The sequence below is a fragment of the Cibotium barometz genome, chromosome 45 (assembly GCF_041138505.1).
Source record: "Cibotium barometz isolate CiBa-2024 chromosome 45, ASM4113850v1, whole genome shotgun sequence".
Classification (NCBI taxonomy): domain Eukaryota; kingdom Viridiplantae; phylum Streptophyta; class Polypodiopsida; order Cyatheales; family Cibotiaceae; genus Cibotium; species Cibotium barometz.
Window position 1 is genome coordinate 11358825 of NC_141090.1, and position 72089 is coordinate 11430913.

The window sequence follows — 72089 nt, forward strand, 5'->3', positions numbered from 1 at the left end:
GGGATGTAAAAGTCAATGATAATAATGATGATACTAACAAAGTTGTTGATGGATAAGCTCAAAGATGCAATGTTGATTATGGAGAAGCGACGATGACGGCCCTATCTACACACCAAATGTATGTTCCTATAGTGAAAAAAACCTAAAATTAAAAAAAGACACTCCCTCAAGATGTCTACAAAAACTTTATAGCTTGCGAGAATGTGCCCCAAAACAGCTCGAAAGGCATAAAAACTCGACTAACATAGTTAACATCACACTATAGGATATACGTTCTCCAGCTAAAAGGATAGCTCAATTTGAGACAATCAAAAGAGCATCTCGATGAGGTGATGAGAAGGGGGGAAAGAGCCAAGGGAACCTACTCTAATACCAATTGTTGGAGTTGAGACAAAGGTAGCAATGCACACACAAACACAAAGGTAGCCAAGAGAACCTACTCTGATATCAATTATTGGAGTTGAGACAAAGGTAGCAATGTGCACAAAAATATGTAGTAGGCAAGTAAAAATAAAGAGAAGTACAACACTCAAAGTAGATTGATGAGGATGAGTAAAGTACTAGTGAAGTGACATAGTAAGGTTACTTCACTTACTCAAAGTAGATGATGAGTGAAGTACAAGTGAAGTGACATGATAAGATCAGTTACACGCTCGCTTATAAGAGTGTGTACACATATTCAGGGGGAAAAACCTCTTAAAAGGAGGGAAAAAGTGCCTCAGCTCGTTATAAGCCTATGTCAAATCACCATATGAATGGGTACACTCTAGAGAACCATTGTAACCTAAGGACTAGTTTCAAAATAGATTTTTTGGATTGGTTTCTTTTTTAAAGTTATCTTCTTATTCATCCATATAGTTTATTGGTTGATGAAAAAATATTTTGAGCATATAACTCTTCTTCTAACATTCCTTTTGAGGTGCCTATGTTTTCTACTTTGTTTTCTATGATAGTTACGTTTATGGTTTTCTATGATAGTTACATTTATGGTTTTCTAAAATGATAATTGAGTTTGAAATCTATGAGATATAAACACTTCTTCACCTGAATAAGTTTTATTTTTCAACCTAATATCTTCATTAAAAAATACAACAATGACCTTATCTAAGCTCAGATAAAATTGTAGCTGTATGAAATTACACATTTATGGTTTTCTAAAATGGTAATTCAGTTTGAAATCTATAAGATATAAACACTTCTTCACCTGAATAAGTTTTATTTTTCAACCTAATATCTTCATTAAAAAATACAACGACGACCTTATCTAAGCTCAGATAAAATTGTAGCTGTATGAAATTACAACTTGAGCATTAACACAAAAAACAAGATCTACACAAAGAACAAGATTCAGTAAGATAGATAGACAGAGAATAATGTGAACCATTGTTACAAACCAATGTTATAATGACAGAAATCACCTCCCTTCTGTGCACTCATGTGAGGAAGCTTAGATGGTGATTTGGAAAGACATTGAGATGAAGAAGGTTGTATACACTATGAAAGAAAGGTGCACCATGAAATGAAGGTAGATCTCAAAGTAATATATGTTAATACAATGAAGACTACCAAACCCTTCTATACATATGTAATACCAAAAACCTTTATATATATATGTATGTATGTATGTATGTATGTATGTTAATATGATGAAAACTACCAAGCCCTTCTATATATATGTTAATAACAAAAAACCCTAATAACATCAGTCATCTTTTATTCATTTATTTTTGTATACATGATGATAGTTACACATGCTGGCGTGATGGGTGATGCTTTGTATCTCTTCAGTAGTGTAACTTATTTATTCAGCATAAAGCGCAATCCACATCATCAAAAGATTATCGATGGATTATGTTATCATGCTCAAAACCATTGTGTGTTCGTCTCTTTCTTATGTTTTTTTTTCATTAAGTTAATTGGGATGAATTTTAACAAGTGTTGGTCATATATTACAGACACTTTTGGCACGAACATGCTGCAAGTTTCTCACTTTCTCTAGTTTTAGGTTTTTTAGAATATTGACGCTTTTCCATGGATTTATCATTGGTTGAGGATTTGCCTTTCCTAGTCAAACGTGTAATTGTCCAAGGTCTTATTGTGTCAGTGGGGCGGTGGCATTATATTAATGTAGAGTGGCTCAAACACATGTGTCTCTTGTATCGTACATCTAGGTTTTGTTTGCTGCCATATATGCTCTATCCTACATCTAGGTTCTGTTTGTTGACATATATGCTCTATCCTACATTTGTAGTTATCTTGCCCATATGTCCTTTATTAAATTGGTGATTAGGTATCATGGATTGCATTGAATTAAAACCATTCATTTCTTCAATGAGTCGGGTTATTACCCACGATCATATTTGGGAGAGATTCCTCATCCCATGTGGTTTACTAATTTTTATCAGTTCTTTTCCTTGGTGAGTGGGTTGCATGTTTCTTACCCCGGCTACAAAGTAGGACTTAAAAGAACTTGAAACCCTTTGGGATGAGCATAGATATGACCAATAAATGTCCTCTAGCTTTATGCCACAATGGGGCATTGGCTCGATTCTTCTTACAGCAAGTGCTATCTCGGCCACAACGTATAGCTCTTGTTACGGCCACGTATAGCTCTTGTTACGACTACACACCCTATTTCTTTTGAGCCAGACGGACTGATGTTATGTGGCCTTTTAATCAATCTATCTCAAGCTTTTCCATCTTCTATGGCCATGGTGGGGTGAGAGGTCTTGGAGAGGTTAGCAAAGAATTATCCCTTGACGCTCACAAACTTTTCTGTACCAAAATTGACGTTAAAAGCCAGATGGACTGATGTTATGTGGCCTTTTAATCAATCTATCTCAAGCTTTTCCATCTTCTATGGCCATGGTGGTGAGAGGTCTTGGAGAGGTTAGCAAAGAATTATCCCTTGACGCTCACAAACTTTTCTGTACCAAAATTGACGTTAAAAGCCAGATGGACTGATGTTATGTGGCCTTTTAATCAATCTATCTCAAGCTTTTCCATCTTCTATGGCCATGGGGGTGAGAGGTCTTGGAGAGGGGTAGCAAAGAATTATCCTTTGACGCTCACAAACTTTTCTGTACCAAAATTGACGTTAAAAGCTTGACCGACAACGAGGCGGAGAGTTCCATAGCCAAAACAGCGACTGCAGGATTCTTATTCTCGGACAACGCCCCGCGCCCGCCCCCCCCAGGCCAAGGCGTGTGTGCGCGCGTGCATTGCGTTGAGGCGCCTTCAAGATGTTGAACCGGCTGTTCGGGAAGCCAAAACAGGAGCCGACGACTCTCGCGACCCTCGAAAAGCTCAGTGAGGTTAAGAATTTATCAGATTCTGTGGGCTAGGGTATGCAGAGAGGTTTCTCTAGGTTTAAGTCATTGCGAAGTTTGACGTTTCCATCAATAACTTGGTCAGGGCTTGCAGAAATCATTGCAAAGTTGAAGATTATATGGCTAGAGTTTGCAGGAATCATTGCAAAGTTCAATCATGCCATCATTCGTATCATTGCAAAAGTTTGATATTGTGAACAGTCATATGGTTAGCTATACCATTCATAATCATTCATATAGTTTGATGAGGGTATATACATCTTTTGCATTCTTTTTTTTCTTGGAGGAGGAGATGTCCATTGCTCTTCGTAATAGAAAGGAGAGCTAATTGGGGGTGGATCCTCTTGAGGAATCCACAGCCCCCCTCTTTGAGCTTAGTAAGCAGTTCAGCAGATCTTGCAAGTGTCTTTGTTAGATTGTAAGCAATTATAGCTTAGCCTTATGTAGGAGGTTAGCTTGAGGGAATAAAGTCTTTTGCTGTCCTCATCTCTCTTTGTTCTTAGTTTGCACTTTGAAGTGGCTAAAGAACCATTTTCTCGACCCACCTGTTGGCCTACAATGGAACATATCCTGTTAATTTGACTCTTATCAGTATGTTTTGTAAAAGGTTCTTCGAGCTGATCCTTTGCCCTCTCAACCTGCATATGTCTGATCCATAATGTAAGACTCTTAGTTCTATGATTTGCGTTTACAGAGATATATGTGCAGCAGACGACACAAGCAAACACGAACACATGTTAATATTCCCAATCCTAACGCTTATCCTTGTATCATGTACAATGAATGAAAATACAACTGAACGTTTTCAAGTACAAAATCCCTGCTGATCTCAGCCCAAGTTGTTGCTGTTCCTAGATCTTCAAGCAAACGCTGATTGCCAGGTGCTTCTCTTGCTCTCTAATTGCTTGTGTTCCTGCTTGTTGGAAACCCCTTGAGTGCAGAATATCTATGATAAAAATGTGGCCTAGAATGCTTGTTTATAGACAAATTCATGTCTAGTCGGCTAGCCTTATGCAAGCCTTACAAAAGTTTCATAAACATCACTTTACACTTCACATGTTCACATCGGGCTAAAAAGGTGCCCAACCCTTGGTCCCCTAGTCAGGCTGGTCTGGACATGCTTAGGCTGTCTGAAACTGGTTCAAAATTGCTGTGTGGGCTGCCCACATGAGCGTCAGCTGCCTGGCTGCTGTTCGCCTTGTACTTGGAAGTGGGTCACATTCTCCCTGGACCCCCATCAAAACTGCAGTTGCCTTGGCCTGTATGGTGTGCATAAAAGTGCTACACACAAAATTTCAAGCCAGTTTTCCCCAAGGAACTGACTAGTTGGATGGAGACCACCTTGTGTCCCATTTCGCATACTCTGTACTCGCCTCATGGCCAACACTTGCAAACAAAGCTTCGAGCAATTTCACTGACCAATCTCCTCTAAAAGACATACTGGCCATTGGTTCAACCCCTCTTACTGAAGTACAGATTCCTTTTGAGAATCCTCGCAATATCTCTGATGATGTGAAGAATCTTCCTTAGTGCCTTGGCTGAAGAAGGATTGCACTAAGTGGTAGGCCGACAAGTCTGCCAAGGCACTCACTTCCATAGTAGCGACCGTAGCATCCACATCCACACCTCCACCATCAGCCTCTAATGCCGTTCAACTATTGCCCACTTTGAATCTGGTGCCACCAGTGGTATTTAATGATAAGCAGGAGGGTGAGGTTGAGGGATAGAAGAAGGCTCTCATCTGCGCCTATGGCACTGCGAGGGAACATGAGTTCATTGTCCTCTTCGACATGGGGAATTTTAAGAATGCCATCTCTCCGCAATTGGCAACCAAAATGAGATGTATTTTGGTTCCTTATCATTTACATGTGTACGGGTTTACACTTGGTCTATGTATACATATCTCTCATAAAGCTCAGTAGTTTGAGTTTCAGGTTCAGATGGCAACATTCTAGTGGGATTTCATTGTCTCCACTCTTTTAGGGTGTGACATGATCCTCAGAATCCAGTGGTTCAGACAGCATGCACCCATTTCTGATTGGAGGCAGGACACTTTTACTATTGTTGAAGGTTTTCCGGAGTCCATCATGATTCGCGGGGATTGGAGCATTCCTAGAATATCGCTCCTTTTCCACATTGAGGCCCAACGATCCATAAGAAAAGGAGCAGAGTGTGCGTTGATTTATGTTCGCTCTCAATCTAACACTATTCAGACAACACCCGCATTGGAGCAGAGGATGGTTGGGCTCTGGCTGGGCTCTTGTCTCAATACAGCAATGTTATGTTACAAGATGACCTCCCACCCAATCTCCCACCTAGTAGACCTGAGGACCATTGCATAGAGTTGGTTCCTAGTTCAGAGCCTTCCCTACCGCCTTTCTAAGGCATTGGAGAGTGAGCTAGAGCAGCAGTTATCCCAACTACTCCGGGGTGGATTTATCCGTCCTTCCTCCTCCCCATTTGCCGCTCCCATCCCGTTTGTCCAAAAGAAGAATAAGACTGCACGCTCATGTGTGGATTACAAGACGCTAAATAAGCTAACAGTTAAGAATAGATTCCCCCCCTAGAATAGAGTACATCTTAGAGTCATTAACTAATAGAAGGATAGTTTTTCCGGAAAAAAAAAAAGAGTACATCTTAGAGCTACTCAATGGTGCTAAAATTTTCTCTAAGTTAGATCTTAAGAGTGGCTACCATTAGGTTTGGATCTTTGAGGCCGACATTCCAAAAACCGCCTTCAGGGCCGAGCACGGCTCCTATGAGTTTGTGGTGATGCCTTTTGGACTCACCAATGCACCAACGACGTTCAACAAGACGATGCACCACAAGTTGGAAGCCTTTTGGGACTCAAGCAAGTAGGCAACCAGGTGCTAGTATGAAGGCTAGTACATGAGACAGCATTGAAGTAAGCGTAGCATGTTAAAGAGCATTTGTAACTATTTGGCTCTCCTAGCTCTATTTCACATGATGAAACCCATGCTCGGACATCAGGTAGGTGGAAGAAGACATGGGTGAAAGAGTGCACAGAGCGGAAGCAGAGTGGCACTAGAATGTGCTGAACAGAGAGTGCAAGAGAGAGAGAGATATGGAGCAAACTATGCTGAATATACTGAACCAAAACAGTCCCAAGCAAGAGACAGTGATAGTCTCATAAGTGAGGGAGCAAATATGTACCAAGACTCAATGAAAAATGAGAGGCCAGCACCCACTATTTATAGTGGGGAAGTGTTGGCCGACTGGAGCTCATAAACAAGCCGACTGGAGCTGTTGGACATGGCCGACTGGAAAAATGCCAGAATGGTTGGGAAAAATCCCAAAAAATAGTAAAAAAGGGGTAGCCAGCCCACAAGCAAGGGCCATACAAAAGGGGACCAAATGGGCACCATAAAGAGCAAAAACTGGGGATGAAAGTGCTAACACCCTCTCTCAGCACTAGATGCTGAACAAACTCCGAGAATCCGAAGATGAGGAGCCAAGGAAGCCTGAGAAACCGGCTTGGTGAACAAATCTGCAGCATTCTCCGCGGAAGGACAATACTCCAAACGCAAATCTCCAGCAAGAACCCGTTCACGAACATAGTGATACTAAATCTCAATGTGTTTCGTACGAGCATGAAACATAGGGTTCTTGGCGATGGCGATGCAACTCTGATTGTCACACCAAAGAAGAGTAGATCCGGTAGGAGGACAGCCAAGCTCCTCCAATAATCTCTGCAACCATATCGCCTCACATGCAGCATAACAAACTGCACGGTACTCCGCCTCGGTAGAGGAAAGCGCCACAGTAGGTTGCTTTTTACTGCTCCAAGAAATGGCTCCAGACCCAAGTGAAAAAACACAACCAGTGGTCGAACGCCGTGTATCTGGATCTCTAGCCCAGTCTGAGTCAGATCATCCAACAAGAGTGCGTCCTTGGCCATAAAAGATGCCAAAATCCAGAGTGCCACGTAAGTACCGAAGAACTCTGAGAGCACACCGCCAATGCTGCTGACGGGGTTTGGATGAGAAGGAACTCAATAAACTGACTACGAAGCATATGTCCAATCGGGACTAGGTCAACCATACCAAACAACCGACGAGAACCCGATACTGTCCCTGATCAGTCCCTGGAGAAGCATCAAGTGAAGAAAGCTTCTCACCAATATCCAAAGGAGAAGATATTGGTTTGCACCCAGTCATCTGAAATCTGTCGAGAATCTCCCGAGTGTACTTCTGCTGAGAGAAGAAAATGCCCTTCGAGGTCTGCCAAATCTCAAAGCCAAGAAAATAGTGCAAGAGGCCCAGATCCGTCATCTCAAACTCTGTCTCCAAAGCATCCATAACAGAACGGATCCGCACAGAATAAGAACCTGTAAAGATGAGGTCATCAACATAGACCACAATGATAACAATCAACTCCCTCTCAAGGAGGATATAAAGGTTCGAATCTGCATGAGAACGGCGCAGGCCGAGCTTCTGAAAGAACTCATCAATCCGCTGGTACCAAGCCCGCGGAGCCTACTTTAGACCATATAAAGCCTTCTTCAGCCGGTACACATGATCCTGTTTGCCCGGAACAACAAATCCTGGTGGCTGATCAATATAAACCTCCTGTGTAAGCTCTCCATTCAAGAAAGCCGACTTGACGTCCATCTGGAAAACGGGCCATCTATGATGTCCTGCAAGTGCAAGAACGGTGCGAATGGTAGTCATCCGGGCCGTTAGAGCGAAGGTCTCATCGAAGTCGACACCAGGGCGTTGAGCATAACCCTTGGCAACCAACCTCGCCTTGTGCTTGTCCAAGCTGCCATCAGCTCGGAACTTTGATTTGAAAATCCAACGCACACCAATCACCTTACGTTGCAGAGGCTGAGGCACCAAAATCCAAGTGCCATTCCGTTCGATAGCATCCAGCTCTGTCTGCATAGCATGACGCCAAGACTCATGTGAAAGAGCCTCGTCTACAGAAGTGGGATCAGAAGGACCATTAATGATTGTAGACATAAGAGCATAATTAACAAACATGTTGCCCTCATGAATTTGTTTCCCTATAACTCTGGAAGAACGCCGAAGAGAACCAGGCGGAGGAGCAGAAGGAAGCTCACGTAACCCAGAGTCACGACTGTCTGATAATACCAACCAGGTACAGATCTGCTCGAACTCGCCGGAGGAGGAGCAGGGTCATCATCATCTGACTGAGAATCCTCAGCTGGAGGTGTAACAGTAACAGCGGGAGCAGGAGGAGGAGGAGTAGGAGGAGGAGAAGGAGGTGCAGGAAGAAGAAGCTCACCACCCCCCTCTGAAGATGTAGGAGTCTCGTCGAACACCACATCACGGCTCACAACAACTTTACCGGCTTGAGGATCATAAAGACGATATGCCTTGGACACAGTGCTGTATCCGAGAAAAGTCATGCGCTGAGACTTCGAGTCCAACTTGGAGCGGTGCTCCTTAGGCACATGAACATACGCGGTACATCCAAATATCCGGGAATGAACAACGGAGGGCTTCTCACCATGGAAAGCCTCATATGGAGTTTTGTCGGGAAGAGCAGCAGTAGGAGACCTATTCTGAGTGTAGACAGCAGTAGAAGCCGCCTCAGCCTAGAAACGTTGAGGTAATGAAGAATGCTCAAGCATAGCACGGGCCATCTCCATAATGGTCCTATTCTTCCTCTCGGCAACTCCATTGTGAGATGGAGTATATGCTGTAGTAAGCTGTCTCCGAATGCCATGTGTCTTGCAATATTGCTGAAACTCCTGGGATGTAAACTCACCCCCTCCATCGGTCCTGAGAGCCTTGACCAAGTGATTGGTCTCTTTTTCCACCTCGGCTTTCCAATCACAGAAGTGATGAAAAGTCTCATCCTTGGTCTTCAAAAAGAAAACCCAAGTATATCTGGTAAAATCATCCACCATCACGAGCATGTACAACGCCTTACTCAAAGACGCGGTACTCATAGGACCACATAAGTCTGCATGAATGAGAGCAAGTGATGTCGAAGATCTGTGTGTCGCCTCCTTCGGAAAGGTGGCTCGGTGCTGCTTCCCCTGTAAACAAGAGGAACAAGCAGAAGACGTAGCCTTGATGGTTGGTAATCCATCAACCAACCCATCCTTCGAAGCTCGCTGCAGAAGTTGATAGCTCAAATGGCCAAACCGAGCATGCCAAAGAGCAAAAGAAGCACCAGAAGAAAGCAGAGCGGTCAATTTGTAGAGGCCACTATCTTGGACTCCCTGAGCCAAGATGCTACCAGTCGCTTTATCACGAATAGTAATCTCATAACGAGAAAAGATCACCTCCGCACCCTGAGCTGTAAGAGCACTTACTGACAAAAGGTTAAAAGCCAAATCTGGAATATACAGAACGTCAGAGAAGTACCTCTTGTCCTCGTCAGAACGGAAGATGGGGATAGTGCCATGACCATGCACTGGCACAGAAGAAGAATCACCCAGAGTGATCTCGCCTGATCTGGCAGTGAAGTCCTCGAACCAATCTCGATGGGGTGTCATATGAGCAGTAGCACCGCTATCAACAATCCAAGACCGTGACTGAGAAGTCACAAGAGCAAGTACTGCTAAGAGAAGAATTCCATCATCCTTCTTGGGTTGAGACACCGCCGTTGAGGAAGAGTTCTTTGCTGCTTCATCACGCTTCTTCTTGTGACATTGGGGTGACTTGTGACCCTTCTTGCCACAATAATGACATTTAATGTCCTTATTCTTTGAAGATTTGTTGTCTTTATCCTTATCGGAATCCTTGGAGTTCTTGGCAGAACCCCCTTTACCTTTCTTTTGTTGAGACTTCCCTTTATCTCGTGCTGCCAAAGCTCCATCAGGGCCACTGGAGGTGCCAGTCCGCTCCTCAAAGCGAGACTCTATCTGCATAATGGAGGGGAGAACTTCCTCCCAAGTAACTGGAACAGGACGAGGAGTAGAAACCAGAGACTGAAAGTATGCATCAAACCTCTCTGGAAGTTTGGAGAGCAGCCGAATAGCCGTATCCTCTGTGGAGATGTCCTTGCCACAAACAGCAAGCTCGTCCCGGAGATCTTTCATCTTCGAGATGAAAGCAGATAAAGATGGAAACGCAGAAACTGATAAGTTCATAAGTTGCTTTTCCAATGCCAAAATCCGACCCGGAGACTTAATCGCATAGAGATCTGCAAAAGCCTTCCAAACTTCATGTGCAGCATCTGCTGTACGCACATGAGAGAGAACAGCATCCTGACAGTTCAACATCAGGAAGGAGAAAACACGTCGATCATTCGACTGCCAAATATCAATCTGTGCCTGAGTCACGCCACCGGAAGCAAGGGTGGGAGGGGTGGCACTGGCTGGTGTAACAAGCCAATCCCAGAGATCCACGCCACGCAAGGCCGATTTCACCTTCACCTTCCATAGGGTGTAGTTGGAACCATCCAACTTGGCAGACTCAGCAAACATATGAAGAGAAGTGGGAGCAGCCATCACAAGAGCTTGGGCTCAATCTCAAGAAATGCACAAACTCTGAAGAAAAGGTGTCCTCCACAGGTACCAAGAGTGCCACCAAAGCCTGCAACACCACAAGCCCCCTTTGCAAAGCCTAGAGGAAAACGCAGCAGTGAACAAGTGCTGTCCTGTAGTAAACAGGCTGCCTGCAGTCCAATCTCCAAGTGGGCAATGAAACGCTGATCTACAAGAGCCAGACGGCTGAATCGGTGAAGCCAATCTGAAGAGAAAACGACCAGCAGAGTGCTGTCCAGAAAATGCAGCAGCAAAAGCTATGGATCTGGAAGAAAACGCAGAGGAGAAAACAGGGCTGAATCTGGGGCAGCAGAAAGGTTGCTAAACCTGGAGCGATGATACCATGAAAGAGTGCACAGAGCGGAAGCAGAGTGGCACTAGAATGTGCTGAACAGAGAGTGCAAGAGAGAGAGAGATATGGAGCAAACTATGCTGAATATACTGAACCAAAACAGTCCCAAGCAAGAGACAGTGATAGTCTCATAAGTGAGGGAGCAAATATGTACAAGACTCAATGAAAAATGAGAGGCCAGCACCCACTATTTATAGTGGGAAAGTGCTGGCTGACTGGAGCTCATAAACAGGCCGACTGGAGCTGTTGGACATGGCCGACTGGAAAAATGCCAGAATGGCTGGGAAAAATCCCAGAAAAATAGTAAAAAAGGGGTGGCCAGCCCACAAGCAAGGGCCATACAAAAGGGGACCAAATGGGCACCATAAAGAGCAGAAACTGGGGATGAAAGTGCTAACAATGGGGACAGGGTCCATAAGATTTGATTAAGAAAAAGCACCATTCTTGGTCAAAAAGCAAGAAAAAGCAAAAAGTCAAACAAGGTTGACCGCGAGCCAAGGGCACCATTGGAAAAAGGAGACTGAGCCGTACCAATAAGCTAAAAGGTGCTTTCTCAAAAAGCAGCTCTAAGGCCAAAAAGCAAGGCCTTAAAGCCAGAAAAGCAAAGCACCAAAAGTTGAGTAATATTTTATTAATAAAAGTAAAAAGAGCAAAAGCAAAGGCAAAAAGGAAAACACAAAGCATAAAAAGGCAAAGCAAAAGCATGGACAAGCTTTTGGCGAAAAGCAGAGCCCTTTTCAAGTATAAAAAGGCTTGCACCTCTCTTGTAGCATCATGAAGGATATCGTGGAGTGTGTGTGGGCATCATTATGATCATGGAGAGCTTCTTCTTCGCCATCAACACCTTCTCCAACTTGCTTTTGAGATGTACGATCAGCCCTAGACTTGTATGGGCATATGCATGGACAATACGGATGCGTGTACAGATCTGTACGGAGCTATACGGACGTGTACGGATAGAAAATTCAGAAACCTTAAAATTGTTCCAAAAACCCTAAAAATTGCTTTTTGGAGATTTTCATTGCCCAAAAACCGTTAAAACAGGTTTTATATCAGTTTTCTTGAGTATCCCTTGCTAGTTGAGTTCTCCTTATGCTGGCCTTGATAGGGTCCTGGCCCAATCCTAAGGTTGATATTTTCCAAACCCTGATGTTTATGTGCTTTCAACTCTAGGGATTAGCCTGGAATACCATCCATGTCCATGTGTGCACATGACAACCCATCTACTAATTAGGTGTAGATGTGCAAAAAAGTCAAACTTTACATGAGCTTATTGTTGCCAACCCTTTCCAACAAGCAACTTGAGCAAAATTGATCAAAAGGAAAATGAAATGATGCATGCTTATGTTAAAAAATTGGAAGATCTATTTGGAGGTCTTGAAGAGCTTTTCGATGGAGTTGTGGAGATTACTCATGGGAACTTGGACTTGGACTTGGACTTGGATTTGGACTTGGACTTGGACTTAGACTTAATTTGGACTTGGTTTTGGATTTGATTTGGACTTGGATCTGGACTTGGACTTGGACGTGGACTTGGACTTGGACTTGGTTTTGGATTTGGATTCACTAGACTTAATCTGGACTTGGTTTTGGATTTGATTTGGACTTGGATCTGGACTTGGACTTGGACTTGGACTTGGACTTGGACTTGGACTTGGTTTTGGATTTGGATTCACTGGACTTTGATTCATTGGATTTGGATTTGGATATTAGATTCAGTACTAGCCCGGTGAGAGATACTTGTGGGTCATCCCCGTCGTGTGCTTGGCATCAAAGATCTCGTGCCTTGACATCGACATGGACTTGGATATCCTACATTGGTATATCTGTTTGATTTGTATTCATTGATTGTATTGATCTTGGCCAGCGTGCTCGTGGATTGTTCCTGAATAAATTCCTGAAAGGGGGTGGGGCCTGTTCCCTGCTCAATGTGGTGTATTGTGCGTGCAAGATCCCGATTCCCTTTCGTCTCTTCCCTCTCTCTCTATATCTTTATCTCTTGGACACATGGTTGAGTCTGTCACTGCGCGTCCCGTTGGGCTTACAATGGTATCAGAGTAGGATTTCTCTTGAAGAAACTTTCTTGGGGTGACAGAACCATGTTGAGAGAACAAAGAGAGACCAAGGGCCTCATGAAGGGAAAAAACATGAGGTTGATACATAAATTCTTGATGGGAACCAAGGTCATCAGAAGAGTACCATGACTTTCAGTAGTTCATATGATTTTTTAGAAAATTCCTTGCTTGGAGAACCAAGAGGAAACTGGAAAAAAGAAGGGCTCAGATATTTGAAGACTTTATCAAAGAACAAGCCACTGAACTTGAAGGAGTGGAATCCGCCAAAGCTTATCTACGAGCCAAAGGAGTTACAGTTGCATAATAATCTAGAGCCACCCGGTCTATTTCTCATGGAGAAAACAGGGAGGCTATTCCCAGGCCAACTTTTTTTTTTTTTTCCAGATGCAGCTTCTTCGGGACAGGTGACGAAAAGGAAGGCAAAGGAAGTTACATCAACCGATAAGATGGACTTCAAGTCGGGAGAGAAGAGCGTCAAGTTTGATGCTTTTCATGGAAAGCAGGATACCTGAAAGAGTGCCGAGAGCGGAAGCAGAGTGGCACTAGAATGTGTTGAACAGAGAGTGCAAGAGAGAGATACGGAGCAAACTATGCTGAATATACTGAAGCAAAACAGTCCCAAGCAGGAGACACAGATAGTCTCATAAGTGAGGGAGCAAAATATGTACAAGACTGAATGAAACAAGAGAGGCCAGCACCCACTATTTATAATGGGGGAATGCTGGCCGACTGGAGCTAATAAACAAGCCGACTGGAGCTGTAGGACATGGCCGATTGAAAAATGCCAGAAATGGTTGGGAAAAATCCCATAAAAATAGTAAAAAGGAGTGGCCAGCCCACAAGCAGGGGCCATGCAAAAGAGGACCAAATGGGCACCATAAAAGAGCAGAAACTGAGGATGAAAGTGCTAACAATACCCATAAAGCTTTATCCTTTGTCAAGCAACTTGATGCTGCTTTTGGAGGTGATGACTACTCCGAAAAGTTAAAGCTTCACATGGTTCGTATGCGTTTGAAGGATGCCGCCTTGAATTGGTGACTAAAAGTAATACAAGAAGGGACCGAGCCGTTTTTGGCCCGACTACGATGGAAATTCTGTTCGCGTCATTACATTTGGAATTGAGCAGATACAAAGAGTTGGCAAAGTGCCTATGACAGAATGTCTACCAGTTGGGATATTTTTAGAGGTAAAGATTATGGAAGGACCCATCTCTTAGATTGGGACATGTGGCAAGAAAGTGGATCAAAGTGAGACAAGTGGCCTCACACTTGTCAGAAAGTGGATCAAAGTACCAGCCACTATACTTGCTGTACCAGCATTTGTACTTGTTGTACTTGCTGTACCAGCCATTATACCCGTTGTACTAGCCACTGTACCCATTGTACCAGCCAATGTACCTACTGTACCGGCTGAATGGAGAGTTGTACTTGCTGTACCCTTTCTATTGCATGAAGACCCATGGTTTTTGGGGAAGAATCAGTACCCACACGGAGGTATATGGATTATATTGTTGGCTCGGCATTTCTACAGCCTATGTTCCGGCTTGGTAGCCTCGTGTTGGGCTGTGTCATGGCATTTGTATATGGATAATCCGGCATCTCCCGTGGGGAGAGTAAGGCCCTCAAAGCTTGTACATGATATTATTCTCCTTGGGTAATAAAATATTCCAAGGGGGGGGGGTCGGTCCATTCCGGCCTCTATGCGGTGTCACACGTGCAAGCTCCATTTTTAGCATTTGTGGATGTTTTGTCCAGCTTTATGTTTTATGCAAAGTGATGATGGATATGTGTGAAGGCTGTGGCCATGTTTAAATGTTTTAATATGCATTGATGGTATCAACAAGTGTGTCAAAGGCCCTAGTTCCCCGGGCACTCACCGCCGCGAGTTTCATTGGTATTAGAGCGTAGGCTTTCTTGGAAGCAGAGGCTTCCTTCTATCAATAAGGAAGAGAAAAGATCTCAAGTGGGGACCACACTTACCATCATTGCTGTTAAGCATGGCCAGCTGCTTCATAGCTTATGAAGCAAGAGCATGAGCAATAGACAGCTTGTTGATCTAAGGATTTATGAATTCACAGAATTTTATCGTGGAAGTGTGAAGTTGGCTTTATGTGCATACGTTTAGCACTCTTTCCATATGGATATTGTGGATTATATTATCAAGCTTACAGGCAAGCTATATGGAGATATATCTCAGGATATCTTAAGGATATGGTGACGAGATATTTCTTTTGGCTTCATGACCAACCTGGCAAAGAAAAGCTAAGTATACTTTGAGTTTGCAAAGTTGGTGCTTTGGCTATTTACTATGAAGTGCTTTTGATGTTCACTAACCCTTGTATAGCTATGCAAGGAGAAAGGTGTTGTTGTTTGCCTTGAGATGGTTTCAGGGAAACATTGTTTATGGCTCCCTTTATTAGGATGGATTATATCTATGGAGATTTCTTTCTTGCACGAGATTTATATAGATATTGGGCTTCACAACCAATTTCTATGGACGAATGTGTCCGAGTTTATAGCAAGGTTGCTGCCGTACGTACGTACGGATCCGTACAGTACGGTACAGCCGTCGGTACGGTACGGTACCGTACTGTATGGATCGTACGGAATCATTTAAAAAAATAAAAAATGTGTGGCGTGTGGCTCTCTTCAGAAGACTCATCATCTTCATCTGATGATGAGATTTGAGACTCTTGCGTCTAGACTCTAGAGCATAGTCACAGGGGACGGAGGGGACGGAGGCTTGGAATGTCGGGACGGCGCAAGGACGGGGATGGACGGACGTCCCCCACAGGATGTTTCTCACAGGGGACGGCGACAGGGACGGTGCTGGGACGGGGACGGCGGTCGGGGACGGCGCTGTGCGGGGATGGCGACAGGGACGGTGCTGGGACGGGGACGGCAGAGAGCCGTTGCGCCTGCCGTTTTTGGCCGTTGCGCCTGCCTGGTTTCTAGCCGTTTATGGCTGTTGGGCCTTGGCTCTTCTAGCCGTTTATGGCTATTGGAGACAGCAGTAAGAGAGACAGTACAAGAGACGATTTTGAGTTCGTTTCAAGCTTCGGGGGGCCGGTGGCAGAAATTTAGAGAGAGTATTTTTTGAGTGCCGTTCCCTCCCCCGTCCCCTCCCCCGTCCCCGTTCCCTACTTATGGCCGTCCCCCGTCCCTGTCCCCGTCCCTGTCCCCGTCCCCATCCCCCGTCACCGTCCCCCGTCCCTTGTGACTATGCTCTAGAGTCTAGACAACTGTAGTGTTTCATTGTTTTGCTTTTTGCACTTGTGGACCAGGACATGTGCTGTAGACATGATATTTGTACTCTCTTTTATCATCTATGACTTTCATGGTTCTTGCTTATATCACTATGACTGCTGACATGAGGTATTGTGTAATGGGCTTGGTAACTGATAATTGATTTAAACTTTAAGTAATGAGGTTCAGTCTTTATTTTAAGTATTTTGGTTGCTGTGTCTACAAAATATTCAGGTTTCTAGGACTGCTTACAAATGGTACGTACTGTTTACGTACCTTAAAATTTGTTCCGTTCCGTACGTATTGATAGCATGCCGTACACTACGTACCTTTCCACCTTGGTTTATAGAGAAGAAAATCTTTGGAAATCTCATGGATATGATGCTTTTATGGATAAAGTCCATCTCTACTCCAAGGTGTGTGCTTAGCACGGAGTATGTGGTAAGAGTTATGGAGGATTATGGTATACAGGTCTATGGATTCTTCGACTTCTTTTCTAGGGATTTGGATCCATCCTCAGGTTTATGGATTATGTTTATGACTCCCTTTTACTGGGATGGATTATTCTTTATGGCTCCCTTTATTTGGGATGCATTGGACTTATGAAACTCATGATTCACATATCCTGTGTAGTGTTCTCTTGTCCTACGTGCTCTCTTGAAGATTGTTTCTACCATGTGAGGGTGGAACAATAGAGAGTAGATGGAAGGGAACATGGGCACTTCAAAGGGTAGTGACAAGCACAACATACCCTGTGTAGTGTTCTCTTGTCCTACGTGCTTTCTTGAAGATTGTTTCTACCATGTGAGGGTGGAACAATAGAGAGCAGATGGAAGGGAACATGGGCACTTCAAAGGGTAGTGACAAGCACAACATACCCTGTGTAGTGTTCTCTTGTCTTACGTGCTCTCTTGAAGATTGTTTCTACCATGTGTGGGTGGAACAATAGAGAGCAGATGGAAGGGAACATGGGCACTTGAGAGGGTAGTGTGAGTTGGTGGCCGAAATGCCTACAAACTATTGGTGGCCGAAATGCCTATAAACTGTGTAGCAGAAAAGCGTATGGAACACCAGGTTATCTATGCCTGCGAGTGATTGTTTTATCTTGTTACTTGAGCCCACCTCTCATCCAAGGTGTGTGGTCAGAGTACCAACACGGAGTGCAAGTGGTAAAGCGGACATGACGGGACTTATGTCTATGCCAAGGGTCATGTGGACCGATGTCTTGTTGGCAGGAGACTTATTTTGTCTCGCCCATTTACTTGGGACATGGATTATGATATCTGGACTTATGGGACTGTTTTGTCTCGCCCATTTACTTGGGACATGGATTATGATATCTGGACTTATGGGACTGTTTTTTGTCTCACCCATTTATCTTGGGACATGATTTTGATATTGGTATTATGGAGACTTATTTAGTCTCACCCATTTCTTTGGGACATGGATTCTTCAGTTATATTGGATTTTTGAGACTGTCTCGTCTCACCCAATCGATGGGACATGATTATATCTTGAATATATGGCTTGAAGCTTAAAGTTGCGGACAACTTTTAAGAAGCTGGAGAGGATGTCACCAGCCTGGACATTTCCCAGTCTGAAAGGGGTCTGGTGGACTCCACGATGTTAAAATATTTGGAAAGTACAAGCTTTGGGAATGGGGGATTATCCTAGAATACAAAGGACCACACTCCTAAAATTTAGGAGAGTTGCTATTTTTGGCCCGACTACGATGGAAATTCTGTTCGCGTCATTACATCTGGAATTGAGCAGATACCAAGAGTTGGCAAAGTGCCTATGATAGAATGTCTACCAGTTGGGATATTTTTAGAGGTAAAGATTATGGAAGGACCCATCTCTTAGATTGGGACATGTGGCAAGAAAGTGGATCAAAGTGAGACAAGTGGCCTCACACTTGTCACTCCAGCTATTGTGTGGCTCTCCACTTGTCATCGTAGCCTTCTCTTGCCATTTTAGCTCATGGGAGGCCCAAATCTATAAATTGGAGCCCTCTCTCTTCATTAATAGAGGCTCTCTTGCTGCACACTAGCCTCTACCACCGTTACAAGCTGCCCTAATGATGGCTACTCTCTTTCTCTCTCACTTGAAGGCTGCCCATGAAGATCAACCATGTATGTCATTGGGTGGACCTTTCAGATCATTGGAGGATATATAATGCCTTCCATGACAGCTTATGGAAACCATGTACAAGGTTACCCCCAGAGAAGCTATTGCGACTAGATGGCCCAGATGACTGTATTGGATTTTGCAGTCGGGCGGTCATTTCGACCAGATGGCCCACCTGACTGTATTGGATCTTATAGTCGGGCGGTCAATGCGACCAAATGACCCAGATGACTATGGAAGAACTCTCAGGCAGTCCTAGTGACCAAATGGCCTTGAGGATAGTCTGAGCGGTTTCCTCAAGAACCATATAGCTCAGCACGGTTTCGATGAAACCAGACAAGACAATCCATGAGCAAGAGGATCATTACTTATGCACTACATACTGATGTATGTTTGAATTTCTTTGACTTTGTGTGCTGTTTTTGATGTGTGGACAATGCTTGGATTTATGGCATGTGATAGTCCATTGGGCTCTAGACTACCTAGCCAGTACCTGGAATACCCAGTAGACACGAATGGTGCATACTTGTTTGTTGACTAGCTCGTGTCTAGTTTTTGTAGGAGGTAAGTATGCATTTATTTTATCTAACACGTGGTAATGAAGATGTATTATCAAGAACAAGGACATCGGTCAAAGAAAAGGCATTGAGATGTTGCCAAATGAGCAGATGACACCACAGATATGGGGAAAGACCAAATGCACAAGCTCACCAGATGGGGCTAGTACCTTGAAAAACATATGGAAGTACTTGATGTACTTGGAACACATGGATATACATGGAATATGCAGTTTGTAGTTGAGGACAACTGCGATATAAGAGGGAGGGAATGTAACTATTTGGCCCTCCTAGCTCTATTTCACATGATGAAACCTATGCCCAGACATCAGATAGGTGGAAGAAGACATGGGGACAAGGTTCATAAGATTTGATTAAGAAAAAGCACCATTCTTGGTAAAAAAAACAAGAAAAAGCAAAAAGTCAAATAGGGTTGACCGCGAGCCAAGGGCACCATTGGAAAGAGAAGACTGAGCCGGACCAAAAGGCTAAAAGGCGCTTTCTCAAAAAGCAGCTCTAAGGCCAAAAAACAAGGCCTTAAAGCCAAAAAAGCAAAGCACCAAAAGTTGAGTAATATTTTATTAATAAAAGTAAAAAGAGCAAAAGCAAAGGCAAAAAGAAAAACGCAAAGCATAAAAAGGCAAAGCAAAAACATGGACAAGCTTTTGGCGAAAAGCAGAGCCCTTTTCAAGTATAAAAAGGCTTGAACCTCTCTTGTAGCATCATGAAGGAGATTGTGGAGTGTGTGTGGGCATCATTATGATCATGGAAAGCTTCTTCTTCGCCATCAACACCTTCTCCAACTTGCTTTTGAGATGTACGATCAATCCTAGACTTGTATGGGCACATGCATGGACGATACAGACGCGTGTACAGATCTGTACGGAGCTATACGGACAGGTAAGAACATAAATTTTAGAAACCCTAAAATTGCTTTTTGGAGATTTTTATCGCCCAAAAACCGAAAGGTGTTATATCAGTTTTCTTGCCAGAAAGAGCTTTTCCATGGTTTTCTTCATCGACAAGGTTGTAGGAGTTGTGGAGATTACTCATGGGAACTTGGATCTGGACTTGGACTTGGACTTGGACTTGGACTTAATCTGGATGTTACATGAAGAAGCTCTGAGATGCTTCTTTCAGCCCTAAACACCATCTAGAACATGTTGATGCAAAACACAGACAGAAGGGAGAGAGAGAGAGAGAGAGAGAGAGAGAGAGAGAGAGAGAGCGTTGGAAATTCAGTATTTCATATGGTACAAAAAGGTACATAATTCCTTGCAGCCATGGGCTGCCTTCTGGAAAAGGCAGAATTCCCTAAATCTAGTCCTATGTCTAGACCCAACTCAAAAGGAGTTGAATGAATGAAACAATGAGCAAACATGCCTTTTATAGGCCTTGGACAGCTAGAGCTGTGGCCGACTGCTAAACTTGATGACGGGATTCCAAACTGCTTCTTGGATGACTGTCATCATCCCATTCTATTCCCGGAGTCCTCTGTTATCCTTCCTACTCTGGCAACCTTTTCACTGAATACTCGGCCCAGTCTCCAAATCCACTCTAACTTTGAAGAAGATCTATTCATCTCTTCCATCCAGTCCCCATTCCGTTCCTGCCCTGTCTCTGAACACTGTCTTGGTCTTCATTCTTGAGAACTGAGTTTGGCACTCTCACTCCACCCCCTTGGAGGATCATCCTCCCTTGGAACCGTTGCCCGAAAGCCTTTCCTGGCTCATAGGATTGCCATCCCCTTTGGGCTTTGTGGAACACCACCAACCAACCTCCTGGGAGTTCTTCCCGGTCTTGTGTTCCTTGCCTTGGGCCTCGTACTTGTGCACTTTCCTGTACCTTGGACCTGTACACCTTCATATGGAACTGAATCAGGGTTTAGCCTGAGCTTGATGCTCTGATACCAATGTTACATGCGGAAGCTCTGAGATGCTTCTTTCAGGCCTAAACACCATCTAGAACATGCTGATGCAAAACGCAGACAGAAGGGAGAGTAGAGAGAGAGAGAGCTGGAAATTCAGTATTTCATATGGTACAAAAAGGTACATAATTCCTTGCAGCCATGGGCTGCCTTCTGGAAAAGGTAGAATTCCCTAAATCTAGTCCTATGTCTAGACCCAACTCAAAAGGAGTGGAATGAATGAAACAATGAGCAAACATGCCTTTATAGGCCTTGGACAACTAGAGCTCTGGTCGACTGCTGGTCGGCCAGCCGCCTAGACACAAACATCAATAGTGCAGATCCTGACCTGTTTGATGGAGCCGACATAGCCATATCTTGTTTTCTAGGCAACTGACAGGTCCCTGTGTCCACTCTAGTCCATCCCTTGCCTAAACCTGCACTTCAACGCTCCAAAATATCTGGTTCTAGTGAGTCTTTATCATGTTGCCTCTAGGAGTAGGCCTAAGATTAGCATGTACATGTGTGCACATGACACTGAACTTGGTTTTGGATTTGATTTGGACTTGGATTTGGACTTGGACTTGGACTTGGATTTGGATTTGGATTTGGATTCACTGGACTTGGATTCATTGGATTTGAATTTGGATATTAGATTTGGTACTAGCCCGGTGAGAGATACTTGTGGGTCATCCCCGTGGTGTGCTCGGCATCAGAGATCTCGTGCCTCGACATCGACATTGACTTGGATATCCTACATCGGCATATCTGTTTGATTTGTATTCATTGATTGTATCGATCCTGGCCAGCGTGCCCGTGGATTGTTCTTGAATAAATTCCTAAAAGGGGGCGGGGCCTATTCCCTGCTCAATGTGGTGTACTGTGCAAGATCCCTATTCCCTTCCATCTCTCCCCTCTCTCTATATCTTTATCTCTTGGACACATGGTTGAGTCTGTCACTGCACGCCCCATTGGGCTTATAGCATTTATTACATATTATTTGTCCAACAGCAGCAGCAGAGCGAATGGCCGACCAACATCATTAGCATATATAAGCATAAGTCATTCATTTGAATTGCATTCAATCAAGCATAATCACCATTTTGAAGAAGTAGCATTCAATAGAAGCATGTAGAAGGGGCCAGAGGGCACCCTAAGGGGTAGAGCGAGGGCCTAGCATATGTATAGACTCTTAAGTCACCTTTTTGTACATAATAGAAGAAAACCCTAATACCAACTATCTCTCTCCCTCCTAGAGACTGGTCATATGTAGTTATTAGTAGAGGTAGAAGTCATATTTTGAAAGGCCATTGGCGAAGCATACATGTAACCTTTTCATGTACATATTACATATACTGAAAACCAGTCTTTGTCTCTCTCTCTCTTCTCTCATGCATTTTGCATTAAGGTTCCTACAGGACGCTTAAGGGCTGTGATTAAGGCATGAAGGCTTTCGCGCATGCAACATTGGTATCAGAGCATTCAGGCTTAGCCACAAAGCATAGTTCCAAGGAGGTGCACAAATCCATCAGAAGAATGCAGTTAGGGTAGCATATGGAGTGATCTACAGTAGGTGAAGTTGGAGGAAAGCATTCTTTGGGGATATGTACTCAGAACCTACATCATCAAGCTCTTGGATCAGTTCCAAAGGCCTAATAACTGTTGGATTATATCATCTCCAGAGGGTCTACATCATCTTTTTCATGCTTGTATTGGCCATTTATGAGGCCCTGCATTGGCATATCTTAGCAGAGATTATTCAGCATTTTTTTTTTACCATTTTTGGTATTTTTAGGCATTTTATGTAGCATTTTATGCTACTGCCATGCTGTCGGCGTGCTACAGCTGTCCGACCTGCATCCGGAGGGAGTATATAAGGGTTGGCTCCCTTTCCCTCAATTCATCTCATTCTTCAGCATTCAGTTGAGGGCATTAGCAGCTGCTACTGCTTCTCACCATTGTACAGCACCTACGGGCTTCCCTCGTGCTCAGATTTCAGCAATAAACATCAGTTTCCAGCATTTATAGGTCTTGTACCTGGTCCTACATCTGTGTTTTATATTTGCTTCACTTTCTTTCATGGTATTAGAGAAAAACGCTGACCTGTGAGCAGAAGAAAGCTACGTTTTCTGTTTTGGAGCAGAGGCTTCAACAGTTTGCTGTGTTTTCTGCAGATTTCAATGTAGAAGGTGCTGCGTTTTCTTCCGGGAGAGCAGAGGCTTCCTCAAGAGTGCTGCATTTTCTTCCGGGAGAGCAGAGGCTTCATCTGACGCTTGGGACTGTTGTATTTCTGAATTTTCAGCAAAGATTGCTGAAGCCCTCTTCTAGGTGCTGAGGACAAGGAACTACATCTTGGAGAGATCTTCTTCCTCTCCTTTCAGTTTCCCACCCTCCCTCCCTTTCTTCTTGCTGTGTACAGCCTGAGAGGAGGACTTGCTGATTTTTTTTTTCCAGCCCCTTTCTTTAGAGAAGGCTGCTTGTCAGAGGACATGGCTTCACGAGATTTCTTTATTGCTGCTCCTTCTCCTGTTGATTCTCTAGCACCATCACAGCTTGGATCCCTTGCTTCCACCGCTCCACAGGTGGTTCCTATTCCCAATCTTTCCTCTCTGAGTTTCTCTCATCCAGGTCTTGCTCCCACCCCTACCCACATACCATCCTACAATCCTCCCCAAGTCAGTGACTCCATGAAGCTTACCGCAACCAACTATCATACTTGGTCTTTCTACACTCAGTTGTTGCTGGAAGGAGCCGGTGTGTGGATGGCTATCTCCACACCTCACTTGGCGGACCTTGCTTTGAGAAGCATATTGGATGATCGGGCTCGTCTTATCATCATCCATTGCATGACTCCATCCATCCAGGCACAGTTTGTCTCCTCCCAGAGTAATACTCATCAGATGTGGACAGAGATCCAGAGGAGGTATGGGAGAGTTTCGATAGTGAAGATTGCCAAATTGGAGTTAGATCTGGAGAAGCTTACCATCACTGAGTCAGATAACCTGATTGAGAAGATTGGAGAGTTTTCCCGTATCAAGCTGCAACTTGAGGAGTACGGGAGCCCCATCAACAATCCCATCCATAAACTTCTTGGTAAGTTGCTTGCTTTTTTTGATTCTTTCAGGGATAATATTTATTTCCGTGATCCTCTCTCCCCTTTTGAGGAAGTCGTGAGTTATCTCCATGACAAGTGCATGCTTCGCGGAAAAGGCAAGTCGGAGTTTGCTTTTGTTGCCTCTGACAAGGGCAAAGGCAAAGGTGGAAAAGAGAACTCCAACAACAGCAGCAACAAAACAAAGGCAAAGGCAAGGGTAAATAGGATTCTAAGGAATCCAAGGACAAAAGCAATGAATGTGATTATTGTGGCAGGATAGAAAGCATCTGACAAGGACAACACCAAAGATAAAGGCAAAGTTTCAGAGGAGGGATCTGCCAAAGTTGCATACATGGCAGTCACAGATTCATCCACTTCTTCAAAGGATTCATTCCTTGTGATCACAGATATGACTTCTCCTGAAGAGGTTAGTGTCACACCTGAAGCGGTGGAATGGGTTGGTGATAGTGGTGCTCTTGCCCACATGACCAATCAGATCCATATCTTGGAGGACTACCAGACTATCTCTTCTTTAGTTCGTATCGGCGACAACTCTTCGCTTCCTGTCACCGGTGTTGGTAATATTTCTTTGGGTTCCTCTGCCACCTTACACTATGTTCTGCATGTACCACGAATTTCCAAAAATCTGTTTTCAGTATACAAAGCTTCTCAGAAGGGACTTGGTGTGTACTTTGATGATGAGGTCATTGAAGTAATCGACAGGAAGACTCTCTCGGTTGTTGCCAGTGGAGTCCATGATGGGGGTCTCTACAAGATCACCAATTTTTCTTCCTAGATCCTTCACACTGATTCCCATATTCATCAGCTTTTCTCACCCGAGTTGGCTTTGGTTTCTGAGGCAGATACTTCTTTGTGGCATTCTTGCTTCGGCCATGTACCCACTGCTGCCTTACAGAAGTTCCATTCTAAGCAGGTTTTCAATGGACTACCTCAGCTCAGGTCTCTCTCACACATCTGCCCATCTTGCATGATGGGCAAGCATCATTGAGATGCATTTCCAGAGGAGGCCACTCATCGAGCAACCCGAAGATTGGAGCTTATACATGTAGATCTTGCAGGATCTATGGAGGTTGAGTCTCTTGGTGGGGCTCGATATTTTCTTCTTGTGGATGATTTCACTCGCAAAGTTTGGGTATGTTTTTTGGCTCGCAAGTCAGATGCTTTTGCCAGTTTTAGGACTTGGATCGGGATGGTGGAAAATCAGTCTGGGGGTAGAGTTTAATTCCTCCGGACTGATAATGGTGGCGAGTTTGTACCATTTGATGACTTCCTTGCTTCGAAGGGCATTCACCGACAAACTACAGTTCCTTACACTCCTCAGCAGAATGGAGTTGTGGAACGAAAAAACCGGACCGTCAATGCATCATGCAGGTCTCCCTCCTGCTTTCAGGGGTGAAGCTGTGGCTACCTCAGTTTATCTCATTAACCGCCCTCTCACAAAAGCGGTTGAGGGGATGACTCCAGAGGAGTCCTTTACAGGACACAAGCCTTCTGTATCTCATCTTCGTGTTTTCGGTTGTGTTGCTTATGTGCATGTCCCAGATAAGAGAAGGTCCACACTCGCCCCGAAGTCAAAGAGGATGATCTTCACAGGCTACAGTCTGGGTACCGCTTCTGGGATCCGGAAGTTGATGACATCATCATTTCTTGTGATGCTGGATTTGATGAGAGCTTGTTTGGCATTGATTTCTCTCCGCTTGATGCATCTTCAGACTTTCTGGATGATCCATTTACGGAAGATGCTAGTGATCTTTTACCTCTTCCACGGCTAGCTCCTCCTCCTCCCTCGGTGCCAACTGCTCCTTTACAGTCACCCGTTCCCATTGCATTAGCTCCTGTAGCTTCTAGTCCCTCTACGAGTCCTGCTTTGACTCCGGGATTACCCTCACCAGTGCTTACCTCATCACCACTTCCAGCAGCATCGGATGAGTCCTCTACTGTAGCTGGATCTTCTTCTTCACGCTTTGAGAGGAAGGCTGACCTACCTCGGTGGGTTCAACAACTCTTTAGAGATTCTGGTCTCACTGATGCACAGCTCCATAACCAGATCTCTACCCCCAGCCCTAGACCTCACCGTTCATCTCGGGCGTCCACATCTCATCACATAGTGAATTATGCTCTCATGAGTTCTCTCCAAGAGATTGATGAGCCTGAGAGTCCAGAGGAGGCTCTTTCACAGCCGCAGTGGCGGCAAGCCATGGAAGCAGAGATGGCCTCTATTGAGTGGAATAACACTTGGTCTTTGGTACCACGGCCTTCTCATCGTCATGTTATTGGTGTGAAATGGATTTTCAAAGTCAAGTTTCATGTAGATGGTACTTTGGACAAGTACAAAGTCCGCCTTGTTGCACGGGGATATGCTCAGAAGGCAGGTGAGGACTTTGATGAGACATTTGCTCCTATAGCCAGGTATACCACCATCAGGATTGTTTTGGCTCTGGCTGCACACTTCAGATGGCACGTGTTCCAGATGGATGTCAAATCTGCTTTTCTGAATGGAGATTTAGAGGAAAATTATGTTGAGCAGCCTCTTGGTTTTGTGATTCAGGGACAGGACACCCATGTTTATCTTCTGCAGAAGGCTCTTTATGATCTCAAACAGGCACCCCGTGCGCGTGGTATCAGAAGATTGATTCCTTCTTGTTATCTCTTGGCTTTGAGAGGGCATATGTTGACAACAATCTCTATGTGCTTCTTTCTGATGGAGATATTTGTGTCATTGTTTTGTATGTTGATGACCTCATTCTTTCTAGCTCAGATACTAGGTTGGTCACACCAGTTCAATCCAAGCTTTCATAGACATTTGAGATGACTGAACTTGGCCTTCTACATTATTTTCTTGGGCTGGAGGTTTGGCAGAAAGATGATTGTATCTTCATTTCTTAGCAGAAGTATGTGAGGAAGCTGCTCACACTATATGGGTTGTCAAATTGTACACCTCTCTCTTGTCCCATGGATCCCAATGCCAAGTTATCCAAGGAGGATGATACACCCTTGGTGGATTCCACAGAGTATTGGCAGATTGTTGGCTCATTGCCAACACCCGTCTAGACATCTCCTATGCTATGAGTGTCCTCAGCCAATTCTCATTAGCCGCTCGAAGGTCTCATTGGTAGGTAGCTTTGAGAGTTCTTTGTTATCTTCGAGGTACTTCAGATTATGGCATCACCTACTCTTGTGGTGCTGATTTGGTTGGGTTCACAGATTCTGATTGGGCAGGCTGTATTGATACTCGGAGGTCTATATCTGGATATTGCTTCATGCTTGGTTCTGGTTTGGTTTCTTGGAAGTCTCAAAAGCAGAGGACTGTTTCTGCTTCTTCCATCGAGGCTGAGTATAAATCCTACCTTCTCTCCTCTACTGAGGCACTTTGGATTCATCAGATTCTGGAGCATTTGTGCTGTGTCGACACTTCCCCGGTAACTATTTTCTCGGATTCTCAGAGTGCTATTGCTCTAGCACAGAATCCTGTGATACGGGGACGATCCAAGCATATTGTAGTGCATTATCATTTTGTACGCGACTGGATCGAGCTGGGCCTTCTTTGATTGACCTACTGTTCTATCAAGGACAGTGTGGCTGATCTCTTCACCAAACCACTTCTGAGAGCTACTATGGAGGTGTTACGTCAGCGTGCTGGTATTGGACCGCCCCTCTGGCGCTGAAGAGGAGGTGTTGGATTATATCATCTCCAGAGGGTCTACATCATCTTTTTTATGCTTGTATTGGCCATTTATGAGGCCCTGCATTGGCATATCTTAGCAGAGATTATTCAGCATTTTTCTACCATTTTTTGGTATTTTTAGGCATTTTATGCTACTGCCATGTTGTCCGCCGGCTACAGCTGGCCGACTAGCATCTTGAGGGAGTATATAAGGGCTGGCTCCCTTTCCCTCAATTCATCTCATTTTTTAGCATTCAGTTGAGATTAGCAGCTGCTACTGCTTCTCACCATTGTACAGCACCTACGGGCTTCCCTCGTGCTCCGATTTCAGCAATAAACATCAGTTTCCAGCATTTACAGGTCTTGTACCTGGTCCTACATCTGTGTTTTAAATTTGCTTCACTTTCTTTCAGTAACAGGCATGATCAGTTCCGGAAAGTGATAGCAAGCATGGGGACAATAGTGGAACAGATGTTCTGTTCTTCAGCAAGACTTGGAAGTGGAGATAAGATGTGGAAGGTGTTGAAACAAAAGTGTCAAAGTCAGCAGTCCAGAGAGGAAGGATGAGAGTGTGTCCACCCCATCATCAAGTTTAGCAAGAGGGGATGCCACGTGCACGCCTATGCCATGGCTAATCTTTAGCATGAACAACATAATCCCTGATTAGGACAGTAGTTAGGATAGCATTTAGGACATCATCATGATCATCATCATCAGCATGATAAGCAGCAAGAAGGGCATGAGAGCCAAGTCGGCAGCCAGATGAAGGCTTTCAACAGTAGTTGGCAGCCTTTTGGGTCTCAAGCAAGCAGGCAGCCAAGCGCTAGTGTGAAGGCCAGCACATAAGTAAGCACAGCATGTTAAAGAGCATTTATTGCATATTATTTGTCCAGCAGCAGGCCAAAATTAGTAGCAAATGGCCGACCAGCAGCCTTCAGCATATATAAGCATAAGTCATTTATTTGCATTCAATCAAGCATAATCACCATTTTGAAGAAGTAGCATTTAGTAGAAGCACGTAGAAGGGGCCAGAGGTAAGAAAACCCTGACACCAACTATCTCTCTCTTCTTCTCTCTCCTCTGTCTTAATCATGTTTAATCAACATCTTGTTCTTATTCGGGGTTAGGGCTGTAGATCAGTACATCAAGGCTTCTATGCATGCAATACTTAAAGTTGGCATCATGGGATGATCCTTTGGAGGTGATTACTGATGCTAGTAACCTAGTCACTAGAGTTGTTCCACAACAAAATGGTAGGCCAGTGGCTTATTATAGCTGCAAGTTGAATACCGCCTCAAAAAGAATTATTTGGTCTATGACAAGGAGCTTTTGGGGGTGATGATAGCACTTAAATATTGGAAACATTTCCTTTACGAGAGAGATTTCACAATTAAGACAGATGAAATGGTTGCAAACCATGCTCAATGCCCAATGGAGTGACAAGCAATCCAGATGCAGTCAATTGTTTCACATCTGGATCTAGAAATACACAATGCATGACTATTGTGGACATATTCTATAAGTTCTGCATGCTTATTCCATGCAAGCAGATAGCCACATTTGAGGATATAGCTGTTGCCACGGACAATCACATTAGATAGAGATCCGAAGTTCACGTCCCATTTTTGGAGAGTGTTGTTTGACATCTTTGGGACGAAGTTGCACTTGTCTAGTGCATTCCATCCGCAGATAGATAGCCAAACAGAGATACATAATCAATTGGTCTTTGGCGTTCTCAAATCATATTGCCATGACCAATAGTCGAAATGGGAGCAATATCTTTAGTTGGTACAGCCAATCCTGAATGATACTCACTCATCTAGTATTGGCCGGATGCCGTATGAGGCAGTATTTGGTCCTCGGTTTTCATCTCTTTTATCACCATCCCTAGAGGCCGATAAGACTACCAAAACATTTTCGGAAATCATTGAGTAAGTTAAGGAGCGTTTTGCCAAAGCTCAGGAAGCTTATATCTCCGGATCATGAAGCAACATCTGGAGCAAGTGGGCAAGCGTTGTCCCAAGCTTTCATTTTGTAGTTTTGACCCTTTTCCAGTCATTCAGAAGTTAAGTGATGTCTCTTTGAAGTTAAAGCTGCCGGAAAGTTGGACTATGCACAATGTCTTTCATGTTTCTTGGTTGAAGCCACATGTAGGTCCAGCATTGCAGGATGTATCAGAAGAGCAGCAAGTAGATATGATCAACGAAGCACAAGTCATAGAGCCATAACCAATTCTTCTCCACAGATGGAAGCATGGTTCCGGTAGAAGAATCAGACAGTTATATACGAAGTTTGACCGAGGAACCCATGAAGCGGTATGGCTGGATGAAGAGTTCTTTTGGGAGTACTCCGAGTTATTGGCGGACTACTTGGAAGCCCTAAACCTGCCACCACGCTAATCAGGAGGAATGTCACGTTCACCCTCACAGTGACACATTGGCATCATCATTAGTGCAATATTTGTACAGAAATAGTATCTTTTTAGGAACATTTGTCGTATGCTGTGACTCCAGCCCTCAATCTAGGTACAGTTAGGCACGAGCTTTGTAGGTCAATTTCCGAGCCATAGAGGTCAGTTTGGAGTCAGTCCTCTTACTTGGAGAACCCCAGCAGGTAGCAGTCAGCCATAGCCTAAGTTTTTGTATCAAAAGCATTAGCATATGTAGAGGCTATTGTATTGAAAAGGACAGCAAGATGTGATGCGCAGCATTTAATGTTGTCAAATCACAGTATTTTGTCCAATAAAACAGGCAGATAGTTGTTTGTTGTGAGGCCTTAGTCCAGGGACAGTCAGGCACAAGCTGCGTAGGTCAGTCTTTGAGCCATAGAGGCCAGTCTAGAGTCAGTCCTCTTAACCCACTTGGAGAACCCCAGCAGATAAGTGCATGTAGCAATCAACCATAGCATAAGTTTTTGCATCAGAAGCATCAGCATATGTAGAGGCTAGTTAGGCATGCCTAAGGGCCAGCCAGAGGCCAGCCCATGGCTGTTTGCCTCAGTTGGCAGCCTGGTTGGGCCTGTTTACAGCTTTGAACACAGTTAGAGCCAGCCGACAGCATGAGGGAACACTCATGTTCCTGTCGGCCAGCAAAGGACAACATGGGCAGCAGGTCGTGACCAGTGAGCAGTTGGCCAGCATAGAAAAGGACAGCAAGATGTGATGCGCAGCATTCAATGCTGTCATCCAAAGAATTAATATAAGCAAATATTGGGGGAGGGGGGCCTTCAGTGGGTATTTGGGACCCAATGCTGTGTCTTCTACTTTCTCTTCTATTCTCTCTCTCTACTCAGTGAATGGATGCTAAAGATCTCACCAAGGTAAAGGTTTAAAGAAGGCTTCTTGTGCATTACCACGATCAACCTCAGTGCATGTAACAGCTGCCCACCTTGCCCATCACCTCTTTGAGACGTGGCAGGCATAATGTCTGTAGGACAGGTATCATCCCCGCTCACAAAATCTCATAAGCCCATGGCCACAAGCAAGTTTCTGATCATAAAGCTCCATAGGGAGTAATTACTCCCGTCAAGCTTGTCTTCCTGTGCCAATACACGAAATACATCTCCAGCATTTTGTGCCATTTCTAACTGCAAATGCACGGGCAGCAATGCACAGTGCACACAATTTCTGAAATGCTTTTTGTGAACTTCCTCTTGGGAAATGCAACACACTGCAAACTACCTTGTAGCAGTCATCTACATAAAAGTCATGTAGGGAGAGAAATAGGAGTTGAACTTCAAAAAAAAAAGATAAACTGCAGGCCTGGAACATCAAGGTTGACGCAACGTTGTAACTTTTGGTGCACCTGAGCCGTCCCAGTGTAGTGGTTGAGATGTACAACTCGGCAGCACAGGGTTGTGGGTTCAAGCATTTTTACCAAGATTGAAAATGGTCTGTGTCCCTGAAGAAGAGTATGTGTCTAGGGTTGGATGGAGGAGGGCCTTTTTAGCTGAGTTTGTGTTCTCTGATGTGTTTTATTCTTGCTGTGCGGTATTTTGTCCCACATATTCTAGTACCATGATTTTGGGCATGTGCAAGCGTATTCACCTTTTGGCTGGACTGATCAGTCTCTTCTTTCCAGACTCTGGAGATGCTGGAGAAAAAGGAGATGGTGTTACAGAAGAAAATTGCTTTGGAAGTTGAGAAAGCAAAGGCATTCACAAAAGCAAGGAATAAAAGAGGTATATAAATCAAATTTATATTCTTGTGATTAAGAGATTGCTTGTTGCATTCTTTCTGCCGGCAAAAGCTCCCGCTACTTTTTATCTTCTAGATGTAGAGCTGGGTTCACAGCAGGGTGGCGCCGAGCAGGGACATCTCTCGTCAATCTCAGCCTTCTGATCAAACAGGGTGGAAAGCAATGCAGTTCTGCGATGAGGCTGAAGCAGATACCGGCTCAGAGAAGATTTGTGTTTGGCATCTCAAGGCAGGATGCAGTGTAGCAATAGCTTATGAGCAGTGTTACAAAGGGCACAGGAGAAAAATTTAGTAGCTTCCACCTGCCCCCCATCCTTTAAGAAACGTGAACCCAGCCTAAGATGCAGTACACATCATGTATGAGTGTATGTGTGCAGTGTAATATTAGCCTCATTCTACATGCAGAGTACATACTTTAGTATTGGTATCTAAAGTATCTTTCACATTGATCCAGTTTATTTACCTTGCAGCGGCTATTCAATGTCTGAAGAGGAAAAAGCTCTATGAGGTGCAAGTTGAGCAGCTTGGGAATTTCCAATTGCGAATACATGATCAGGTTGTGTCAATACCTCTCAACTGGTTTGGTTGTCTTCTGTGTAGGTAGACGCAGCTAACTTTTGGTGGCTCTACTAAGGCCTGACTATGGGTATACTTTTGCAGATGATCTTGTTAGAAGGCGCAAAAGCCACAACTGAAACTGTTGATGCTCTGAGAACTGGAGCAGCAGCTATGAAAGCTATGCACAAATCTACGTGGGTGCTCTTTGGCGGGTTTTCTGCCATGTGTGCCCTTCTATGTTGTTTTTTTGAAATCTCGGGGTCATGCACAACAAAGTCTAAAAGCTGATGCTTGCAATACCATGCAGGAATATTGATGATGTGGACAAGACTATGGATGAAATAAATGAGCAGACAGAGAATATGAAGCAAATCCAGGAGGCTTTGGCTACACCAATCGGTGCAGCGGCAGACTTTGATGAGGTGAATGTTCACGATGTAATGCATATGTATGTACTGATGTTATTAGCTGTTTGCTTTGTGTTCACAATGTAATTGGTATGTGTGTGTGTGTGTGTGTGGTGATGTCAGGATGAACTGGAGGCTGAATTGGAAGAGCTGGAGGGAGCAGAGTTGGAGGAGCAATTGCTTCAGCCAGCAACTAGTGCTCCTGCTCCTCAATTACCTTCAGTCACATCGAAGCAGCCTGCTCGACCTCAAAGGATACCAGCTCAATCCAATGCTGAAGATGAAGAGCTTGCAGCACTACAGGAAGAGATGGCTTTGTAAAGCTGGATGACCAGATTGTACAACTTCTGCTCTGTTTTGTGCAGTTGAGTGGATTCTGCACAATGTCAACTACGGTTAAAGTCTGGCACTTGATACTGAATATCATGTACTGTATTTATTCAGGTGTGTCCATGGTTAGGCTCCCATATTGCCCTTGGTTTGGCTTTGAAGTAGAGTGTGATTGCTTTAGTTTTATTGGATATACCTATACAATTGCCATTATTGAAGATTTTTTAGTGGTACCTAGGGGTGTTGGTGAGCTGTTCCACTTTTGGAAGTGTTTATACTATCATCCCATCATCCTGTTAATTTAGTATCCCCTGGTCACGCATGGGCAGCACCATTGGACCTCGAATAGAGATCCATGTGGTCGCACATGCAGTGTAAAAAAAAAGAAAACTATTCAATGTTGTGGAAATTTGACTTGCAAGCGGATTACATTTTAATTTTTGGTCGGGATTCCTCAGCACATGTGAGTGGAACACAATGCAGAGCACAGCTGTTGTACTTCCATTACAAAATGCATACAGGCATATTGTAGTCCTTTATGAAAGTGCCCTAACCACTATTGTGTTGATGTACATTACGTGCTTACCTATAAGCTCGAGGCACCACCCTTCCTGGCTACAAGGGAAGCTTCCATATCTCTTGATGGCAAACCCTCATCTACTTGCGTGCATCTAAGCGCACGTGCAATGGGTGTGCAAAAAAAATGAGTACTTGTGTGCATCTAAGCGCACGTGCCACCCATTAGGGGTGTCATTTGATCTTGCACCCTGTGTGCATCTGAGCGCGCGTGCCACCCATTTGGGTCCAGCTTTCCAACCCCACCCCTCACCAACTGGCCTATGGATTCATACATGCTCACACGTGGAGACCACGGACAAAAAGCCTTACCAATTGGACTATGGATTCACGCATGCCCACATGTGGAGACCATGGAGAGAGCCTGAGCTTGGTCTTCTTGTCCCTCTTAATAACAAATTAACTGCTTAAGAGTGTGTCCACTTCAAGCTTAATTAGAGTCAATAAGCATAATTAGTTGTTTAGGATTTTCATTCATTATGTGAGCAGCCTCTCTCTCTCTCTCTCTCTCTCTCTCTCTCTCTCTCTCTCTCTCTCTCTTACACACACACACACACACACACACACACACACACACACACACACACAGTTCACTATTGTTTACATTTTCTATTTTGTCTAGCTTGGCCTTGCCAAACTTATCCTAGAATAAGCTGGATGGGTGATTTATTCTACAAAGCTCGACAATTCAAGCCTAGAGTTTCTCGCGCCCCGCCCCCTCCCCCCTCCTCTCTTTCATTATCCTTGTTACATTAAAGTTTGTGTTGAGTTTCAACTCTTATTAGTTGGGAATTTTCAAAATTTAAGGGTGCATGTTATCAACAACATATTATGTAATATAATATTTGTTTTGTTATACATATTATTCACTCAAATTTGATCTATATTTATGGGTATTTAACTATAACCTAAGGTCAAACAAGGGCCGAATCTAAGGGTCCTTGACCCTTTAGATGAAGCTAGACCACCTCTTACCCCCTCTTACTCCATGCGTAGCACCAAACACTTTGCATATCACTGTGCCAGGGAGAGGGAGTTGTGATCATTTCATTGTAGTAATATCTTTTTACATGATATCAAAGCTCGAGTTCTAGACAAAGCTTGGGGGCAAGTGTTTCTTCAAGAGAAAATTTGGAGAAACGGCACAACCTTCAGCCACTAGGGCTCGACCACCATCACTATTCGGTGAAGGGAAGTGGGGTGGAACCAACTATATCCTTTGGAAGTTCAAGATGACGTCCATTTTGGATTTTTGTGATTTGTGGAAGAAAAATTATAAGATTGATGTGAGGCCGGATCAAAATCTAGATCAGGCTAGGTCCTAAGATTGCTGTGAGGCAAGGTCAAACACTAGTTCAAGCAGATCTATTTCAAATAATAGCTGCTCTTGTTTTGGCATTGAGGAGAAGGAACACACAAAATGTGTGCCATTGTCACTACCATTATTGATTCAAAGCTCAAGTTCTAGATAAAGCTTGGTTCTTGGAGAGCAAATTTGGAGAAATGGGACAACCTTTGGCCGCCGCTAGGGCTTGACCGCCATCACATTCAACGATGGGAAGTGGGATGGAACCAGCTATACCCTTGGAAGTTCAAGATAAGGTCCATTTTGGTTTCTTGTGAATTGTGGGTGACAACTAAAAGCCAGGTCAAAACTCTAGATCAGGTATATCTATTTCAAATAATATTGCCAGATCCAGTTCTTGTTTTGGAATGGAGGAGGAGGAACACATATACTTCATGTGCCATTGTCATTAGCATCATTAATTATGTGCTCTAACTTTTGAAGAGCTTAGTGTCATTCTTGTGGAGGAGATGCCATTGATTTTGTGCTCTGACTTTTGAAGAGTTTAGTGTTATTCTTGTGGAGGAGGAGATGTGTTAGAAGAATATGGATGGTGGTGTCACGCTTTCTCTGAACACATACTTTGTGTGCCATTAATTATGTGCTCTAACTTTTGAAGAGTTTAGTGTCATTCTCATAGAGGAGGAGATGCATCAGAAGAATAGGGATGGTGGTGATCACACTTTCTCTGTTGTTAGCACAAAGAAAGGTAAGGAGAATAAATGTTATAATCCCTCTTTTTCTAGAAAGAAGAAGAAGAAGTTGGTAAAATGCTTCTACTGCAACAAGCCCAAGCACATGATGCATCGGGAAGAATGGCACTTTGAAGCTGTCAAAGAAGTCAAGTAATAGTGATGAAGTATATTTGGAGCCCTTTATAGCAATTGAAGAAAGCTGTGCAAAGACCGAGTATTCTACAACACCTAGTCGTTCGTGGATCATCGATAGTGGAGAGTCCCGATACATGACTAGTTAGGAGCATTGGCATAGCTCCTTACAATTAGTAGGAGAGTCTATCCTTGATGCCAAATGCTTAGTAAAAGGCACATGCATATCCCTTTTGTGTCAAATAATAGTGGTACTAAAAAGTTATTAGATGTCATCTATGTACCAGTAGAGTGAAAATTGCTCTTTGTTGTGGCCTTGACGAATCGTGGCATGAGGGTTCACTTTGATCAGGCTAGTGCAGTCAAGTACCAATGCCATTGGGAGAGGTATAAGGCACAACAATCTGTATAAAGTATCAACTTTTCTACACGGGCCGATGTGGGCACTAGCAAGCTTTGGCACAAGAGATTTGGGCACCTGAGATTTGTGGTCTTGAAAGAGATGCGAAAGTTTGGGACTGTGGTGCCTCTATCAACACTTTTAGAGATGTCAGATTTACATAGATTGTTTCCCAATCAAAGTGACGTGAGGGTTGACTTTGTTTGGGCTAGTATGGTCATCTCAACAATGTCATTGGAGAGGTACAAGGTAGAACAATATGTATGAATTATCAGCTTTTTTTGCTCAGGCCGATGTGGGTTCTAGCATGAGAGATTTGAGCACCTGACCTTTGTGGTCTTGAAAGAGATGCAGAAGTCTAGGATCGTAACACATCTATTAGCATTTTCAGAGCTGACAGATACATGTGAAGCTTGTATGATAGGCAAGTAGCCTTGACATCCCCTTTTTCAAGAGAGTAGCAAGAGAATAAAGTCTCCTTTAGAGTTTGTAGGCAGCCCCTCTTATGAAGACCCAAGCCTCATCATCGATGGTGCCCAAAGCAATGAATGTCCTTGCTCTATGGCAAGCAAATGCCAAGAAAGGTACCAAAGCTTCAGCTCCACAAAAGAAGGTATATCCACCTTATAAGTCAATGTCAAGATATCTTCATGGTTTCAAAAGGTGGGAAGGGAAACAATTATTAGTAGCTCAAGGCTACTATATGAAGGTGGCAATCCAATTTGGCTACCTCGCCAACCAAGGAAACACTCAAGGCATTTCTCGCAACATAAATCTCAAAGCCTAGAAAGAAGAATACTTGTCAACCTCGTCCACAACAAAAACACTTAAGGCAATGCTCACAACATAAATCTCAAAGCCTAGAAAGCAGAATATTGTCAACCTCTTCCACAACGGAAATCCAAAAGAGTTTGACAAAATCTTCTTTCAACTCATCAATTATGGGTTCCCAAAAAGTTATTGTAAGCATAAGGATTCTATAAAGGTAATGGAAATGTGTGGATCCTAAATAAATCCACAAGAACCCCTCAACTTGCACAAAGGAACCAACCTCGACAATGAAGGCACTATAACCCTCTCACCATAAAGTCCATAAAAAATGGGTGCCTACATGTCTACTCATTGCACAAGGGTATTATGATGGCAATTTCACCACCTTGGTGCCTAAAGCTATAAAAAATGGGTGCCTACATGTCTACTCATTATTGCATAGGGGCATTATGATGGTAATTTCACCACCTGGATGCCTAAAGCCATCAAGGAATGAGCAACCTCCATTGACTTCAGTGCCAAGAAAAAGCACAACATGGCCAAAGCAGCAATAAGAAAACCACAAGAACCTTCTTGCACTCTGAACAACTAGCGAGTTATGAAATTATGAACCATGTATTTTGGGGTGGATTCAAGTAGGCGATGTATAAGATCCTTAATGTCTTGAACTATGTATTTTGGGATGGATTCAAGTAGGTGATGTATAAGGTCCTATAATGATGTCATGAACTATGTGTTTTGCGATGGATTCAAGTAGGTGATGTATTAGATCCTATGGTGATGTGGTCTTATATTTCTTCTTGTTTGAATTAGCCTATTCAAATCTCCTCCATTTTGCCATGGTAGGGTTATCTGGAGATCGAGTTCATAAAGGCAAGAAAGTTGCTCTTTCTTGACACCATGATCTTTATTGGCCCACAAATGCATTTCATAATCTAACTAAATGGAGGTTTGGCTTGGCCAACATCATAATGGAAAATATATATCTTTTAGAGTATTGGTACATTATTGCTTACTCTTGTTTGAATGCATTTTATAAAAAAAAGAATGTAAGGCCTACTGAGGATCATGGCATATGACCCTCTTCTCTTAAAATCTATTACCATGAATGTGTGGTGGAAGCTTAGGCAAAGGTCTTAATCTTTGCATCATGAAGAATGCCCAAAGGTTTAGCTATGTTCCCGTTAGCGAGCTTAACCACGAGCCTTCTGCCTATGAGTGGTGGGCTTCACTCGGTCTATCATCAATCCTTAGCGATTATGCAAACACCATCCAAGATTGCAAAGACCGTTGTGCCTTTATAGACGATAGGTAACACAACATTCATGTCATTGCTTTCAAAGTAGTCTCCCGCACTTTTGGCTATCCTTTTGTCTTGGGTATGGAATAAGAGCACTCAATGTGGCATGGTTCATCCTTCTCCTCAATTTTGGTGTGTGGGCTCTTAGGTTCCCAGTCATCTAGTTGGGATAAGTCTCTCCAAAGTTGAGAATTTCCTTGTAAAAGAGAACTTATGGAGACAAACTTCCAAGGATAAGAAGGTTGTGAAGCTTGCTATACCCCTCATGCAATATTCATGCTCACTTGGCTCATACTCACTCGGAGGTGGTCTTGGACACCTTGCTACTAATGCAGAGGGGATTTACACTTATCCTTCCCTAGGAGGCGATGCCTCAATGAGTTTAAAATAAAGTCATCACCTACTATCACATCAAAGAAAATATTGTGTTGACTATGATGACCCAAGAAAGGCTAACTTTCACCTCCCACTGAGTCCTCCTTCACTGTATCTTAGCAATACAAAATCTAGTTGGATTGGTTCCAAATGAAGAGGCTCTAAAATTGTCTCTTTTTGTGGGCTGACCACTGTGCCATTATTGCTAGCCTAATTGGTTGAGTAGATTATTAGATAATACTATATTTTAATGTCTTAATAATTACAAAGTACAAGATTTTTTCTTGAAATTTATAGCTCGTAGAGATTTTATGACAAGAAAATCCTCAAAGGACATTAGTAGGTATGTCCTAAAAGTCTTTAAGGCATTAATAATGAGTTGGTACAGTATTAGGTATATCTACCTCTAGACTTATATCTACAGGAGGCTCATGTCTCCAACCTCATGTCTGCAAATTCACATCTATAGGCTCACGTCTGTAGGGTCATGACTCTAAATCTCCAATCTCATGTGTCGTGAATCATAGCTTTTTCACGGACTGTGTACTCACGTCTCCCAACTTGAGAGTTGGTTTGGCTTGTTTTTTAGTTTTGAGATTTTTTGGACTTGATGGGATATGATTATGGTCCTAAGCTTAGCTAAATAGTGGACTATACAAGTAAATAAGTGATTTTTAAATTATTTTTGTTGGTGGATTTGCATGCTTCTAAGCTACCATGCATGGAAAAATATAAATTACATCAATAAAAATTACGTATCCCACTCTAAATCCACACCTAATGGAGCTTAATGATGAAGAGGGAAGAGAATATCTCACAAGTATTCTATTACAAAGGAATGATTGTCCGTTTCTTAGTGTCAAAAATAACTTATATATATGTGACTAGTTTTCACACTAGGCCGACCAAACTTAAAAATGGACTGGCCTCTATTACTAGTCTTAAGCAAGTATGTACACGTAATCCTTAGACTTAAGGCTGCTCTATATGCTCCAACACCGTCTTACAAAAGATAAGTGCCCATTTAAGTGGGTAAGATGGCAAAGCACCTTAAAGTAGGGGTCAGATGAGTAAAACTGTGTTAACCTACGAAGTGGTTAACAACATCCCCCTTGGTACATGCATAAACCAATTACCCTCAAAGATTTTGAAATATGACACTAAAAGCTTCTTACGAGAGTAGGCTTGTTGAGGAGTCATCCCCTTCAATGCCTTGATGTAACTCCACTTGAGTATATACACTGTTATGTTGATTGCCTTGGCCCAAAAGGTATTCAACAATCCTTTCCCCTTTAGCATACTCTACGTCATCTGCACGATCGTGCAATTCTTAGATTCTTTTGTAATATCATTTTGTTCAAAATCATGAGCAATGGTCAAGTGTCTCTTAGTAATGCTCCTTGTAGTATGTGCTGAATTCACCTAATGTAAAATCTCCACCCCGATCTATGCTTCTTTAGCTTGTTTCTTGTCTCATTCTCAACCAACTTATGTCATAATTTGAACTTTCTAGCACCATCTACCTCTACCCAAAGAAAATGCACACACATCTTCCTATGAAAGTCATCGATCATTAATATAGAAAGTAGGAAGAACTATTTAGTACAGTGGTAGGCAAAGATCGGCATGGTGAATATGATGGATCTTCCAATCCTATTATGATGGATCTTCCAATCCTATTCAATTCATGCAAATGTTTGAGCAGCGATTTGAAGCATTTTGAAATCTAGATTTCCATACCAAGGTACATGCACTCAATCTATACTTAGTGGGAAATTCTAGTAGATGGTTCATCATGTTGATGCCTACGGTTAAGACAGATTTTAAGACTCTAAAGACTGCCTTTATCTATGGATTCTCAAGACAAGGTCATAGGTGGAGTGCTACAATAAAGCTCTACATGATAGAGCGGAGGCCATACAAGATTACATCTTACACATTAAAACCCTGAAGTCACAATGTGAGGATTGGGAGAAACTCAATGATGCAAAAACGAAGCAATGTTTCCTCATGGGATTAAAGAAAAACACTCTGCACAATTTGATCATAGTCTCAAATCCATATTCTTTTGATCAATGTTATAAAGAAGCAATCCATTTAGACGACAACATGATGGAAGATACCATGGATATAAAATCTTCTTCGTCTGAACCATTGCAATCATTGCAAGGTGTTTAGTCATGACATCTCGCAATGTATGTATTCACACGCAACAAGTACACAACCATCACTCTCAAAACTAAGGAGCCACATACACACATTTAGTCTCCTTGAGAGAAACAAAACTAGGGATAGAAACTACTAAGGAAGCAATTAGACAAATAGTGCAATGCTTCTATTATCGTGGACTGCACAAGGCTACATACTGCCCAATGTAAAATGCACTTGTAGTTCCTAACCCCACACAACCCATGTGTGAACAATGTGCTATGGATCACTTGTTCATAAACTGCTTTAGGAGAGATGCTTTTTTTGCAAGCTACCTTGCAATACCAAATGCTCAATATCTTAAATGTAGAATGGACATTTGTCCTTGTTTCCACTCAATGTGCTCACATGGTTGTAAGCCAAGGTGTGAGAAAAAGCCAAAAAGCCTACAAAAGAACACTCTACACAATGGGTAGAGGAGAACATCTTTAAACAAGAACCAAAAAAAGATTCACAACATTGTAAAACCAAGAAAGCGAAAGTTACAAAAACTAAAGAGGCTAAGTGCTCAAGATAAGGGAAAGAGGCATGAAGAGGCTAAGTCTAAACCTCAAGACAAGGGAAAGAGGCCTAAAGAGGCTAAGTCTAAACCTCAAGACAAGGGAAAGGGGCTTGAAGAGAGCATAAATCCAAGGGAGGTAAAAGCAACACAATGCACAAGCATCTACACAAGGGGTAGAGGAGAATGTCTCAAAACAAGAACCAAAAAAATATTCATAACCTATTTTACACCAAGGACCCAATGTGTGTCACTTGCTAGGACTTAAAAGAATTTTTTTACCAATACTCGACCCATCACCCTAAGATGAGAACAAGAGACTTAGAAAAACACACTCAAGATACCATGCTCAAAGTATTGACTGGGTCACTAGATGTGGTCCGTTGAACCACATCTTGTTAAACCCATGAGGATTCCCAAAATCAACCAAAAGAGAAGTACCACTTTCCTTTTCAAGAGGAAGAGGCACTTCCTACCAAAACCGATCCATCAAACCATGATGCATCATGGGAACCTCCAAGGTCCAAGGTCTTCACAAGCTTTTAAACAAGTCTTAGTAAACATAGTAAGGAGTCCCTCAATGCCATTATTCACGTTGAGCACCACATTGGGTACTCTTTAGAATGATGAAAACAAAAATGAAGAAAACTATACCTTAGATCAACTCTTTAGGAATAATTGATTCAATGCCTCCATCTCAAAGCGAATGGGAAACTGAAACTGGAACTGAAACTAAGACATCCATGGCCCCATTTGAGAAGCCTATCAAAGTTTGGCTAGATTTTCCTATGGGAAAGAATGTTGAACGGAAAAGAGCATCAATTAGTCCTAAAGCCAGTCACAACATCGTATTAGGGGAAACCAGGGTATCCTTAGGAAAATTCACACCACTCACCCCTTGATGTGATAGATGCTAATAGGGAATACATGGAAATATGGGGTTATTTCATTATTCCCATTAAGGGGGTTGACATACCATGGGAGTTCCAGGTTACTCATGACAACCTTGAAGAAATCATCCTGGGTGGCCTTTTAATAAATGGTTCTATGTACTCTATTGACCAATCAATGCAAACTGTCACACCCAGAGTACAAGTCACAATGCTTTTACAAGAAGAGGAGATGTTGCTAGAAATACCATCTAAACTAGTGGAGCTTGAAACCCCAACACTTGAACTTGACCCTACTCTAAATCTTCCAAGGTTGGATGTAGGATTTAAAGCATTTGGAAATATCAACACAATTCAAGCCCAACTTTATCCATGGCATGAACATAATCTCATGACCCTTGAACTATGGAAATTATTAGGTCGACCTACACTAAAAGCTCATCTTGGGCAGATTCCTTTCACACAGGACATGAGTATGCCATGTTTGGGATACTTTTTAAACATACAATCTACATGCAAAACTAAAGGGCAAGTTCTTTGAGGTTGAGTTTATGTTGGAAGTAGACTTAGTTTTGGGATGCCAATGGATTATTTCTACTAGTGTGAAACCATGCTTCATTAGTAATACAGTTATTGTGAAGATCCACAACATGGATATGGTGATACCATTTTGCGATAGAGAAGATCCAACACTAAAGGATCTATATGATGTTAATCACAAAAGGCTACAAGGCTCCTTCTGAAAAAGCTCCTCAACGTGAAAACTTTCCTTTCCTTCTCCATCGGAATCCCTCCCCCACAAAGTGTCTCGCTTCTACTCCATTCTCACCATCAAAAGAACAAGATTCTACCTCTAACTTCACCACCTTCTAGATGATGGCCGCTCTTGAATATGTCTTTCTTATACCTTGTCGACCCAACCAACACAAATTGAATCTTACTCTAACATAGAAAATGCTACGTTACATATGTAGAATGTGTTTTTGAGGTTTTTGCTTACCATGTGGCCTCATTGAGCGAAGATGGCAGAGAGTCGTTTGCCATCCACTACAAAAGCCTTGACATCACTCTGTCATTGGTTTTGTTATGGCACATTTGATTAAGCTTTATCTTTCCAGTTCTAGCTGGTGAGTTGGTGTTATAGTGTGGCACACATGGGTGTTTCAAGGTCGTAGTAATCCTTTTGAGCCGTCATCGGTGCCATGAAAGTGTGTGCATGGATCTCTTTGGGGTATGACACAATGGGTGGCTCTTTGATGCGAGGAATATGGATACGTAAGCCATTGCACATGGGTAAGGTACTGCCTTTTGCTACTTTCTCCTTCGACTTCTCTAAAGGTGGTGTTAGCATTTGAGTCGAGGTGGAACCCACTGCTCTCCATTTCTCCTTTAGCTTTGGGGTTAGTGTCAGAGACATCACTTTTGGTCTCCACCCCATGTTTGGTTTAGCTTTTGATGGCATGGTCAAGAGCATATGTTGCTATTTACAAGCAATTAGACAAAGAATTTAAGATAGTCATAAAGAAAAAAAGGAATTTGTCTCTCCCAAAACCATATTATGTAGGACAAGCACGAAAACTATTGAATGGTAAAGATCTAGAGCTCAATGGTGAGCCTATACATCTATGACATCCATATAAATGTAAGGTAGAGGTTATATTTAAGCTGATGAAATTCAACAATTTTGTGCTAAATGTATGTAAGGTGCAATGGTCAAGTTCTACAACATGTAAGTTCAAGAATGTGGTGATACGCTAAAGTTTGTATTAAAACTCAAGGAATGTGAGATTGTCAAAGGACAAAAGTTAGAGGGGGTAAGCTTGGCACTAATGAATAGAGCCTTGAGTCCAGATATCACAAAAAAGCATTCAAATTATTTTAGTGTTCAATACAAAAATGAGATATGGTGGCTTGCTGCTTTTGAAGTTACAAAAGAAGACCATGAAATATTAAAGGTTTTCTTTAACTTGAAAAGTATACCAAATATGGTTGAACATCAGATAAGGGGAGAAGTTCTAAAAGTAGATGAATTTTGTGAATACAATGTACAATGATAACTCACAGGAAATGAATTTGGTGTATACAATGTATAGTAACATCTCGTAGGAGATTTGAAAACTCTAAAGTGGATGTTTGGTGTGTCCTGTGGATCAAATGCAAAATTTCCATGCTTCTATTGCATGAAATCTAGAAAAAAGTCAAAGGGTGGAAAGAAAATTTGGATTGCAAAGACAAGAAAGAAGGGTGCCCCAACACGTGACCAACTTATAATACATGAGAGAAAAATGGCCTACTTGGATCCAAAGTGGGATTCTATTCTAAAGATACCCTTAACAAGGGTTCACTTTTGCACTTTACATACCATGGTAATAAGGATGCTTGAAAATTTGGTATATGAGTACATGTGTTTTGCCCATAGGATGCAACCAAAGAGTGATGCTCAAGAGACATGCAAGAAAGTACAAGGCATTTTGTTAGACATTGGGTTATACAGAGGTTAAGTGAAAATTAAAAAAGATGAAAAGATGTTAGGGGCAAGTGGAAACTTACCTTGCAAGATATGATTTGGTGGGGCAAAGATGAGAATTTTTCTTTCTCCACCACAAAATGAAAAAGGAGATTTATTGGTGAGGCAGCTAGAGAAATATAATGCATGGAAAAAGTTGTATATAGTTGTTCCTAACATGAGCAATAGAGGAAAGACTCACTTGGCAAATGCGAACATATGGGTTACACGACTAGTTTGGTAATTCTTTTGCAAAAGACGACATTTACAATGGATAATGCACAAAATTTCAAGAATGTTGTTAGAAACTTTTACAAATCAATGGTAAAAGCTTGGAGTCATAGTAGTATCACCCATTATATGGTAAGAGTTTTTCCAAATTTGTATAAAACTATAAATAAAAGTGCTTTTATTTTTTTTAAGTTTTAAAGTACTTATGTATTGGACCTTACTTTGTAGCACATTTTGGAGGCTCATGGATCTTAATTTGCCAAAGAGGGAAGCTTAGCCCTATGGTCTACTCAAGGCATGGAACAATCTCATTGGCAAGTCCGATGTAGTTTTTAAAAGGGAACATCACATAGAGATGGAATACATGATGTTAATCAAATGAGGCAACTTGTTCAGTCTAGTACATAAGAATATAAATTAGGTATGAGCAAAAGGTATTAAAGTCTACTCCTGAGATGAATCACATTGATAGATATGTTGTTAATGATCACCATTTATAAATCAATTGACAAATTTGGAGCTCAAGTAGCATCATTAAAACTTAGTCTTATAAAACTTATATATCTTAAGGTAATTACATAAAGTTTAAACACCAATGGTATTTACTCTTTCGATAGCTTCTTTTTCCTTTAAGCTTGCTTAACCATCTTATTAAAAATCGCTAAAGCATGTGCAATGTATTTTAAAAAATAAGATGATCTCATAGCCCAAATCCCACGTGCATAGCCAAAAATCCTAATGGCTTCAAAGTTTTCTACAAGTATAACTATCGATATTTGAGGGAATAATAGACTAACCCAGATACGTTATAACTGCCTTAAGTGCTAGTAATGCAGCCTCAAGGTTGTCAGAGTATTTCCAATGAAAAATGGCAAGAATTTTTTTGTTCGTTTTACCAATATAATGACCAAGCCCAAAGTCCTTGCTAATTCTTCCTCCTTAGTTGGCACCACCTCGTCCAAGACCCATCAACATCTTCAATCTCAAGCTGATTAAAATAATAATCCATTAGATTGGAATTAATTATAAATTTATGGAGGTGACTATACGATGCGATAGAAAGGCATCCAAGGGACCTTAGAATTTTCTCTTCATCGCACGGTATAAAAGAGAACATCATTTGTATATTTGACAACATGACAAAGTCCTTGTCATTAATTCTAAATGATGGTAGGCGTGGCAAGTTCGTCGATCTTTCTAATTCCTCTCCACACTAACATTCTCCTCATCAATTATTGTGCTTGCTTTGAGTTCTGCGATGTCAAGTTCTTTACTAAGCTCTACCTCAACTTGAAGCTTGAGAGGCTTCTCTATCTCCTCATCTTCTACTACATCTCCAATACATACATTAGTTTATAAGTGCATAGTGGAGTCTTTTTCACTGTCACTATTGTCATCATATGTAGCACATTTGTGCAATCCAATAGAAACCTACACGTCTTGCATCCATGTATAGTACAAATATGTGTGCACTTCACATTCTTCCCTTAAGGAGGACATCATGATAGCAAGACAACGTCCTTGGCATTGATTTTGAATGATGGTAAGCATGGCAAGTTCATCAATCTTTCTAATTCCCCTCCACACTAGCATTCTCCTCATCAATTATTGTGCCTACTAAGCTCTACCTCAGCTTGAAGCTCGAGAGACTTCTCTATCTCCTCTTCTACTGCATCTCCAATACATACATTAGTTTGCAATCGGCAAATTCTCCGACAGGGAAACATATCTTTTTGTGAGTCTTGACTTCTCACTGGTAGTCAACACAAGATCACTAATATTCACATAATCCTTAGAATCAATAACTAATGAGTGACCATATGTAATCCGTTGAAATTCTAAAAAGAGATCTTCATAATAAGCAAAAGTTCTTGTTTACAGATCAACTAGATTAATCTTAGGATTGAATATTTCTCTAGTAGCTATAATTTTTTTGTCTACACCAGCTTTATAAAGGAAATCGAATTGCTTCTCCCCAAGACTCTCTTCTTCAATTAACTCTTCAATATCCTCTGGCTGCATTGTGTGTAAAGGAACATCGTAAACTTGTGTTTAAACAAATGTTATATATTTTTAATATCTTTCTGTCGTTGAAGGAGGTGTCTCATCCTTCGAAAGGAAGAATTCGAAATAACCCATGGGCCTTCTCTTCACACGGTAGAGTACCCATAATATATTTAGGACCAGATGACCCATAGTGCAAAGAGGCCATCTCCAAGGTTCTCTTTGGCATTTTCTTCATACTATAGTGTACCCACAAGTTAATTGCATCAAAGGAAAGATTAAATTGCATCATAGGTAAATAATACTTAGAATTTTATTTTTTAAAAACCTTATTCAACAACAAGGAATGAATATTTACCTCCCATAGAGAGTCCAAATGGTTGTAGTTTGTGCTTTCGTGAAGCGGAATTCAATCAAATTAGACCGACTCCTGAAATGCTAGAGTGTGTATTGTAAATAAAACCAATATTCTCACGGTTATGTTATATATATTTACACTGGTGTAAGTTTTAAAAACTCACACAAGTAAAATATGTTACACATTTTGTGCCCCGGCTCATAAAATACAAAGATTTTTTTTAAACGTGACACTAGTACAAAATGGTTTCTTGGCTTATTTTCTTAAAATATGTATCATAATTTAAATAAGAACGAAGCTCTCTTTCTTTTTCGAGATAGATTTTCTTTTTTCAAGCAATGGAGCTCTTTCTTGAAAACACATGGACTCTTTTTCCAAAGTAAGTGTCTTTTCCAAAAAGTAAGTGTATTTTTTAAAAAAATTAAGTGTCTTAACCGAAAAGTAAGCGTCTTTTTTCAAAGTACCTATCTTTTCCAAAAAGCACAAGGACTCATTTCCCAAGGACATTCATTAGCATTAAACTTTAACGTTTAAATTAAAAACTAATTCTTTCAAAAGTTCTCTGTGTAAGGGATCACAATAAAGCATTTTCATTTTCGCATAGATGTAAGAGGCATCACATTATATGTAGCATTATCTCATCCACATAGATATCAAGTGATGTCATTAGGTTTGAATAAATCAAATTCTCAAGGTGTGAACTACATCTATAATTGTTTAATGGAAAAGAAAAATAATATGTCTTGTGCCTCCTCCTCTCCTTGTCTTGTGTAAAAATGTACACACACAAGGGTGTGCATGTGTCCTCTTAACAAGAAAAGATCCCTCCATAAAAAAAGTCTATGTGATCGCCCCCCCATGTTGTGCATGGGCATGCATATTGCACACCCACATGCATATTGCACACCCACATGCAAGTGTACGCACACACACATGGGGGGGGATCACATGGACGAGCCCCTGACTAGTAAGCTTCACACGTTTTAAAAGAAACATACCCCACTACAAGTTGTCCGTTCATGGTCACATGAAGCCAAAAACTTACCTACTTGGGGACTTCTTTTCATAATGAGCAAGCAATGTGTAATACCATTTGATTTTATACAAATAAAAAAGTTAAGCAACCTACGAGAGAAAGAGATAGAGAGAGAGAGATTTGTCTATATTCAAAGTGTAATAGTAAAAACACAAATAGCCCCATTTCTAAAGCGAGTGAACAAGGGGGAAACTTTTAAATTACAAAGGGTAGGTGTATGTAGTATAGTTTAGAGTCTAGACTATAGTGGATGAAGTCTTCCCTTGTGCACTTCCTCGCTCATTTATTTAGCCTTGTTCAATCCCACCACCTTTAAAGCATGGCCTAGAAACCATGAATTTTGATTTGGTCCTTCTTGACAACTCCCGCCTGCAAGTGAGTAAGGAATAAAAGGAGTTACTAACCTTTGAATAATTGAGAATCAACATATACCTTGCCTTACATAACTTAACTCTTTGGCTCGTCATTCTTCATTCTTCATTCTTTTCTTGTAATTTCTCTTTTCTAAGATGAAAGGAGAGGAGAGATTGAACTTTTCAAGAATATATACCGCACATTGTGGAGTGATAAAGGGTAGGAGAGATTGAACTTTTCTAGAATATATACTGCACATTGTGGAGTGATAAAGGGTAGGAGTGAAGAAAGTAATATGTGAAGGAAAACAATATTGTTTGACAAACAGGTGCTTTTAACATGAAAGGAGAGGAGAGATTGAACTTTTCTAGAACATAAACCGCACATTGTGGATTGATAAATAATAGGAGTGAAGGTGAAGGAAAACAATATTGTTTGACAAACACCCACTTTTATGCCACTCACCCCTATGTGGTTGGGAGGCAATGTGACCCTAACCAAAACGCGCAAATACACCCATTTGGCATGGACAAAAAACAATTTTGTTCCACTCGTGTAGTGTGGGTGACAAGTAGTGTGAGCTCGACCGAAACAAATGAGTCTGCCCGCGTGAGTGGTGTGGGTGGGAAGTGGTGTGAGCCCAACCAAAATATTTTGACAGGGCTCACCTAGTGTGGGAGGGAAGTAGTGTGAACCCAACCAAAATATTTTGTAGGGCTCACCTAGTGTGGGAGGGAAATAGTGTGAGCCCAACCAAAATATTTTGACAGGGCTCACACTAGTCCCTAGTTTGAGTGGGTCGTCTGACTCGCCCACCTAGTGTGGGAGGGAAGTCGTGTGAGCCCAACCAACCTAGTGTGGGAGGGAAATAGTGCGAGCCCAACCAACAGGGCTCACACTACTTCCCTAGTTTGAGTGGGTCGTCTGACCCGCCCACCTAGTGTGGGGATCTTGGGCGCCCAAGAATTGGGCCTAAGCCTCTCAAAAGGGAGGTAGTCTAGTGACCCGCCCACCTAGTGTGGGCGTTTTGGGCGCCCAAGAATTGGGCCTGAGCCTCTCAAAAGGAAGGTCCCATGTGAAAATGCATCAAGGGGGGAGAGAGAATTGGCTTCACCTGCACAAGAAATTGGGAAACGTTCTTCCTTTGGTCGCCTTGAAGCTGGATCACCTGCAGTTCAGAAAACATATGATGCAACCAAGCAGCTCAAAGCATAGTTTAAGAGCCCAGATTAGGGAGGTGATTAATCACAAACTCGGGCAGCTTAATGATCCAGCAAAATTAGATCATCTACCTGACCCAATTCGGGATCCTGCACGACCGTCCCATTACAGCAGAACTCCTTCTTGAAGTCCTTGAGGATCTTGTTGTAGTTGAACTCCTTCTTCAGGCCCTGCACTGTTGTCAGGCTCTTCCTGCCATTGCGCTGCTGGATGCGAATGTGCACGTTGTCTTTCGATCCTGTCCCCGGCGCATTCGCATCAGACGCTTCCTTGAACGGATCTGCAGCCATCGCAGCACAGCCAACAATTCATCAAACCCCCTCATCAAGCCCTAATTACCCACCATTCAACCCTAATCGCCCACCATCAAACCCTAATCGCCCACCATCAAGCCCTAATTTCCCCCCTAATCACCCACCATCAGACCCCTAGTTCCGCAGCTCTCTCTCGCTCCCGAGTAAAACTATGCTTTGACCTTCCTAAAGCCCTAATTTGGGCGCTTAATCTGCGCCCCCCACTGCTTAACAAGCCCTTAATCCTCATCGGAGCCCTAACCTTAATTCTCATCGGCGCAGATTGAGTGCCCTAATTTGGGCACTCAATCTGCGCCCCCCACTGCTTAACAAGACCTTAATTCTCATCGGAGCCCTAACCTTAATCCAAAGCTGCCGTTCCCCACAAATAAACCTTTTGATTTGAGCCCTAATTTGGGCACTCATGTGTACAGCAATTAAAACAAGATTTGATCAGAGGACCATAAGCTTGATAGCTCTCTATGGAATCGAAAACCGGTTTATTTTCATGGGTTTATCTTGGCTAATTGCTGCTTAAGATTAAGATGATGCATCCCCTCCCATCTCTCTCTCTCTCAAACACACACGCACGCACGCACACACGGGGACCTAAGATCCAATGAAAACCAACTGCCCAATACACAGCATGACAGTATGGCGCTCACCAAAGGACGTAGGGATCTGAATCTCCAGATCTGACATGAAACTGGGTTGAAGTAACAGAGAAACGCCTGCAAGACAAGGCTTCTCTCTCTCTCTCTCTCTCTCTCTCTCTCTCTGCCAGGAGTGATTGAAGCAGAAGAGATGTAAAGCTGCTCACAAGTGACTTGCAGAATGAGAGGAGGGGGTGGGAGATGGAGCTTTTTATAATTGGTGGATTCTCATACTGAAGAAGAAAAGTAGAAGATGCCCTAGAAGAAGAGGGTGAGGACAGCTTCTGGTGAGGAGTTGTGTTCACGAGGATAACGTTGCAAAGAGGGAGAGAGAGAGAGAGAGAGAGAGAGAGAGAGAGAGTGTGTGTGTGTGTGTGTGTGTGTGTGTGTGTGTGTGTGTGAGAGAGTGATTGTGTTCCTCCAGAATTCCTCTACAAGTGGCAGTTCCACAACCGGCCGTCCTATTATGATCCACACGGTCCCACCACACAACATGCCATTGCAAGTCATCGTCTCCAACATGGCCCATCATCATACCATGCCATGTCATCTCCATAACCATCTCTCTCTCTCATGCACGTGTGTGCGTATGCGTGCATGTGAGGTATTAATGCGAGAGAGACTGAGAGATGGTCTCTCTCGCATGCACGTGTGCGTGTGCGTGCGCGTGCGCGCGCGAGAGAGACAGAGACAGAGTGTGTGAGGGAGGGAGGTAGGGAGGGAGGGAGAGAGAGAGAGGGGGGGGAGAGAGCGAAATGATCGCACGTGCACGTGTGTGTGTGTGTGTGAGAGAGAGAGAGAGAGAGAGAGAGGGAGGGAGTGAAATTGTCGCACGCACACACGCAAATATGCGCATGTGTGTGTGTGTGTGTGTGTGTGTGTGTGAGAGAGAGAGAGAGAGAGAGAGAGAGAGAGTTAATTCATATTTTTTACTTACATTTACTTTTTGAAGGTTTCTTAATAGATTTTGGAATTAAAAAAAGAGGTGTAAGCTTGTATAGAAAAAGGACACACTGTGAATACTCAAAATTCAAAAATAAGGGATTTTTAAAGAACACATGTAGGTTTCTTTTTTTTATAAAAGGTGTAAACTTGTGTTAAAAAAAGGGCACATGTTGAATAAGGATTTAAAAATAAGGGATTTTCAAACTACCCCTTGAAAACATGTGTTAGATAGGTTTTCTACAAAGTGAACTCCTTCAAAGTTGAAGATTCCTACTTGCTTGCCAACCTCGTCTTCCTCCCTTGCAAGCCTCAAAGTTGCAGACTCTTACTTGCTTGCCAACCTCGTCTTCCTCCCGTGCAAACCTTTGCCCTCCTGCAATTTCCTTTATATTGAGTCCTAATCTTGCTATTTATGATAACCTCCTCATCTCTTGTTGTGTGTGTGTGAGAGAGAGTTGAGAGAGATTGTTATGTTAACGTATGTGAAAGGCTAAAATGACTTATGAGAGAAGAAATAAATGAGGACCATGAAGGTCTCATCCCAAATTTGTAGTATATATAAATAAGTTTTAAACTAAACTAAAAAAATAAAATGTATTATGCCACTAGGAGAGGCAACATTCACAACGATACAAGATTAGGGGTCCTTGGATGTTGGTGAGGATATGTTGACAACAAAAACAACTAGTTTTAGATTGTGAAAAGTGTCTTTCCATCACAAAAAATGATCCATTCGCCTTCACACTGCTAACTTTAGCAAGTTAAATGCATGGGTGATCGCATCTTCAATCCACACCTTGGTACCCTTATCAATTTCCTTGACTACCTAAAAATCCACCTTGTTAACTTTGGTGATTGTGAATTACTTCATATTTTATTTATTGCTAATAATTCCCATTGAACTATTGGCATGAAACAATGGGCTCTAGCTGATTGTACCTCCATAATCCTTCTATTAATTAGAGAACTCATGTTGCTCTATAGAAGTGGAATTTTGCATGTTGACATGCACGACACGCTATCCTGTCACATTATCATTTTATGCCATCTAAAATCAAGAACATACTACTTTAAAATATATTTTCCAACGCTATACAAGCCAATGCTAATCCTAGTGCAAGTTGAGGCCGATAGATTTTTTTATTTAATACGCTACTCTGTACAAGCCAATGCTAACCCTAGTGCAAGTTGAGGCCGATCGTTTTTTTATTTAATCTGCACACTTTTTTGTTTCAAGGGTGGGGACGCAAGCAGGAAGCACGAGGTGGGTTACATCCTTTGAGCTTCTACCCACTTCCTTTTAGAATGTGTTAGGTAGGAAGCACGAGGTGGTTACATCCTTTGAGCTTCTACCCACTTCCTTAGAAAATGTGCACATATTGTCCTTGATGCTAAAGATATTAAAGGGTGCTTTTTACTAATGTTTAAAACATGGTAAAAAGATGAACCATTAATAAAGATATTACATGCTTCCTTGATGCTAAAGATATTAAAGGGTGCCTTTTACTAATGTTTAAAACATGGTGACAAGATGAACCCTTAATACAGATATTACATGCTTCCTTGATGCTAAAGATATTAAAGGGTGCCTTTTACTAATGTTTAAAACATGGTGACAAGATGAACCCTTACTAAAGATATTACATGATTCCTTTTACTAATGTTTAAAGCATAGTGAAAAGATTAATCCTTGCTAAATATATTACATGCTCCCTTTTATTGATGTTTAAAACATGGTGAAAGATAGATCCTTTGAAATTGTCATGTTCATACAAAATACCTTATTGATCTTCTTCTTCTTTGAGGATGTAGCTATAAAGAACAAATTGATTGTGAATTGAAGAAGAGTAACTTGGCAACAAGTAGGATGTCTCTAAAAACAGGAGGGCTAATGATTAAGATTGAAAACATTAGTAGTTGATTAAGTTTGAAAACATTAGTAGTACACTTGATTATGTTGACCCTAGCAATGGAATCATGGCATGGCTTGGAGGAAAGGGTCGCTAATGTGCATTGCAAGTTTTGTCAACGTATTGATGGGAAAAAAGAGATTGTTGATCTTATGATTCATTTTCTTGAATCTCTTTATATTACTAGTTCCTATTATTTTTGCTAGTTCTCACGTGTTTTTTTTGTAAGTGAAGCACAAGAATATTTTAATAAATATAAAACTATATATTATTTCAATATATATTACTAGTTAATATATAAAACTATGTATATTACTAGTTCTATATGTTAATCTTCCCTATAATTTGTGCTACTTTTCATGTGTTTTTTGTGGGTAATGCACACAAATATTTTTAAAAATATAAATATTTAATTTTTATATATTATCTTAACTCTTACACAATCATATGGTCTTATTAGCTAATATATATTATTTTTATTGTATCATTCATTTTGAAATTTAATTACAATTCTCCTCTATTTTTTTGTGCATGCGCGTGCGCGTGTGTGTGTTGGAGAGAGAGAGAGAGAGAGAGAGAGAGAGAGAGAGAGAGAGAGAGAGAGAGAGAGAGAGAGTTTGGGGGGGTAGATGGATGTCAAATTTCAAAGCTTTGCAACTTGGAAGACCACAAGAATATATTAACATATACAAAGACAAAACTCGCAACATGTACAATGTGAAATGGGAGTCTAGAATAATATTCAAAAAATAAATAGATTGCGTTTGATTATGGTACTTCAACAAAAGTAAGAGCAATAAATATTTAGGAGTGCCATAACAAAAGTCCAACTAAATTGTGATGCACACATGTATAATGAAGTGATGCAAGTGCCAATATAAAACATGAAGCTTCTCAAACAACTAGGAATGCTTTAAGAAACAACGAATTATTTGGTAAAGTCATGATTAGTGTCCTCCCTTCTCAAAGGAATAGCATCGTATCTATATGTTATGAAGAGGTGTCATGATTAGCCAAACCATTATTGAATTTTTAAAAGCCTAGGTAACCTTAGGGCATTTACACGTCTCTACCCCTTATTTTTAGCTTGTCAATTAAAAGATACACGGATCGACAAGAGAGACTTCCTGTTCAAGAGCCATGGGTAGGGGAGATCTCTAACGATGTGAGTTGAGAACAAAGTGGGCACCCAATGTGTAATCCCCCTTTTTTCATAAGGCAAGAGGTGTATTTTAGGATAACTTTAGGGCCAATACACATCTCTACCCTTATTTTAAGCATGCCAACCTCGTCTTCCTCCCTTGCAAGCCTCAAAGTTGCAGACTCTTACTTGCTTGCCAACCTCGTCTTCCTCCCGTGCAAACCTTTGCCCTCCTGCAATTTCCTTTATATTGAGTCCTAATCTTGCTATTTATGATAACCTCCTCATCTCTTGTTGTGTGTGTGTGAGAGAGAGTTGAGAGAGATTGTTATGTTAACGTATGTGAAAGGCTAAAATGACTTATGAGAGAAGAAATAAATGAGGACCATGAAGGTCTCATCCCAAATTTGTAGTATATATAAATAAGTTTTAAACTAAACTAAAAAAATAAAATGTATTATGCCACTAGGAGAGGCAACATTCACAACGATACAAGATTAGGGGTCCTTGGATGTTGGTGAGGATATGTTGACAACAAAAACAACTAGTTTTAGATTGTGAAAAGTGTCTTTCCATCACAAAAAATGATCCATTCGCCTTCACACTGCTAACTTTAGCAAGTTAAATGCATGGGTGATCGCATCTTCAATCCACACCTTGGTACCCTTATCAATTTCCTTGACTACCTAAAAATCCACCTTGTTAACTTTGGTGATTGTGAATTACTTCATATTTTATTTATTGCTAATAATTCCCATTGAACTATTGGCATGAAACAATGGGCTCTAGCTGATTGTACCTCCATAATCCTTCTATTAATTAGAGAACTCATGTTGCTCTATAGAAGTGGAATTTTGCATGTTGACATGCACGACACGCTATCCTGTCACATTATCATTTTATGCCATCTAAAATCAAGAACATACTACTTTAAAATATATTTTCCAACGCTATACAAGCCAATGCTAATCCTAGTGCAAGTTGAGGCCGATAGATTTTTTTATTTAATACGCTACTCTGTACAAGCCAATGCTAACCCTAGTGCAAGTTGAGGCCGATCGTTTTTTTATTTAATCTGCACACTTTTTTGTTTCAAGGGTGGGGACGCAAGCAGGAAGCACGAGGTGGGTTACATCCTTTGAGCTTCTACCCACTTCCTTTTAGAATGTGTTAGGTAGGAAGCACGAGGTGGTTACATCCTTTGAGCTTCTACCCACTTCCTTAGAAAATGTGCACATATTGTCCTTGATGCTAAAGATATTAAAGGGTGCTTTTTACTAATGTTTAAAACATGGTAAAAAGATGAACCATTAATAAAGATATTACATGCTTCCTTGATGCTAAAGATATTAAAGGGTGCCTTTTACTAATGTTTAAAACATGGTGACAAGATGAACCCTTAATACAGATATTACATGCTTCCTTGATGCTAAAGATATTAAAGGGTGCCTTTTACTAATGTTTAAAACATGGTGACAAGATGAACCCTTACTAAAGATATTACATGATTCCTTTTACTAATGTTTAAAGCATAGTGAAAAGATTAATCCTTGCTAAATATATTACATGCTCCCTTTTATTGATGTTTAAAACATGGTGAAAGATAGATCCTTTGAAATTGTCATGTTCATACAAAATACCTTATTGATCTTCTTCTTCTTTGAGGATGTAGCTATAAAGAACAAATTGATTGTGAATTGAAGAAGAGTAACTTGGCAACAAGTAGGATGTCTCTAAAAACAGGAGGGCTAATGATTAAGATTGAAAACATTAGTAGTTGATTAAGTTTGAAAACATTAGTAGTACACTTGATTATGTTGACCCTAGCAATGGAATCATGGCATGGCTTGGAGGAAAGGGTCGCTAATGTGCATTGCAAGTTTTGTCAACGTATTGATGGGAAAAAAGAGATTGTTGATCTTATGATTCATTTTCTTGAATCTCTTTATATTACTAGTTCCTATTATTTTTGCTAGTTCTCACGTGTTTTTTTTGTAAGTGAAGCACAAGAATATTTTAATAAATATAAAACTATATATTATTTCAATATATATTACTAGTTAATATATAAAACTATGTATATTACTAGTTCTATATGTTAATCTTCCCTATAATTTGTGCTACTTTTCATGTGTTTTTTGTGGGTAATGCACACAAATATTTTTAAAAATATAAATATTTAATTTTTATATATTATCTTAACTCTTACACAATCATATGGTCTTATTAGCTAATATATATTATTTTTATTGTATCATTCATTTTGAAATTTAATTACAATTCTCCTCTATTTTTTTGTGCATGCGCGTGCGCGTGTGTGTGTTGGAGAGAGAGAGAGAGAGAGAGAGAGAGAGAGAGAGAGAGAGAGTTTGGGGGGGTAGATGGATGTCAAATTTCAAAGCTTTGCAACTTGGAAGACCACAAGAATATATTAACATATACAAAGACAAAACTCGCAACATGTACAATGTGAAATGGGAGTCTAGAATAATATTCAAAAAATAAATAGATTGCGTTTGATTATGGTACTTCAACAAAAGTAAGAGCAATAAATATTTAGGAGTGCCATAACAAAAGTCCAACTAAATTGTGATGCACACATGTATAATGAAGTGATGCAAGTGCCAATATAAAACATGAAGCTTCTCAAACAACTAGGAATGCTTTAAGAAACAACGAATTATTTGGTAAAGTCATGATTAGTGTCCTCCCTTCTCAAAGGAATAGCATCGTATCTATATGTTATGAAGAGGTGTCATGATTAGCCAAACCATTATTGAATTTTTAAAAGCCTAGGTAACCTTAGGGCATTTACACGTCTCTACCCCTTATTTTTAGCTTGTCAATTAAAAGATACACGGATCGACAAGAGAGACTTCCTGTTCAAGAGCCATGGGTAGGGGAGATCTCTAACGATGTGAGTTGAGAACAAAGTGGGCACCCAATGTGTAATCCCCCTTTTTTCATAAGGCAAGAGGTGTATTTTAGGATAACTTTAGGGCCAATACACATCTCTACCCTTATTTTAAGCATGCCAATTAAAAGATATGGGGGGATCGACAAGAGAGACTTCCCATTCAAGAGCCATGGGTGGAGGAGATATCGGGAGATGTCAATTGAGGACAAGGTGGGTGTCCGATGTGGAAACCCCCTTGAGATATTCTCTTAAAGGAAAGAGGTGTATTTTAGGATATTCTTTAGAGCTTCATAAGTGAAAAGGGAAATTAAAGGTAGGGTGTGTGTGTGTGTGTGTGTGTGTGTGTGTGAAATGCAGCATGAATTGTTATGTGTGGTGTGTGACATGATTGAAAAGGTTTAGTGTGGCTTTAAAATAAAAATAAATAAAAAATGTTACACGCAAACCTTAGTACTTAGACATTATTAAAGGGCAGCATACGTTAGCATGATGGTATGGGCATGCCAACACACAATGGGTGATCAGGAAATAATCCTTTGCTACGAAAATATATTACTTATTAAAAAGCGTGTTGTTGGAAAATATAATGATTTATTGGAGAGTTGGTAATGATAAAAGCGTATTCTAGAAACCTAACCCTTTACCAATCATGCCCACATGCCTAGCTCTATAAGAAAGGGAATAAGGTGACTTGTCAAACCATCGCACTTTGTGGGCTCATAGAGATGGCAAACTACCACTTGAATCTGCCCATAGATAAGGTTTATAAATATAATTATAATTATGTCCCCCCCCCCAAAAAAAAGAGATGGCTGAACTAAGAACCTTATGCTAGGCCATCTTTCCCATAGTAGCTTTTTTGATGGGCTTCACGCCCGTTTCGGAGCAATTTGGTAGTAAAATACTTAGGAAATTCTAAAATGCTCGTCAAAAATTACACTAATATACAAAAAAAAAAACTTGCTATATATCACCAAACCCGTCAATCTTGAAGGGCAAGGGTGCCCGTCAAAAATCAAGTGTGATCTTCTCATATCCTTTTTTAACTTGGCCTCTTTTATGCATCTAGAATCTCTCATTCCAATGACTCTGGTGGTGGCCAAGTTTTGTTGGCAAAATCCTAACTTTGGCACATATAGAAAGGTGATGGCCAAGTTGCATTAAATGAATTTGGCCAATTTACCTTAACTCACAAGAAAGGCATGTTAATACCTAATCTAGTCATCACTCTTCCCCACCTTTTCCTTCCTCTCTTGGGAAAAAGTATATATGTAGTTTGGACCTAGGTAAGGGAAATTTAGACTAAAAACTACCCTTGTAAAATAAAGACAAGGTTCAAATTTCTAGTATGAAAAATACACTAAATGCCAGGTTTTTCTAGCACTGACCCCTAATTTCAAATGCGAAAAACACAATGAATGGCTTTGGAACAAAGTGTAGTGGTTCCAACCTTCTAGGTATATATTGACTTTCTAAATGCTTAAGAAATGCCTCCACCAAATGTATTTGAGGCTCATGGAAACATAGTCTCAAGTTTTGCTATATATATAGTGAATTCCTAAATGCTCCAAAATATGCCTCCAAGAAATTTTTAGGTTTATGAAATCAGAGTCTTCATCGCTCTTTGTAATCATTTAAACAAAACATATCAAGGTATTGCATGAGCAAAGTTTAAATGATAGTGATCATTCAAGGGCCTTGCCCAAGTCTTGACTGTTAAAGTGAATCTAATTGTCCCACCTTTAAATTCACTCACCTACCCATGACATTGAGTGTTAAAGTGAATATAATTGCCTCACCTTTAAATCCACTCACCATGACACTTGAAATCAAATGTACCCCACTAAAAAACAATAACAATGCAACTTGTTGCATTATATTAAATCATTTCACCAACACTAGAGTTGGGAATTGTTCAATGAAGAGACCACAATAATGCATAGAAAAAGGTATTTCAAAAGGAAAGAGAATAGATTGCATCATGGAATAAAGCTTATATAGGAACACTTTGCACTTTGAGCTACACATGAGAAAGTTGATATCATGTATGGCATAACTTCATACTAACTAGTCCTTCCTAAGTCCCTAGTAGTCCACCATGTATGAATTTTCCTCAAGAGAGATTGGACTAGATGTAGCTCAATGCGTTACATTTGAAAGCTATAAGAATTTTATCTATGGCAACATTATCACTTTAATAACTCACTAGATATGACAATATGTGTAGTATTCACACAAAGATTCCCCACAAGCAAGAGATTCAAGATGATAACTAGTTATATTGACTTGACAATTCAAAAAAGTGAATTCCCTATAGTTATGCGCCCTAGTAGTTTGTCATGACCCATAAGGATTCCCATTATAATATTCATATGTGACTAGTTTTATATGACACATATTGGCAAGGTAATTGCTTAATTGACCAAACATCTTTAGGGCCAATGTCAGGGATAAGTCTTAGGACTTAGCTCCTTTCCTTTGTCTATTCCTAGCCATTGAGCATACCTAGATTTTCTCGATGTTTAGGGTCACACCTCAGAAGACATATAGTTTTTGGAGTACCATAACATGGTTGTTTTATGTTTTTGTCTAGTTGTGTGTTCAATTCTTTTTCTTTTAATTTTTTTTTCTAGAGTTTTAGGAGTTAGAGAGATGCATTAGCTTAGTAAGGACCCTCATTGGTGTGAATATATTATCAGGCCATCGTTTGTTAGCTCAATGTTTTAATTTTATAAAGATGTTATTAATATTTAACCAACTAATATTTGACTTCTATTTTATCATTTATTTAGTTAAGTATTTATCACGTGTGTGGAAATTTTGTCATCACATGTGTGGAAATTTTTCTATCACATGTGTGGAAATTTTGTTCTTAACGACATTGACTCAACTATTGTTTTAAACACAATCCATCTTGAGATTATGTCAACCACATTGGTTCACATCTCCTAGATCATCTTGTAAAGTGTCTACACCCACTTTTGTAACCTTTGCATTATCTTTTGTAAGAAAGCTTAACGCCAAATTAAGAAGTCTAAGGACTTACATTGTAACATGGAAGGACCTACTCTAGTAGGCTAAGTTAATTTTAAAAGTTCTCGTCTAGTATAGTGTGAACATAAGCTCCATGTATATGAGAGTTTTGAAGAGCAACACAACAGTCACTCCCTATTGTAAAATCAAGTCTAATGAGCACTCTCTTTTCCTTGTTTTCATGATTTCTATTATTTTAATCTATTTCTAGTTTTGGTTCATCAATGCTTGCATCTCCATAAGGATAGATTGCATATAGGAGAGTGTCATAGCTTATCTTGTACTTAAGGTTTTTCTCTTTCTCCTTTAGCAGCTAGGTAACACTAGGTTAGTAGATGCACCTTCTATTGATCCTTCCATTTAAGTAAGCAGAGCTCTCTCTATCCACCAAAATGGTGAAGTGCTTCTTATTGTGACATGAGGAGATGACACCAACTTGGAGCTAGTGCGTGGACATTCAAAAGTTTGTGGCTATTTGTTGACAAGTTCTCAATGACACATATTGGCAAGGTAATTGCTTAATTGACCAAACATCTTTAGGGCCAATGTCAGGGATAATTCTTAGGAATTAGCTCCTTTCCTTTGTCTATTCCTAGCCATTGTGAGCATACCTAGATTTTCTCGATGTTTAGGGTCACACCTCAGAAGACATAGTTTTTGGGGTACCATAACATGGTGCGAGTGATTTGTTTTATGTTTTTGTCTGTTTTTCTTTTAATTTTTTTTTCTAGAGCTTTAGGAGTTAGAGAAATGCATTAGCTTAGTAAGAAGCCTCATTGGTGTGAATATATTATTAGGCCATCATTTGTTAGCTCAATTTTTTAATTTTATAAAGATGTTATTAATATTTAACCAACTAATATTTGACTTATATTTTATAATTTATTTAGGTAAGTATTTATCACGTGTGTGGAAATTTTTCTATCACATGTGTGGAAATTTTGTTCTTAACGACATTGACTCAACTATTGTTTTAAACACAATCCATCTTGAGATTATGTCAACCACATTGGTTCACATCTCCTAGATCATCTTGTAAAGTGTTTACACCCACTTTTGTAACCTACATTATCTTTTGGTAAGTGATGGCATTGATATACAAAGCAGACTTACCTTGAGCTTAACGCCAAATTAAGAAGTCTAAGGACTTGCATTGTAAATGGAAGGACCTACTCTAGTAGGCCAAGTTAATTTTAAAGTTCTCGTCTAGTATAGTGTGTAAATAAGCTTCATGTATATGAGAAAATTTTGAAGAGCAACACAACAATCACTCCCTATTGTAAATCAAGTCTAATGATTTTTGTTATTTTAATCTATTTCTAGTTTTGGTTCATCAACGCTTGCAAGTCCATGAGGATTGATTGCATATAGGAGAGCGTCATAGCTTATCTTGTACGTAAGGATTTTCTCTTTCTCCTTTAGTAGCTAGGTAACACTAGGTTAGTAGATGCACCTTCTCTTGCTCCATTTAAGTAAGCAGAGCTCTCTCTATCCACCAAAATGGTGAAGTGCTTCTTAATATGACATGAGCAGATGACACCAACTTGGAGCTAGTGCGTGGACATTCAAAAGTTTGTGGCCATTTGTTGACAAGTTCTCAATGACACATATTGGCAAGGTAATTGCTTAATTGACCAAACATCTTTAGGGCCAATGTCAGGGATAAGTCTTAGGACTAAGCTCCTTTCCTTTCTCTATTCTTAGCCATTGAGCATACCTAGATTTGCTCGATGTTCCTCAAAAGACATATAGTTTTTGGAGTACCATAACATGTTGGGAGTGATTTGTTTTATGATTTTGTTTGGTTGTGTAGTCAATTCTTTTTCTTTAAAAAAAAAAATTCTAGAGTTTTAGGAGTTAGAGAGATGCATTAGCTTAGGAAGAAGCCTCATTAGCGTGAATATATTATTAGGCTATCATTTATTGGCTCAATGTTTTTATTTTATAAAGAAGTTATTAATATTTAACCAACTAATCTTTTTACATCTATTTTATCATTTATTTAGTTAAGTATTTATCACGTGTGTGGAAATTTTGTCATCACGTGTGTGGAAATTTTTCTATCACGTGTGGAAATTTTATTCTTAACGACATTGACTCAACTATTGTTTTAAACACAATCCATCTTGAGATTATGTCAACCTCATTGGTTCACATCTCCTAGATCATCTTGTAAAGTGTCTACACCCACTTTTGTAACCTGCATTATCTTTTGTAAGTGATGGCATTGATATATAAAGCAGACTTACCTTGAGCTTAACGCCAAATTAAGAAGTCTAAGGACTTGCATTGTAACTGGAAGGACCTACCTACTCTAGTAGGCCAAGTTAATTTTAAAGTTCTCGTCTAGTATAGTGTGAACATAAGCTCCATGTATATGAGACAATTTTGAAGAGCAACACAACACTCACTCGCTATTGTAAATCAAGTCTAATGAGCACTCTCTTTTCCTTGTTTTCATGATTTTTGTTATTTTAATCTATTTATAGTTTTGGTTCATCAACGCTTGCATGTCCATGAGGATAGATTGCATATAGGAGAGTGTCATAGCTTATCTTGTACTTAAGGATTTTCTCTGTCTCCTTTAGTAGCTAGGTAACACTAGGTTAGTAGATGCACCTTCTCTTGCTCCATTTAAGTAAGCAGAGCTCTCTGTATCCACCAAAATGGTGAAGTGCTTCTTACTATGACATGAGGAGATGACACCAACTTGGAGCTAGTGTGTGGACATTCAAAAGTTTGTGGCTATTTGTTGACAAGTTCTCAATGACACATATTGGCAAGGTAATTGCTTAATTGACCAAACATCTTTAGGGCCAATGTCAGGGATAAGTCTTAGGACTTAGCTCCTTCCTTTCTCTATTCTTAGCCATTGAGCATACCTAGATTTTCTCGATGTTCCTGAAAAGACATATAGTTTTTGGAGTACCATAACATGTTGGGAGTGATTTGTTTTATGATTTTATCTGGTTGTTTTGTCAATTCTTTTTCTTTAAAAAACAAATTCTAGAGTTTTAGGAGTTAGAGAGATGCATTAGCTTAGGAAGAAACCTCATTAGCGTGAATATATTATTAGGCTATTATTTATCAGCTCAATATTTTTATTTTATAAAGAAGTTATTAATATTTAACCAACTAATCTTTTTACATCTATTTTATCATTTATTTAGTTAAGTATTTACTTTGTGTGTGTGTGTGTGTGTGTGTGTGTGTGTGTGTGAGAGAGAGAGAGAGAGAGAGAGAGAGAGAGAGAGAGAGAGAGAGAGAGAGAGAGAGAGATGAGATGAAAGCAGGGGGTGGTGTGTGGGTAAGGGGGTAAAGCTTTGTAAGTGGGAAGATCATGCGAATATGAGGACACATAAAGACAAAAGATGTCAACGTGTATGTTGTGACAAAGTGTAAGTCTTAGAGATTAATGGCCAAACAAAGTTTGAAATTATGTATCCTTGAAGTAATAGGTACTTCAACAAAGTAAGAACATTGCCATTGATAAATATTCAAAGAGCGATGCCGTAGTAAATATTTAAGTGAACTTTGATGCATGGAGGTACAATGAAGTGATGCAAATGTAAAACATGAAGATTCTATAAACACTAGGAATGTTTTTTGAAAATGTATGGAGGTACGATGAAGTGATGCAAATGTAAAACATGAAGCTTCTATAAACAATAGGAATGCTTTTTGACAGGGGTGAATTGTTTAGTAAAGGCATGATTTTTGTCTTGCCTTGGTGAAATCAAGATCATAGTATCTACTAGTGGTCTGACCCGTGCTTCGCACATATATAATTCTCAAGTTGATATTTTTCAAATTCCTAGAGTAACAGGAGCCTAACTCTTTGAACTTCCAAAATTGCCTCCCGAACCTCCAAGTTCTTACCTTGTGAAACTCTTCCTTTATATAATATAGAGATAATTACGAAGATGTATCATGAGTAGCCGGGTCATATTGTATTTCTGAAAGACTAGGTGATCTGAGGGCCTTGACAAGTGCACCGCTTTTTTCCACATGGCATCTATAAAGGGGGGTGGGCAGGGGGGATTCATTGACTAAAAGAAAGGGGGGATTCATTGACTAAAAGAAGGGGAGACTGACTGTCCATGAGGCATGGGTGGGGGAGGGATCCCCCTTTTTTCAAGAGGAAACAAGGTGGGCGGCTAGATGTGTAAAACTCCTAAGGTATTTTCTTCAAGGCGAGGGGTACATTTTTAGAATATTCGTTAGAATCTTTGTGGGTGAGAGGGAGGAGGGGTCCTATGTGGGGTGGTGGTTGCCATGTGAAATTCAACTTTAATATGTGGCTTTTGCCAACACGCCATGTGATGGCACCGCCTCGTAGTAACCTGCCAAGAAAATAACCCTTTTTGCTGCGGACCTCTCATTATAAATCCCGTTCTAGAAATCTAATATTTGTTTATTTATTTTTGGGAACCTAAAGTGTAGAAATCTAATATCTGCGCGCACCACCAATATACCAGCAATTATTTATTATTATCCATAATGTAATGATAAAACGTATCCTTCCAATTTAATGTTATATGCCTAACCCTATACGAAAGAGGATAAGGTTGCATAGAGATAGTGGGATGAACAACCTTATGATAATTGTTACCTAAGCTACCCATCCATTTTGTGCTACTTTTGAACCCACCAAAATACACATAATCCCTATATTATGTGTAGAACTACCCTTGTAAATTAAAGACAAGGGAGTATTTCGATATAATAAATGGTAGGCCCCCCCACCCACAACAAAACACTCGAGAAAATCCTCTTTTAAGTGATCATCTTGCAAGGTCTCTCGTAGTCTGGTCGTGCTTAGTCTTTGCACCTTGTAATGTAAATGAACTTTTTTCTACTTCTCAAAAAACAGAGCTCAAGAGATGGCTTTGGATTGAGAAGTGTAGTGGTTCCATCCTTTTTGATATATAGTGCCTTTCTAATTACTCCAAATATCCCTTAAATTTTTGTTTATCATGAAAATAGTGACTTTCTAAATGCTCCAAAGATGCCTCCAAAAGATCTTAAGGTTCATCAAAACGTACCCTCTTTGGGGACTTTTAAACAATATGGATCAAGGTATTACATATGCAAATTTTATATAGTAGTGATCATTGAGGGGGGGGTGGTCTGATTGTTAAAATGAATTTGATTGCCTCACCTTTAAGTTCACTCACCAATCCTTAACATTTGAAATCAGATGCCATGAGGTGCTCCACTATAAAAACATGACAAGGCACTTTGTAGCACTATGTTTGAAGCATTTCACCAACAAAAGAGTGACAAACCCAAAATGTTTAATGATAATGCATAAGGAAAGGTAAAAAGGAAAGAGAATGCGTGGCATATCATAAAATAAAGCTTGTACGATGGCAACACTTAGCTACAACATGAGAAAGTAGATATTCATGACTTCATACAAAGTTGGTCCTTCCTGAGTCCTAGTGGTCCGATATTTAAGAATTTTCCTCGAGAGGGGTTGGACTGATGTAACTTAATATATTACATTCAAAAAGTTATAAAAAAGTATTCATGGTAACATATCACTTTGATAGAGTACTAGATATGACACTATATCTCGCACAAAGGTCCCCCACGAGCAAGAGATTCATGATGCTAACTAGTCACTGGTCAATTCAAAAAGTGAATGATGCCTTACAATTATGCATCATGTTAGTTTGGCATGATCTATAATGACTAGTCATAATAACTTGACAATTCAAAAAGTGCCTTACAATTATGCACCCTATTAGTTTGTCACAATCCATAAAGAGTCCCATGATAATTTGCAATAATGGAAAGTAAATGCATTAATAAAGGAGATTATTGCATTATTATGGTTCCATAAAATCGTAAGTCTAACTATGATATTATACCTCTAACATTTACTTAACTCTTGTTTTTTAAGCAGTTCATCTTGGGCTTATTACATTAAAACCAAAGATTGCATTCTATATATGTATAAGTGCCATGTTAAGAATGGGATGGATGCATGATTTTGTGCCCTTTTTTTTTTTGCTTACATGAACATGATTCCTGCTATCTTTCCCCTCAAGATACAACACCCTTGGTATTTTTTAATTAACACGGCTTGATTAATTGAGTTTCTCATGCTAAGATGGGCATGATGACCTTGTAGGTGGAAATTTAAAGATATAACTTCAATTCTAATCTAAACACATACTATGATAAACTTTTACTAGTCTTGATGTATTTAACTTCATTAGGACTCTTCTATTATTAAAAATGGCACACATGCAAACATGCATGCAAATGTGCATGCAGACACACACACACAAAAACATACATTCTCTTTTGTTTACTTTTTCATACACACACACACACACATCAATACATTTAGTGACACACAAATACCCACCCACACATAGTCACTTTTTTTACTTAATCATTATTAAACCTAATAAGGACCCTTGACACATATGGCTCAATCTTCTAACCCTTTAAACAAATGATTTTTTACAAAAGTTACCTACTCGCAATACCCATTAAAATAATGCTCTTCTTAGATGTTGTACCTTGCCAAGACAATGTATACCCCATTAATGTATAATATATAGCTGTTACAAATCCTTTTTTATAATCTCGTCATCCCCTCAAATATTTTTTATAATTTCGTCACCCCCTCAAATATGGCCCAAACATCTTATTTCATTTTTTACTTCTTTGGTTCTTTACTCATAAGCCATACTTATGTCACATAGTATGCCTACAACCATAGTTGCTTTTTGACGGGTGTCACGCCCGTTTTTTAGCATTTTGTCTGTAAAATACTTACAATTTTTTTAAACACGTACAAAATTTACATTAAAATTTAAAAAAAACTTGCTATATTTTACCAAATTTGTCAATTTTGAAGGGCAAGGGTGCCTATCAAAATCAAGCCTACCTACACCCAACTCAACACATTCTCCAAATTCAACTCTCAATTGTTGCCCTCATCTTGTGCGAAACGGTTCTCTGACAGAACTGAATCCTCCTGCATGTTGCCAGCCTGGCACGCACGACGACGACACTAGCTCTAGTGCTCGATCGATGACCAAGATGAGGGCCATCCGTTTTCCACTCTCCGACGGTGGCTGATGGATCATCCATGGTCGAAACCTGGTGCTCCGCGACCTAGGAACCTAGTACTCCCTCGGCCCCTGATGAGGACCTGAGTGGGAAGTAAGAGGGGGAACCATCGGGGACAGTCGCCTAGTCTAACGCCAAGGGCAGACTGTGGCCAGATGGCCCATCTGTCTGCAAATAAAGCATTAGCTTGAAAGGCCTGAATACTCCACTCACTGCATAATGGGATCGCCCCGAAGACTGGAAATAGATATCATGTGAGGCACAAAATCTCGCGAGGCAATACAAATGAAGAGAGATGGAATCGCTCGTGCAAGTAATGAGGCAACAGTGGGGGGGGATTCCATCACTCTCCCAATGGCACCACCAATCACTGGGAGAAGAGGAAGGTATTCCTTCCTAAGGCCTGGAAAGCATATTGTCACGGGAAAGCCTGAAACTCCAACTAATGGGTCAGATGCGGGGTCGAAGCCGTGCTGCCATCGTGCAAAGAAGGCCTAGGCCGTACGTAGTGCAATGGGGCTCAACTGCATGACAAGATCAGACACCGCTGGTGGTGAGTCAAACTCAACCTGGTAGTAGTTGCGTCCCAAAGGATGAATATCTGCGATCTTTGCTGCCACACCTAGGAGGCTAGCCTGAAGAAGATCTCTAAGTTGGCCACACGCGGGGCGGCTACCGACAATCTTGCATACCAAAGTGGAGGCCTCTAGGGAAGCGACGGTCGTAGAGCGAGAAGCTACAGGTCCACTTTGGAAAATGAAAGGCACGTAACGGCGGCCATGGTCGGGGAGACAAAGTGATTGCTATGGAGTCCTCCTACGGACAAAGACCAGAAGAGGCTGAAACTTGCCAAGACAATGAAGAAATAACCACAACCTAAGGGTGCTGCTGGAGAGACAAGGACGAGCTAGAGATGGCGGAGAATTATCTTTTTTGCTTGCGGATCATATAGTCGATAACCCTTTGACTCTATATTGTACCCCACGAAGATACACTTTCTACTCTTACTTGATTCTGGACGAGTCTAGAACATGCACAAAACAATCAAATCCAAATGTCCTAAAATATGCAACTGAGGGTTTCTTACTTGATAAGCTTCTTGAGGTGTCATGCTCTTCACTACCTTTGTGTGACTCCTATTAACGACATGGACTAGAGTGTTAACTACCTCGGCCCAAAAAGAGTTCTACAATCCTTTGCCTTTAAGCATATTGTACACCATCTCCACAACTGTGCAATTCTTATGCTCCATAATACTATTTTGTTGCAAAGCATGAGCAACTATTAAATCTCTCTTAATCTCGTGCTACTTCTAGAAGTTGATGCGAATTCTCCTCCTCGATCTGTTCGAAACTTCTTCACCCTCTTTCTTGTCTCATTCTCTACCAAGTTAGGACCATATTTTCAACTTCCCAAAAGCTTTAGCCTTATCCCAAAGAAAATACACACACCCCTTTCTACTACTAAAGTCATCAATCAGTAACAAGAAGTAAGAAGAACCACCCAATGCAGTAGTTGGCATTTTAACATAGAGATTTTCATGTACAATCTCTAAAGAAACCTTTGCACAATTCTTGATTTTCTATGGAAATGCATGCAATGCTACTTGCCTATCATACAAGCTTCACACACATCTGACATCTTTGGTAAATGTGCCACAATCCCAAACCTTTGCATCTCTTTTAAGACTACAAAGCTCAAGTGCCTAAATCTCTATTGCCATAGCCTACTTGTCCCAACATGGACTCAAGCTATAAAAGCCAACAGCTCGTACGAGGAGTTATGTGGGATTCCTTTCCCAACGACATTGCCACTAACATTTATAATGACTACGCCAGTTTTATTGAAGAGAACCTAAAGTCACAATCAGCTATGGCTACAACAAACAACAGATTCCTCTTGATGTCTGGCACATAAAGGACATCAGACAATTTCTTAGTATCACCATTGCTAGAAACAAAAGAAATGATACCATAACCCATGGTTGGGCATTTGGCATTATTCACGACTGCTATCGGAATAGACTCCCCTGTAGACTTGAGAGACCCTTTTGACTGGTCAAGATACTCCACTGTCGATGATCCATGAACCATCAAATGCTAAGAAATGTGTTGCATTTACGCATATTTCTTCTACTCCCAACAACTCTAATTCCACTTCAGCACTGTTCCCAAACTCCTTCCAAGGCTTCAAAGTGTCATTCTTCTCATCTGGTTTCTTCTATCTGATAAAAAACAAAAGAAGGAGAGAGCACACACAAAGAGAAGCAAACCCTAATCCATATTCATCAATCATAAAGAAGGAGAGAAGCCATAGTCATCATCTCTCTCACACACACAAAAGAGAACACAACATAGTGTTATGTCCACACTACAAAGTAAACCTAATGTAATGTCCACACCACACATGACCAGCTGGACGCGGTCATAAACACACCACACGATATCCATCTACCATACTGTCACTCTGTCAGCACCCATGTGCTATCCTCCAGCTGTATACGAGCTTGACATTTCAACACTCCCCCTCAAGCTCGACATGTCCATCTCTAGGACTCCCAATCTAGTACGGAAATACTCGAACTTATCCTTACCAAGTGCTTTGGTAAAGATATCTGCAACCTGCTCATCTGTCTGTACATATGTCAAATCACATGCCCATCTAGCACTTTCTCTCTGATGAAATGATAGTGGACCTCAATATGTTTGGTCCTGGCATGATAAACTGGGTTGCTAGCAAGCTGAATACTACTCATGTTGTCACAATGAATGACAACTCTCATATCACTCTGTAACCTGACATCGTCTAGTAACTTCTTCAACCACATAGCCTCACATGCAGCTATGGCTGCTCCACGATACTCGGCCTCTGTGGTAGATAAAGCAACTGTAGGTTGCTTTTTACTGCTCCAACTCACAGCTCCACTACCAAGGCTGAAAACATAGCCACTGGTAGACCTCCTGTCATATGCACTACCGGCCCAATCTGCATTTGTATATCCATAGACATACATGTCTTTTCCTGCCTCATAGAAAAGACCATAATGCACAGTAGTTTTGACGTATCTCAGAATACGTCTCACAGCATCCAAGTGAGGTTTACGAGGACTCTGCATAAACTGACTTACCAAACCAACTGCATAGCTGAGATCTGGCCTCGTAATGGTCATGTAGATAAGGCTACCAACCATTTTTCTGTACATGGTGATATCATCAAGCTCATTACCCAAATCAGCCCTAAGCTTCATGTTTTGCTCTAATGGTGTCAACATTGGTTTGCATGCTGTCATACCATACTTTGCCAGCATGTCAAGTGCATATTGCCTTTGCACCAGCCATATACCCTTGCTTGTTCTTATCACCTCAATGCCAAGAAAGAACCTTAAATCACCAAGGTCTTTCATATCAAACTCTTTGCATAAAGAGGCCTTAACCTCATCAATGCCTTTCCCACAATCACCTGTGATAATCAAATCATCAACATAAATGACTATCATCACAATACCATCATGTGTCTTCTTCACATAAAGTGAAGAGTCTGCATTTCCAACCACAAATCCAATACTGACAAGATATCTGCTGATCTTGTCACTCCAAGCACGAGGTGCTTGCTTCAAACCATATATTGCTTTCTTTAACCTGCAAATAAAAGTAGGATATTCTGGATGTACATATCCTTCGGGCTATTCCATGTACACCTCTTCTTGTAGTTCACCATTCAAGAAAGCATTTTTTACATCCATTTGATGTAAAGCCCAACCTTTTTGTGCTGCTAGTGCAATGATGGACCTCACAGTAGCCATCTTAGCCACTGGGCTGAAAGTTTCATTATAATCAAGACCATAAGTTTGTGCATATCCTT

The 72089-nt window shown here is 41.0% G+C and overlaps 2 protein-coding genes across 5 annotated transcripts; one reads left to right on the top strand and one right to left on the bottom strand.

Annotated features, from left to right (window-relative positions):
* Positions 1 to 2979: 2979 nt before the first annotated feature.
* Positions 2980 to 33478, top strand: LOC147612433 (vacuolar protein sorting-associated protein 32 homolog 2-like). Of its 4 annotated transcripts, XM_086783037.1 has the most exons (7): positions 3937 to 3989; positions 4140 to 4210; positions 31933 to 32032; positions 32519 to 32604; positions 32709 to 32800; positions 32914 to 33028; positions 33137 to 33478. In XM_086783037.1, exons 3-7 carry the CDS (start codon positions 31942 to 31944, stop codon positions 33332 to 33334), a joined length of 582 nt encoding a protein of 193 aa, XP_086639163.1. In that variant the 5' UTR covers positions 3937 to 3989; positions 4140 to 4210; positions 31933 to 31941; the 3' UTR covers positions 33335 to 33478. The 4 variants fall into 4 exon arrangements, with proteins under 4 accessions (XP_086639161.1, XP_086639163.1, XP_086639162.1 ...); XM_086783035.1 differs by lacking the exons at positions 3937 to 3989; positions 4140 to 4210 and adding an exon at positions 2980 to 3314; XM_086783036.1 differs by having other exon boundaries at positions 3942 to 4210.
* A 15296-nt stretch (positions 33479 to 48774) lies between these two features.
* LOC147612434 (protein translation factor SUI1 homolog) lies at positions 48775 to 51530 on the bottom strand. Its single transcript, XM_086783039.1, has 4 exons — positions 51203 to 51530; positions 50316 to 50524; positions 50138 to 50191; positions 48775 to 49038 (listed from the first exon to the last, which is right to left on the bottom strand). Exons 1-4 carry the CDS (start codon positions 51237 to 51239, stop codon positions 48994 to 48996), a joined length of 345 nt encoding a protein of 114 aa, XP_086639165.1. The 5' UTR covers positions 51240 to 51530; the 3' UTR covers positions 48775 to 48993.
* Between the last annotated feature and the right edge of the window lie 20559 nt (positions 51531 to 72089).

Bases quoted from the DNA above. Each gene is read 5' to 3' on its own strand.
- LOC147612433 (XM_086783035.1), top strand. From the start codon at position 3,243: ATGTTGAACCGGCTGTTCGGGAAGCCAAAACAGGAGCCGACGACTCTC. The intron at 3,315-31,932 runs GTTAAGAATTTA...TCTTCTTTCCAG, and splicing joins CCCTCGAAAAGCTCAGTGAG to ACTCTGGAGATGCTGGAGAA. The intron at 32,033-32,518 runs GTATATAAATCA...TTTACCTTGCAG, and splicing joins AAAAGCAAGGAATAAAAGAG to CGGCTATTCAATGTCTGAAG.
- LOC147612434 (XM_086783039.1), bottom strand. From the start codon at position 51,239: ATGTCAGATCTGGAGATTCAGATCCCTACGTCCTTTG. The intron at 50,192-50,315 runs GTAGATGATCTA...TCTGAACTGCAG, and splicing joins AGGATCCCGAATTGGGTCAG to GTGATCCAGCTTCAAGGCGA. The intron at 49,039-50,137 runs GTGAAGCCAATT...ACTCACTTGCAG, and splicing joins TTTCCCAATTTCTTGTGCAG to GCGGGAGTTGTCAAGAAGGA.